Here is a 72,089-nt window from a genome sequence, read left to right as displayed (position 1 = left end):
CTCAAACAAATCAGCAGAGCGTATATATTCGATGTATACTTGAAGTATACCTTATGTATACATAGGTATACAAGCAATTGTAGGTGCATTGAAAATATTCTAACCAGCTGATTATGCTAAACACAGAAAACTCAATTATAGATATTTCGAAACAGTAGCAGCTAGGCTTAACACTACATTCCCATCACATGAAATATCTGTTTCCTTTAAAACCAGTGGTTCCTTAAGTATAGCATTGAGATCATATTGTGGCAGCCAACAATTAACAAAGAAGAACAGCAGCATAGGAGATTATTATGATCGTAATCATAGTTCCAAACAACAAACATAACAACCCAGCAGATAGGTAGCACAGCAGTCGACTCAAAAACATGGCACTATGATAGTACACAGGGCGATAGAAACAACACACACAAAAAAAAAGACAAGAAATGGCTTGAAGGAGTAAGGTGAGCTCAACGCAAGGATGACCAATTCAAGCACGACTTTAAGAAATAACTCATGATGACGAACAAGCTGTTAAGGCTTAAAAATATACGTGGCATAAAAATAATAATTATGAGGTTCACACTTTATCGGAAAAGAAACTTAAGGCCACAGCACAACTAGAAATGAAGGTGAAATGCACTCACTGATTTTAATTTTAAAAAACAACAGAGGAATAGCTTAGGCTAACTGTTCTTCTAATCACTTAGGAAGCTTAATCTCCATTATTACCCCAATGTTTAAGGCTCGTTTTAATGAGGAACACACACTTATTCAAGGAATTACTGAATTATTCTCGAGAACAAACACAAGAGAAGGATACTGCTCGGTTAACATGCTTTACTTCCTTTTGATCTAACCTGATGATCTCACACAAAGCAAGCTTAATTTCCTATAAAACAACCCCAAACACATATTAAACCACACTAGAAGCATGTACCTTTTGCATGATTCATAAACATTCTTATTGTAAGGAACAAAGAAAACTCAAACCACAAATTCATTACCTTCTTTACTACAACAGTGAAACGAAGAATAATTGTCTAAACACTCATTTTTATTTTACAAGTGAAAAAGTTGAAGGTTGCAAACAAACAGGCCAGCATTCCGCAACCTAATTCAAATGATCTAAACAAACTATGTGTTATCAAAGAAACTGTTCTAAATAATCAACGAGCATCCATAAGTTTATATCCAGCTCTTGACCTCTAAGGAAATATTTAGACCCATAAATCCACATTCTTCACATGGAAATTGTATCACATAATCTGTTTTCATGATTTGGCGTATAGACAGGACTGACCAGGTGTAGACATGCAACACATTTAGATAAATTACAGACTTTAAGCATACAGAATTAGATCAGTTTAAACACCTACATCTTATTAAAACCATCATAGATATATGTTTAGAAATTTCAGACTAGCTTGTTAACCAGAGGGGAAAAGCTGAGAAAAGAAACTGAATTATTCCACGGCCAAGAATGGTAGATTAAACAGGTTGTTCATACAGGTCAAAGGGGTAATCATATAGTATGCATATCGTTTTAAAACAGGTAAGCAAATAAATATGCATATTGGGCATTCCCATTCCAACATGTTAACTAGATGTAGCAGCTTCCCCATTCGTACAGGCTCAAACGAATATCCCCTAAAGGTGTATACTCATATGATGCCAATGCTCATAAGTAAACTTAAACAGATTCAACTCAACAGGGAGTGATCATATAGCATACACTTAGCATGTTTTATCAATAGGGAACCTCAAATATACTTTCAGAATTCAGCAGAGTCCCTAGCATATATTTGAAGATACTGAAGCTGAATCTAAAAAGTTGTTCAACCTTATTAACATGTTTTAAAATCTGTAATATTGTGACTAACAGCAAATTAATTGCACGGGCTTCATAGTTTGAACTGAGTCATTCGGATGAGCACACAAATAGTCTTGTTCACTTAATGTATCAATGTCATTCTAATCCTAATGAATGCAGTTTAGGCCTTATTTTCACGAACCAAACAGAATTGAATGTCACGACCCAAACTCTAATATATGATATTGAAACTAAACCAAAACTGACCTGTTTACCACATTTCTCATGGAACAGAATTGAAACCAAGGATGAAAGGGAAAGAAATTTGAGCTGGGCTTCAGGGAATAAGGGGGAAGCACACCCATATAAACATTGTCATTTCCCTATATAACTAAATTCAGGCAACTAAACACACCACAAGTTACAGACCAGGATTTACTGATTCAGATTAAACGAATGACCATTATGAATTAAACTAGTAGCAAATAAACCACATGAGGGCATTTAGATTTCACACAAACATACACGACCAACCGACACATACTAACCTATCGCAAAATAATTGTCGTTAGTCTGAATCTGATTTTGCCAACTCAAACCCAACTATCGCATGCTAACATAGGTGGATAAACTGAAACAGAACTAACTTGTATGCTAGTCCACATCAAAGCCAAACTAACCAACCAATTTATACCCCGGACATATATGAAACTTTACAAGCCTAATCCAAATAGAAAACCACCATAACATCTATTATCACTAACGACTATTAGACTAATCCATCGGCTAACTGATAAGTATATAAACATATAAAATACATAAGATAACAGGACATATTTAATTCGCCGATAGATACATAAAGCAGAAACGTTTACTGACCTTTTGTTGGTGCAGTGAATCGGGGGCGTCGAGGCCTCGAATCTACGCTCGAACACGAACGAAACTCGAATTCTTTTTGAGTTCTAAACTCAACAAATCCGCAGAAGAAAGTTTTAAAGACAAAGAAAATCAAATTGCATTTGTTGGAAACCCTTTTTCGCGGCTAAAGTTCACCGGAAAAGGGAAAATCAAGTGTAGAAGATAGTTGGGTCTCCCAAACACTGAATAATTCGTTCTTTCTAAAAAAATATGATGAGTCCTTGTTGTTCAAAGTGTAAGCTTTTGTTTTGTGGGGAGATTTTTTTTGTATTTCAGATCTTGGGATTTTTTGGTCCGTTTCTTGATCTCTTCCCCCCCCCCCCCCCCCCCCTAAAACGATTCAACTTCGGATACATTTATAGGGTTTTGTTTGTATTAAAGTAAAGAGAGGAGCGTATGAGATAGAGACAAAGGAGCGGGGGACAAGGGGAAGTGGAGAGGTAGGCGTGGGGGACAAGGGGAAGTGGAGAGGAGCGTGAGGAGAGAGAACGAGGAGGAAGTGGGTGAGCGGCGGTGGTGAGAAAGAGAAAGGGAGATAGGCGGCTGGTGAGAGGAGAAAGAAATGAAACCCTAGGGTTTCATTTTGTTAAAAGAATAGCTGGGCCGGGTCGGGTCGGGTATTGTGGTGTGGGCTGGACCGGGTAGGAATGAGTAATGGGCTGCTGATGTTGAATGAATAGTGGGCTGAAAAATGTGGACTGGGTGTTAAAATGTGGGCTGATTATTGTATTTGTATTTTGGGCCATTAATTTGGCTGAAAATTGTTGATCCTTCCTCCTTCATTTAAATAATTTTTGGCTTCTAAATAACTAGTACAATATATACTATGTGAAGACAATTACTAATTAATATGTAAAAAAATAAGGATTTAACAAAGTGTTGTCTTGTAATTAATTTAACGAGTCCACCCGAAAATGAAACGATGACGAACCATTTAGAATTTGTGATAAAGTAATGCTCGTAATGTTAAAAATAAAAGTAGCGATATTAATAGTAGTAGCAATAAAAAATAAAATAGTGAAAATAAAGTATTTAGCTCGTCAATAAACTTAGAAGCCCGAGAAAATAAATTGAAATACAGGAGGGACAAAATTGGGTGTCAACATAATGTACACACCATCTTCATGAATCATAGTGAAACCATATGAGATGATCTCATTATGAAAACGTAAATATCATTGTCTAGAAGAATGCTTAAGGCCATAAATTGACCTACGAAGTCGGCATACTTTATGCTCTTGACCTTTTTTCACAAAACCTATAGGTTGATCCATATGGATTTCCTCTTCTAGTTCTCCTTTAAGAAATGCAGTTTTTACATCCATTTGATGCAATTCAAGATCTAAATTAGCTACCATTGACAAAATTAGTCTTATTGAGGTAAACCTCACAACAGGTGAAAAAGTTTCCTCATAATTGATTCCTTCCTGTTGTGTATACCCCTTAGCTATGAGACTAGCTTTATATGTTTCGATACTACCATCAGCCTTACGCTTGATTTTGAGAACCCATTTGTTCCCAATAGCTTTACGACCCATTGGTAGATCAACCAATTCCCAAACTTGATTTGATTTCATTGACTCCATTTGCTCATCCATTGCTTTTAAACATTTATCCTTAGTAAGGCATGTAAGAGCCTCATTTATATTCTGTGGCTCTTCTTCCTCTTGTGGAGTAACTATAAATGCTTGCCCTTCGATCTTAAATTGACGACGGGGAATTTTTGGACGGCTCATTCGTCGAGGTTGAGATGGATAAATTGATTTATCAATTGGTAAGTTACTCTCACTTGGACCGACAATATCAAAAGGATTCAATACTAGTTGAGTATTTGTGATAGTAGGAACTGATCCATTATCATCAAAATGACTCCCACTCAAATCCATTTGAACGTCTGTAGCGGAAGCGATCTGGTCCGTAGTTTCATAAAGAGATAAGTCTTGACCTATCTCTCCTTGCTTAAGAAAATCATTCTCTAAGAATGTAACATCGCGTGATTCAACTTCAGTTATAGCGCCACTATCTTGTTCACTCAAGAACACATAACCCTTAGATTGTTCGGAATATCGTATAACGATACACTTTCTTCCCCTTGGACCTATTTTCCATATCGGAAAAAAGGATTATGTATAAAAGCAACACAAACCCAAGGCTTCAAAAAGCTCAAATCGGGCTTTTGTTTAGTCCATAACTCATACGGCGTAGATGTAACTGACTTAGAAAGGACAAGATTAAGTACAAATGCAGCAGTGAGCAAAGCATCACCCCAATAGGTGATAGGTAATTTTGCTTGTGCCATCATTGACCTAACCATTTCTAACAATGTTCTGTTTCGTCGTTCCGCAACACCATTTTGTTGTGGAGTGTAGGGAGTAATTAATTGCCTTTGAATTCCCTTTTCATATTGTTTGAACTCATCAGACAAATATTCTCTTCCTCGATCGGTACTTAAAGCTTTGATTTTTCTTTCTAGTTGATTCTCGACTAAGTTCATAAACTTAACGAAGCAACTAAAAGCTTCAGATTTGTGAGAAACCAAATAGAAATAACCATATCGAGTACAATCATCGATAAATGTGATGAAATAAACTGCACCATGTCTTGCCCTTACATTCATTGGACCACAAATGTCAGAATGGATTAACTGCAACGGAGTGTCGGCTCTTATACCTTTTCCAAATGGTTTTCTTGCAGTTTTTCTAGCTAGGCAATATTCACAAGTAGACACACCTACTTTGTCTACGGAGCCAAGAAGATGTTCTTTGGCTAAGTGATTCATTCTTTGCTGGCCAATATGACCAAGCCTAGCATGCCATATATTTACATCATTTTCACAATTAGAAGTCGACGTAAATAAGGAAAAACAAATATTATTATTATTATCGAAACTAGGTACAATATCCACTAGAATAAAACTATTACAAGGATAACCAGTGCCATATTTTGTCTTGCCAAATATAAATCCAAACCATGTTCATGAAAGATTAAATGAAATCCTAAATTAATCAACATTGTGACTGAGATTAGATTCCGACGAATTGACGGGGCAAATAGTACATCATGTAGAAACAAAGTTCGGCCACCACGCATCTCAAGTTTGCAGGTACCAATTCCTTTGACCTCCACTTTGGAGTTGTTTCCTACATAAATCCATTTTTCTCCTTGTGGAATTCATCGAAATTCTACAAATGCATCTCTGTCCTTCGCTATATGGTTGGTGGCTCCCGAGTCTACAATCCACATAGGATGAGATTCAGTTAGATAAGTAGAACATGATACATTTATATCACCATGTAAATTAGAAATAAGGTCATATACCTTTTTAGGCTCAGTACAGTCACGAGCAAAATGTCCCATGTTCTCACAGTTGTAGCATTGAGCTTTGCCATATTCACTTGCTTCTTTCAAACAGAAACACTTTTCTTTTCGTGTTAATTATACTTAGGCTTTTTCGAAGCATGTCCCTTCCCCTTTCTTTTGAAAAACCCGCCATACTTGCGTTTTTGGACTTGTCTAGGTTCTGAACCCGAACTCGCCACATACACACTTGTAATAGCTTTTTCCATCCCAAGGCGCTCTTCCTCGAGTTCCAAATGTCGCTTAGCATCTTCCATAGTTTTGATACTAACATTATGGGTTAACTGCATTTTCATATTTTCCCAGCTTTGGGGTAGGGAGCGAATCACTGCTAGTACTTGTTGCTCTTCGGTCAATACATGACCGGCATCTTTAAGTTCGTTCACCATATTTGACATATGGCGCAGATGCTTACGCATAGTATGATCAGGACGCTTCTTATAGGTGTCAAACTTAATAGTAAGCGCTCTTAACTTGGCAACTGAAGTATGACCAAACTTTTCTTTTAAAGTGGACCACATGTCCTTAGCATTGTCATACTTTAGAAATTCTCTCATAATATCGTTATCCATGCTGCTCAGCAACGTTATGCGAGCAAGAGAATTTTTCTTTTTCCAAGCCTGATAAGCCTCAAGATCTTTCACATGTTGGGGAGTATTGCCATTTTTAGGAATATCATAGACACATTAAGAGCTTCAAGAGCCTCTTGCTCTTCCAGGACATATTGTATTTTCATACTCCATATTTCGTAATTGTCTCCATTTAGCTTATCACCTTTGTTAAGCTCGGCAACAATATTTTTCGCAGCAGTTGACATACTGAATTAAACAAGTATAAACTATCATGAGACAACTGTGTACTTTTCACATGCCTAAATTCATGTACACACAATATCTCATTTTTAGTGTATAGTACTATGGAGGATTCATTCCTCTTAATGACCAGAAAATTCCATTTTTTGACACAAAAAAAAATGCCAAAAAAAATTATTTCAATCCAACGGTATGCAGAACTACTGAAGTAAAAACCATTATGTAGATTTACTGGATTAGTTCAATATTCTGAAAGTTTTCCCTTAAAAAAATGGTTACCAGAATTCATCCAAATCTGAATCAAATAATTAATACTTCCATCAATTTTAATATGAATTTATGGATTCCTTTCAACTTGTTTCATAAAACAATTGACTGTATTTCGTTGGAGACAAAACATCTAAGTAGCCAAACCAATCAACTTTGTAGGAATCTGGTGAATTTTTACCCTTCCACACTGTAAGCCCTTAAAAAAATTCTTCTATTTATTTCACGTGGTAAACACATCCCATACAAAAAGAAATTAAGTCATAAAATTAAACACATCCCATACAAAAAGAAATTAAGTCATAAATTATAGAACAAACACCAACGACAGTGCTACTCCAAGCACCTACTGCTAGTACTCATCCTTTTCCTATTTCTTAAAAACAATATGTGAAATACTTGGGAAAACATAATGTCATATTCTAAGTCAGAATCTCATCCGAGTTAATTTATATCAACCACTAGAAATATTTAACAAGTGTCAAATATGTATTGGTTGTTTGGACGAAAAAAGGATTTTCCATAACAGGTAAGTTTCTATACAAAATTTATGGAACGGAAACCAAAAAAAAAAAAAAAAGGAGGAAACTTATAACTGAAATACAAGCCCTATATAGGACAAAATGACTTTCCTTTAAATTGAAAGTTGAGAGCTTTTCAATTGGTCATATTCAATTAAAGCCGAAAGTAAAAAAAATTCCAGAAGTCTTGTTCTCTCAATTTTCAACCAAAAGAAGGACCATAAATTTCATTAACAGTAAGGAAGAAAGAGACGCTCCATTCAAATATACCAAACAATGGTTGTGGTATAACCCAACAATTGAAGAAATAAAAACACATATAGGCGCATATTAAAAAAGGGGCTGCCCTTTTGACGCCAAAACAGAAAACGCCGCAAAACAACATAAAAGAGATTTCTTTATACTACATTGTTTTCGTAGGAGAAAATTTAGACTAAGAAACGAATTAAAACCTTATGCTCTGATACCAATGAATAATTAATCAAACACACAGTTTGCAGGATGATTGAATTCGTTTCACTAGTCTAATAGTGCAATCACATGTTTATGAAAGACGAACTACACCGAAATAGCCACAGTCTATATCGCGTACCTATTACCGAAGTGTTTTCTTGCTTTCGGAAAGAATCTTCACTAGAATCACTTTGCAAGAACTTGAGAATTAGAGATGGAGAAAATTTTCTTTTGTTTTGGGAGGAGAAGAATTGACGTTGTCTTTTCTTGTGAAAGAGCGTTCTCTTTTAAAAGACTGAATAGACACAATTGTTTACCCTAAACATTGTGTCCTCTTATAATTGAAATTCTAATATTAATTATAAATATATAACTAATTATATATAACTAATTATATATTTACTTAATTAATTAATATGGAGCCGGATTTGACCACATGGGTGGCCCGGTCCAATTTCCTACACAAAAGAGAAGCCATATATATACAACGTACTGGTGGGACATGGTCAAGCACAAGATATGACAACAGTAGCATCAACCGTGAAATACAAGCTTTCTTAAGCCAACTACCTCTCGGTGTCGATTAGCTTGATCACTTATATTTGGATCACAATAAATAAGAATAGTCTGCCCTGTCACATTTTAGGAGAGCTTAGATTTAATACTCCTGGTTTTATAGATATATTAGCTTTGCAATAAGAATCAAACTACCCAGCATCAGTTAGTATTAACTGTTTCACTCTCTAATCAACTCATTGCCTTGTGGGAACCAAAATATTTTGTATATCAATTAAATTATTCCCCAAGCCTTTGTGTTCGTGTCTGCTCCAGCTTTCCAAAATGTAATCCGAGCAGTTTAAAATATAAAACTTCAAAGAAAGCATTAGCAATGAACATTTTAACAAAGGGGGAGTTTCTCCCAAGTCAATCACCGATATAGCATGTTTTCCATTATTATGCAGAAAAGACAGGACAATTCACATTGCTACAGAATATACTAACATGTAAGAGATCTCAGCATAAAGCTGTTAAGACACTGAACAAAATGTATGAAGCTACTTAGTTTGATAGCTAGTCCCGATGCATGAATGTATTACAAGTAATGAAACTCCTTGAGGCACTGAACTACTTAGTTTGATGGCTAAAAGATTGTGTTTTCAGAGCCAGTAAGCATCATCACTATCATATTCTGGTTCATCACAATGAAGTTCAATATTCCTCTGTAAGCCATTACCCTTGCTCCTAATATCGCTTGTAGTAGTTGCAGTAGAAGCAGGTGCCGAACTATTATCACCAGTAGTAGTTGCTGTAGAAGCTGGTGCTGAACTATTATTCTCAGCAGTAGTAGTAGTAGAAGCCGATGCTGAACTATTCTCCGTCGTCTTACCTAATTTTTTCGGTTTCTTTTGGGGCTTAGCATTTCTTAACTGATAAGTGATTTCATAGTGAAACGAGATGTTGACAAGCTGAACCTCTTCACTTGGATCCCAGATGAACTTGTTAACAAAGACAGTGTCAAAAATTAACAACTTGTGTTTAGTTACATATTCCTCCCATCCTTTTCCTCCAAGATAGTATCCCTCTTGCTCACCATGCACTAGTTGCACTGTAAACCACTTTCTTCCAATTGAATCAAATAGAGGTACAATTATTTCTTCTCCTACTTTAGGAAGAGGAAGATCAAAGAGATTCTCTTCCACTTCTTTCTTTAATAACCGTAAGCCAATGGGATTTTTATAAAGATCATTGTAACGTAAAATCTTGACAAGCACTTGTACTATATCTGCTGGTTCACTGCAACACAAAATATGAATATAGAAATCTCTAATTAGCCTTATTCAAGAAAAGTAGGACGACAAGCTTAGTAATTACTATAACTAGATTGGGAATTGGAAAACATACGCGGTGTCTGGTTCAAGCTTAGGCAGTTTCCAAGCAGTCATTACATAGGTATCTTCTGATCCTGTATCATCGTTTCCATTTTGGTTTTCTTTCTTCTTATAAAACGATATAAAATCTCCATATTCCAACTTGTGTTCATCTCTATATCTCTCCCACCCTGTTCTAAGATAGTAATCTCCGAAATTTGAGTGCACGAATTCCATCCTGAAGTTGTTCTTCCCAGGAAAATCTTCAACTTCTAATATCTTGGACTTGCCTGGTGAAAGACGAGGTAAATGATCTTCGGCATACTTCTTTGGAATCGACACACTGCATGACTTACCAATGTCGATAACGACAACATTGGGATCGTGAGGAACCATTTCATCATCTTCTTCCTCCATTTCTGGACCTTGTGCATTCATCTTTCCACTTACGGTTCCCTTTGAAGAATTAATTTTGATCAAGAAAACAGTGTCTACTGAAAAGTTTACTCTGTTTCAGAGGGGGTGGCATTCGTTTTTGGCGCTTCATTAAGGCGCTATATACTATTAGTTTCCAAAAAGCGGTTGCAACCGTTTTTTCTCTCTTCTTGTAAGGGTGCGTTATTTTCATGCGTCAATGCAAAACTGCTCTTCAAATTTTATTTTATTTTTAAAAAATATAGATTAATTGAGGGGTTCGAAAAATAAAATGTAGTGATTGGAATTCGAACTTGGAACCTCAAAATTAATTTTGAACCTCCTAAATCACTGGACCAACCTCTTGTTTTGTGTTAAGGGTATTCAAAATCTACTTATATACGTTAAAAATAAAATTAAAAAATATATGATATAATTTTTTGCCGAGGGTGTTCGGGTGAACACCTTCGGCGGGGCCTAGGTCCGCCCCTGGTTGTATGCTTCTTTTGTTCCAATTTATGTGGCACTTTTTGAATCTTGAGATTTAATATCTTTTAAATATTCTGAATTGTCAATTATTGTGACTTACGGTACGTTTTTACATAGTTTTCAAATGTGTAATTTTTGTTTCAAAAAAACTTAAAGTTTCCTTGCCCACATTTATGATCAAAATTAAATTATTTGACTCTCGAAATTCGAATTGTGCTACGTAAATTGGGAAAGAGGAAATATTATATTTGTATTTGTACTAGTTTAATATAAAATCTTCCGTTCTAATAATCTTTATAATTTATCTTTACTTATTTATATAAAACCGGTCCATGGAGCACTGATATGACACGTTTATTTGATTGGAATGGTCATTTATCTATTTTCTTATTAGTTTTTTTTTTTTTTTTTTGTATTTTACAATTTAAAAATCATGTATTTGTTTTTTTTTAAAAAAAAACTCAAAAGACATTTCCCTGCTCAAAAGTCACGCCTTTTCTAGAGAATTAACCGAATGGTTCTTACATTAAATCACAGCGACAATCTCTTATTTTGCCAAAGTTGATGCTGACCAGTATTCACAATACTCCAACTCTTGGATCATTCTCATCTCTTTTTCCTCCCAAAAAAATTCATATCTCCTCTCATTGGATGCAAAAGTTTATTTTGTTCAAGAAGACAAGAAAGAAAAACAGAAGAAATTTTTAAAATGGAAATTTGACTTGGATTTGTAAAATTTTCAAATAACTCCACACTTGAGGCTACCTGTACCTTAACTTGTTTGGTGCCCAACCCATGCTAGGCCACGGTGGCATAGACACTTAAGGCCATGATAGAGGTGCCACTTAACGAAATTAATCAATACTTACTAAGTTATATGCATTTTTTTTCCCGAAATTATTTTTGTGAAATAGTTTTAGTAACTAAATTCAAGAGTAAAACTAATTGATAGTATATTCACGAGTAGAACAAAATAATAAAGAAGTACATAGTTCAAATGTACCACAAAATTTAGCAGGAATTAATTTTAAAACAATGCTTGATCACGCAATAGCGGAAATAGGCCCATGAGAACAAGGTTCAAAATACAACATCTCGACAAAGTAGGATCTCATAAAAACCTCCTTGAAGAAAAGAAAAAAAAGAAAAAAAAACACACATATATATATAAAATTATTCAATCATAAAAATGGACAGCACCTATTTTGAGTTAAATCAACACTTCAGAATTCATCAAACACGTGGTAGAGAAATATTTTTCATGCTACAACATCTAAGGCTCATAGATGTATTTGTATATCAATTAAATTATTCCCCGAGCCTTTGTGTTCATGTCTGCTCCTGCTTTCCAAAATGTAATCCGAGCAGTTTAAAATATAAAACTTCAAAGAAAGCATTAGCAATGAACATTTTAACAAAGGGGGAGTTTCTCCCAAGTCAATCACCGATATAAGCTATCGAAAGAATATAGAAACTAGTGGACATACTTATAGCATGTTTTCCATTATTATGCAGAAAAGACAGGACAAATTATTCACATTGCTAAAGAATACACTAACATGTGTAAAAGATCTCAGCATAAAACTGTCTAGGCACTGAACAAATTGTATGAAGCTACTTAGTTTGATGGCTAGTCCCGATGCATGAATGTATTACAAGTAATGAAACTCCTTGAGGCACTGAACTACTTAGTTTGATGGCTAAAAGATTGTGTTTTCAGAGCCAGTAAGCATCATCACTATCATATTCTGGTTCATCACAATGAAGTTCAATATTCCTCTGTAAGCCATTACCCTTGCTCCTATTATCGCTCGTAGTAGTTGCAGTAGAAGCAGGTGCCGAACTATTATCACCAGTAGTAGTTGCTGTAGAAGCAGGTGCTGAACTATTATTCTCAGCAGTAGTAGTAGTAGAAGCCGGTGCTGAACTATTCTCCGTCATCTTACCTAATTTTTTCTGTTTCTTTTGGGGCTTAGCATTTCTTAACTGATAAGTGATTTCATAGTGAAATGAGATGTTGACAAGCGGAACCTCTTCACTTGGATCCCAGATGATTTTGTTAACAAAGACACTGTCAAAAATTAACAACTTGTGTTTAGTTACATATTCCTCCCATCCTTTTCCTCCAAGATAGTATCCCTCTTGCTCACCATGCACTAGTTGCACTGTAAACCACTTTCTTCCAATTGAATCAAATAGAGGTACAATTATTTCTTCTCCTACTTTAGGAAGAGGAAGATCAAAGAGATTCTCTTCCACTTCTTTCTTTAATAACCGTAAGCCAATGGGATTTTTATAAAGATCATTGTAACGCAAATTCTTGACAAGCACTTGTACTATCTCTGCTGGTTCACTGCAACACAAATTTGAATATAGAAATCTATAATTAGCCTTATTCAAGAAAAGTAGGACGACCAGCTTAGTAATTACTATAACTAGATTGGGAATTGGAAAACATACGCGGTGTCTGGTTCAAGCTTAGGCAGTTTCCAAGCAGTCATTACATAGGTATCTTCTGATCCTGTATCATCGTTTCCATTTTGGTTTTCTTTCTTCTTATAAAACGATATAAAATCTCCATATTCCAACTTGTGTTCATCTCTATATCTCTCCCACCCTGTTCTAAGATAGTAATCTCCGAAATTTGAGTGCACGAATTCCATCCTGAAGTTGTTCTTCCCAGGAAAATCTTCAACTTCTAATATCTTGGACTTGCCTGGTGAAAGACGAGGTAAATGATCTTCGGCATACTTCTTTGGAATCGACACACTGCATGACTTACCAATGTCGATAACGACAACATTGGGATCGTGAGGAACCATTTCATCATCTTCTTCCTCCATTTCTGGACCTTGTGCATTCATCTTTCCACTTACGGTTCCCTTTGAAGAATTAATTTTGATCAAGAAAACAGTGTCTACTGAAAAGTTTACTCTGTTTCAGAGGGGGTGGCATTCGTTTAACTCCGAATTAGCCCTTCATTAACGCGCTAAATAGTAGTTTACAAAAAACGGTTGCAACGCGCTAAATAGTAGTTTACAAACTGCTTGTAAGGGTGCGTTCTTTCATCCGTTAATGCAAAAATACTCTTCAAAATTATTTTAAAAATAAAAGATATTACAAAATGAGATTATAGCAATAATGTTTTAATTCATAAATCTTCTTCTTTCTTTTGTAGAGTCCAAACATGACATACTTAGCTAGCGTTTGGCCATATATTTCCAAAAATATTTTGAAAATTTTGATTTGGATGAAATTTTTCAAGTTTTGAAAATGTGTTTGGCCATAACTTTTCAAAACATATTTCATTTGTTTTTTTGGAAAACATGAAACATAACTTATATCCATAAGTTTTAAAAACTATCAAGAATATCCAACCATACAAATCATGTGCTTGCTAATTCCAAATTATGCAGAACATGATATTTTAACAACAATTGTTAATAACACACTTACTAGCTATTACAATTCAATTTACAATACAAAGATACATCCGTGCAAGGAGAAAAAAAAAAGCAACGGTAATAACTAGCTATTATTTAATATAATCTCAACATATTGTACGAAGAATCTTAAATTTCTAGAGAAAAATTGTTTTAATTGCGAAAATATGGTAAATGCGGCTTTAATGGAGAAACGTGGTAGATAGAATTAGTTGGGTCATAAATAGATGAGATTTTTTTTTTTTATTATTTATAAAATACAAGAGTTTGGGGTGATTTTTAAAAGTTTTGAAAAGGCCAAAAGATAGATCTTGGCCCAAAAACAGGTTTGAGCCAGAATTTGAAGATTTGTTTTCAAATCTATCAAAATTTTATGGCCAAACAAAGATTTAAAAATAAATCTTCAAAATATGCTTCCAAAATCTACGGCGTTACTTTGCTTAATCGGCTCGCATTCATAGGTGTGTCATGTTGTATTATATTTTACTTGTATTTGCCTAGTTTAATATAAAAAATTCCGTCTAATAATCCTAATAATTTATCTATCTACGTTTATATATAAAGCCGGTCTATAGACCAGTGATTAATTATATTAGAATGACTATTTATTTAATTTCTTAGTTTTTTTGTGAAATTATAATAGTGTACAATCCAGCATAAGAAATTACATTCACGTAGCCATATTTTTAAATTACATTCGCATAGCCACTTTTTCACAGTATACAACAATATATAATTTTATACACCTACTGTAGATAATGTATAAATCTTGTATAGAAGTGTATAATAATGTATGAGACTAGTATACAATATTATACAAACTTATACAAGAGGTGTTAGTATATGAGAGGGGTTTATACATAATGTATAAGGTAGGGTGGGCGTTCGGTTTTTCGGTTCGGTTTTATCAAACTTCGGTTTGGCTATTTCGGGTTCGGTTTTTTGAAGGTGGACACCAAACACCGAACCAAACTAGTTCGGTTTGATTCTTTCGGTTTCGGTTTTTTAAAGTTCGGTTTCGGTTTTTTCAATTCGGTTTTTTTAATATAATATCATAAGCGATTCCATTGACACTAATTCATATTCTCAAAAGCAATAAAATATAAAACTGATAAATTGAAATCAAAATCAAACAAACAGGATACATAAGAACAGAAAACTATAATCATGACATAGGATTACTAAGTGTTATATACATACCGTAAGAATAATTAAGAAAACACATAAAGGACATACATTATACATTAATTCTAAAGAGACATCCTAGTTACCTTTCTTTGTTAAGGATATTTGATTTTTTCAATTGAAGTGGAAAATTAGGGATACAAATGCAAAAGAGGACTTATTACAATTGGGTTTTTTTTGCTTTAAACTTAATGGGCCTGGACTATTTTAATTTTTTTGGGTAATGTATTAAATTTCGGTGCGCGTTCGGTTTTATCAAACTTCGGTTCGGCTATTTCGGTTTCGGTTTTTTGACGATGGACACCAAATACCGAACCAAACTAGTTCGGTTCGGTTCGGTTTGTTGAAGTTTCGGTTTGGTTTTTCGATTTTCGGTATTTATGCCCAGCCCAAGTATAAGGGGTGTTTATACACACTTCCACCGTATGAAAGCGTATAATAGTGTATAAGAGGTGTTTATAAACACTTTACCAGAACCCTAGATCTGGTTAGCTAGCACAGCCCAAAAACGCCATTGACCTGAGGTCCGATCTACTGAAACGTAGCTTTTCACGATTAGGGTTTTGCTCTAAATCAAATTCCGATCGCCGTCAACTATGGTTGGCCCTACGCCCTAGCCGTTAATGGAGTTTCCCGGCACCTGTATGTTCTCCTAGCCAAGTCGATGATGTGGTGGTGGTCGGAACTCGTCGAATCTCATAGAGAGACGGAGACGAAGGGTTGTACAGTGGTGGTTCGTGGTGGAGGAGCTGGTCGAGCTCAATCGAGCTCGCTGGAGATGGCAGGGGAAGGAAAAAACAAAAGAATGAAAAAGTGGCTATAGCGGGTAATAAAATAAAGATGGGCTAAATCGGGTGATTACTTTTCCATAATTGCCATGCACTGTTATTTTCCCTTTTATTTTTTTATTTTTTGCATTTTACAATTTAAAAATCATGTATTTGTTTTAAAACAAAAAGAGAAAAAGCTCAAAAGATACCTCCTACTCAAAAGTCACACCTTTCGGGAATTACCTAAATGGTTATTACATTAAACTACACGACAATTTTTTAATCTCTTCGGTTTAAAATAAGTGCTCACTTAGGCTTTTATTCAGGTTCAAAATACGTGTCCACTTAATTAGGTAGTAGGATTTAATTAAGGATAATTTAGTCAAAATATCTAAAAGAAATTTAGGAGTTAGTATTTTCTTAAGGAGTGTGCAAAAGACTACGTGAATGCTTATTTTGAAGAGGGAGTATCGTTCAAAAGTTAATGCAAACCGGTATTCATAATCAATGAATGTGTGATAATGGAGGATTAGTACTCTGGATCATTCTTATCTTTTTTCCTCCCTTAAAACTTCATATGTGCTCTCAGTGGAAGCAGAATTTTATTTTGTTCAAGAAGAATAAGAAAGACAGATTATATGAGAAGGTGAATTTGCTACAGAGAGGAGCAACCATTCGTTATTCTCCGATATGTCACTTCATTAAGGCGCTATATTAGCTTCAAAAATTGGTTGATATCTGCTCAAGTATACAGGAAAACAAATTTTTAAAAACGGACATTTTACTTGGATTTGTGAAATTTTCAAATGATTCGACTTGAGTCTATCTGTACGAGTGTTATTGGCTACGAGCTCTTAGACAAACTTGAGGGACAATGGAAGAGATCTAGTACGTGTGTATATTTGTCCAAACAAATTAGACTAGCAAGTACAAATCCAAACATTTTGTATAGTTCCCTTTGCCATGTGAGTTGCCAAATACTTTTACCAATTTTATAAGATCAATTCCCAAACTTTTGTGTTTATGTCAAACACATCCTAAAGAACTCATGGCTCCCGTTTTTTCAACTGCCTTTAATGTTTACCATAATTTGACAAGTTTAATAATAACCAGAAAGAAAACATTAGCAATAAACATTTCAAGAAAGCAGGGGTTTCTGCTCAAAGCTTTCTCCCAAGTCAAAACTCTGGCAATCTATCAAAAAGAATGTAGAAAATAGGGATAAGACACTGTTATCCTTGAACTTTGGTCAATATTGCTACGACACACTTTACGTTTTCAGGAGTCCTATTATCCCCTTGAACTTTTTTAAAACAAAATAATTATCATCCTAAGCCCTGACGTGGCAAGAAGCATAAAATCTGACACGTGTCATTTTTAATTGGCCACTTCACATTTAATTATACCTAATTAATTATCATTAAAGCTTAAATTTTTTTTTCTAAACTGATTTTAAAAAAAAAAAAAGTGAAAAACTTAATTTTTTTATTAAAATTTGTATATTCTTAAAATATGGAAAACTGAATTATTTTTAAAAAATATGAAGAATTCATTTTTTTAGAAAACAAATCTGGAAAACTGAGTTTTCTTATTAAAAAATCTGGACTTTTTTTAAAAAAAAAATTAGTTTTCCAGATTTAGTTTAAAAAAAGGGGGTTTTTCACTTTTTATAAAAATAATTATTTTTTCCAAATTTTTATAAAAATTTAGTTTTTTCACATTTTGACAAGAAAAAACACTTTTTCAAGATTCTATTTGAAAATAAAAGTGTCCTAAGAAAATGAAATCATGAAAATCTAGATATTTTAAGACATTTTTAAAAAATAATCAAGTTTTCCTTATTTTTAAAAAAAAAATCCAAATTTTTTCAGGTTTGTTTTTTTTCTTTAAAAAAAAAAACGGGTTTCAAAAAAAATTCAGATTTTTTTTTTAAATATTCATTTTTCATTTTTCTTAAAGAAAATTCAGTTTTTCAAATTTTTAAAAAAATTGCCACGTAAGCAAAAAGAATTAAAAAGGGATAGAAAACAAATAATTATACATGTGGCAAGGAAAGTGTATGTCACTCTCCCATAAAAGAGTGATATCCAGTTTCAGGGTGGTAACTATTCCGTTTTTAAAAAGTTCAGGGGGTAATAGGACCCTAGAAAAGATAAGGTGTGTCGTAGCAACTTCGGTTAAAGTTCAGGGTAATAGTGTCTTATCGTAGATAATATTATACATGTTAACTGCCTGTTCCCCCATAATGCAGCGAAGATTTGGATGATTAGGGACAAGAACATGACAAAAACTGAGACTAGAATAGACTAAATGTAAAAAAATTGAGCATGAGTATATAGCTACTACTACCACTGTATCAATATAATTCTCTACATTAATCGTCGTATGAGAGCCAGTAGGCATCATCTCTATCATATTCTGGCTCACTTTGAGGAATGGCGACACCTTCACCCTTGCTGTTATTATTGCCAGTAGTAATAGTTGTTGTAGTCGAAGTAGGTGTTGAACTATTTTCGATCGCCTTGCTTAATTGTTTCGTCTTTCGTTGGGTTTAGTCGTTGTTGTCTGATAAGTGATTTCATAGTAATAGGAGTTGTTGACAAGCTGATGATCTAATTTGCTTTTTCGATCAATCTTCTTTTCCCAAATACATTCTGCACTTGTTTTTAGCTCATCATAGTACACAGTTACCTTGTCAACAGAGATGGTGTCAAAAATTAACAAGTTATACTTAACTACATATTCCTCCCATCCTTTTCCTCCAAGATAATATTCCTCCTCCTCACTATGTACCATTTCCATTTCGAAAACTCTTTCTCCAATTGGATCAAATAAATATAGAGTTACTTTCCCTCCAATTTCAGGAAGCGGAACATCATGGAGATTATCTTCCACTTCTTGCATCGTTAACTGTAAGCCGTTGGAATTTCCATAAAGATCTTTATAGCGTAAATTCTTATCAAGCAACGGTTCTACCACTATCGATGCACTGCAAAAAAAAATTATTACAGAACTCTGTTAGCCTTATTCAAGATTCAAGAAAAGAGGTATATGACTCAAATTGAGAATGGAAAAGAAACATACTAGGGGTCTTGTAGAGTAGCAATCAATTCTTTCATGACCAGAGTTATATCATCTTGAAAAAAATCAGGGCTCAGCTTTTGACATTCAAGTACATAGAAATACCGATGGTCATCAAATCCATTTTGTTTTTTCTTTCTTATAAACAGTTAACAAATCCATATATGTCAACTTGTGTTCATCTCTATATCTCTCCCACCCCATTCTGAAATAGTAATCTCCAAAATTAGAGTGCACGAATTCCATCCTGAAGTTGTTCCCGCGATTATCTTCAAATTCTAACATCTTGGAGACTTACCTGGTGCAAGACGAGGTAAATGATCTTCGGCGTCTTTCTTTTCAATTGAAACACTACATGAGTCTCTAACATAAGTTTCACATAAAGTTTTGCAGAACACAATTTCCCCACTAGTAGAAGTTGAAGTTGAATTCTGTTTTCTTGAACCATTTTCTCACTTGTTCTTTTTCCTCTTCCTCCATTTCTGGCCCATATTTTGTTCAATAATACACGAAAACAGAGTTCAGTAATATTTTTTTCTCCAGATATATGGCACTTCACTAAGGCGCGCTATGTTAGTTACAAAAATTGCTTACAACTTTTTCCTTCTTTTTTTCTAATTTCTGGTAAGAGTGCATTAGTTTCATCCATCCATGCAAAAATACTCTTCAAAATTATAAAAACAAATGCTATTTATATAAAAATGACTTTCAATATTTGCAACAATTTTCATTTTCTCCATTGCCTCCACGACTAAGAAATTATACCAATAATGTTGTATCTGTTATAAAATAATAAAGCAAGAACAAGAATATTGTAGAGAAAGAGAGAAGAGAGGAGAATTTTTTATTTCTCTTGAGGGATTATTTACAATGAAGGAGAACCTCTATATTTATAGGGAAAAAATGACTTGATCCCAAAATCACTAACCCTAATATTTCTCCTAAAGATAGACATCCATAATAATAAATAATATTTATAACACTCCCCTTGGATGTCTATTTGATAGATAATGTGCCTCGTCAAAACCATACAAGAAAAAACCCAGTGGGAAAAATTCTAGTGAAGGAAAAAGAGTACACATTTCTAATAATACGTCATTTGGTTGCCTCATTAAAAATCTTACAAGGAAAAACCCAGTAGGACAAAAACCTTGAAAGGGAAAAAGAGTACAACGCGTATTAACTCCTTTTGATGAGAACTTCAATAAAAAAACTTGAATCTTCACATCTCAATCTTGTGCACCATCTTCTCGAAAGTTGCAGTTGGTAGAGACTTGGTGAATAAATCAGTCATATTATCGCTCGAACAAATCTCTTGCATGTTGATATCACCATTCTTCTGGAGCTCGTGTTTGAAGAACAACTTCGGTGAAATATGCTTTGTCCTTTTATGAATTCACTCTTTAGTTGGGCTATGTATGTTGCTGCATCTTTAGTCTTTGAATAAAGTTGTATTGTTGAAATCACTCCAAGTGCATTCTTGACTTGCTTTATAAACAGATATTATCTTTATATGATTTGACTGTCATGTAGAATAACATTGGTTGCCTCATTAAAAACCTTACAAGGAAAAACCCAGTAGGACAAAAACCTTGAAAGGGAAAAAGAGTACAACGCGTATTAACTCCCTCTTGTCACGACCCAACTAGGGGCCGCGACAGGTACCCGGGGCTAACCACCGAGCACCAATCGTTCTATGTCTCATCATACTCATTTAATACTCTTTTATCACTTTTATACTCAAATCGTAAGAAAGTCATGTTCCATATAAAACATATATACTTATATATATATACATATGCCTCTTGGCCATCAAAATAACATTTATACTAAATAGCATTTCGTGAGACCATCTAACCCACACTGCATATCTACGAGCCTCTACTGGAGTGCTAAACATAAGGACGGGACAAGACCCCGTCATGCCCAAAATACATATATACAAAAAGATAATCATAAGCACCTCCGAACAATGGAGTGCTCTCAAATCAGCTGCTAGCTTCTATGAGTCTGGATCAAGCTCACCTTCCTGTCTACCTGTGGGCATGAACACAGCGTCCAAAGAAACGGACGTCAGTACGAACATTGTACTGAGTATGAGAGGCATAACAATGAAAATACGTCAATGAGATGAATGAAGCATCAATAAGGACGCAATTGTATATGACTGTAACTTATAGAAGAAATAGCACATGCTGACTTACTCATAATCATCATCATCTCATGTATGCAATAATGTATAAGCTGCCCGTCCATATAGGTACGGTGTGATAATGTATAAGCTGCCCGTCCATGTAGGAGCGGTGTGATAATCATAGCCTGCGTCCAGGCCTCCCGCGTCCGGGGTATAAGCTGCCCACTATAGTGGTGTGTATGTCTGCCCGTCCATATAGGAGCGGTGTAATATCATCATCATAATATGCTCATCATTATATACTCACCATAATACATGCATAAGAACTCAAGGACAACTATACTTTGTCAGGGTGACGTAGGGTCGTGATCCCCCGACTTTATTATGGACATCTACAAGTATTCTGCCTCACCATGAAGGAAGTAGTGTATAAGGTGAGTGTATGCCATAACAGACATCTGTAACTTAATAATGTTCTACCTCACCTTGAAGGGACAATACATAAGGTGAGTGTATACAATACAAGACATACTTAACTTAATAGTATTCTGCCTCACCTCGGAGGGAACAATGTATGAGGTGAGTATATACAACATACGACATCATTAGCGTTATAGGAATGCCATAACATGAACTCTAGAGTCTTTAGACTCAAGCTTATCATCATTGGACTCATAACATATCTCTTATCTCATATAGCTATTCATAATCATAGACTCTTGACTTTTCGGGATATATATAGAGAATTCACGTAGAGAAAGGAGAATCATACCATCGGATTCATGCCATAGAAAGAAAGGAATAGCCTCACATACCTTTTACGTTTAACTATTCTATCGCTTGCTTGTTCTCCTTTGATGCTCACGTTTCTACCTTCAAGAGAAGTCGCATTAACATTAGTCAATCGATTACTTAAACGTGCTTACTATTTCTAGGAAAATTTGGGCAGCATTTCCTTCGTTTCTACTACTTTTCCCATGTCATATTTCAACTCCCAACACTCACAATATTACTCACAATATCACAATCCACAATCGTCATTTATGTACATTTAGCAAAATTCACCATTTTCTTCCAATTAACTCACATTTATGGTTTAGGGTTCATCATCGCGTTTTCGCATATCTAATTCTTATTTCGTGGTTTAAATATCATTTATAACGTGTTTGTAATCTCAACATATCCATTTTTATGATTTTCATATAATCTCATCCATTCAAGACCCACTTCCCATGCTTTTCTACAATTCAGGTATACTAGCTTTCCAATACCTTAAATAATATGGGAAAGTCATGAAATTTACCTCAAATGATAGTGGAACAAGCTTGGAGTAGAATTCCTCCTTTTGCACCAAAACCCTTCTTCACCTTCCTTGGGATTTCTTGAAAGAGATGAACTTTCAATCAAGTTTTATACACCTTGTTCCATGAATTTTGTGTTGTTGATCTTGATTTACCTTTGATTTTTCTTGTGGATGAATATTGGAGTGGGTTCTAGAGGGTTCTTAGAGAGAAGTGGTGTGGAAAATGAAATGAATTTATGAACTTAGGTCCTCTTTTTAATGGCTTGAAATCTGATCCTTCGGGCAACTCTACGCCCATTTTTACGGACCGTCAAACTGTTTGACGGACCGTCAAAATGGACCGTAAAATTGCCCAGCAAAATATGAGTTTCTGTGACCGTTTTACGCTGGTCTGGGTCCATTTTACGGACCGTAAAAATGTTTTACGGTTCGTCAAAAATTTCTACAGACCGTCAAATGGTCCGTAGAACTCTTCTGCTCAGATAGTCCGTCGTAGAATGGCCATAACGTTTGATCCCGATATGCTGTGAGGGCCCACGACATATGGTTTTTAAGCTATTTCAATTATCTACAACTTTCATCCTGTGGTTTTTTTCCCAAATTCCAACTTTATAATAGCGTTTTGGCCCCTCCAAACCAGATCATCCGAAAATGTTTTCCTTAACTCGCCCTTTTGGATGGCTTATGCCCATATTTGGCTTATGGGTCCTTCTTAACACCTACTTAACACTTCATTACCAATATAAGGGACATTATAACTCTTCTCCAAAATGCCATTAAGCCATCATTAATTCGATACTCGAAATTCTTTCCCAATAAACAACATATACCTTGCTTTCCTTAACAACTTTCGTCTCCTACCTCCAATGTCTTTGAAATCTCATTTAGAATCATTAAATATTATTTCTTACTTATCAAAACATCATATGCATCATGCCCTTCGTCAATCAATTCACTGTGCATGAACGAAAAAATTTTCGAGGTGTAACACCTCTGATGAGAACTTCAATCAAAAAACTTGAATCTTCACATCTCAATCTTGTGCACCATCTTCTCGAAAGTTGCAGTTGGTAGAGACTTGGTGAATAAATCAGTCATATTATCACTCGAACAAATCTCTTGCATGTCGATATCACCATTCTTCTGGAGCTCGTGTTTGAAGAACAACTTCGGTGAAATATGCTTTGTCCTTTTATGAATTCACTCTTTAGTTGGGCTATGTATGTTGCTGCATCTTTAGTCTTTGAATAAAGTTGTATTGTTGAAATCACTCCAAGTGCATTCTTGACTTGCTTTATAAACAGATGTTATCTTTATATGATTTGACTGTCATGTAGAATAACATCGTATGACCATAATCCCTCATAGTCATAGCAAAATATATAAATGCATCCATTGCATGAAGATATGGCACTTCTGGACCAAAAGATTCTGCAAGTTTCTCATTTCAACTTCTTTCAGCAGATAATCTATTTCTTTTGACAACTCTTCAAGAGTTTCAATAATTCTCAAGTCATCAACTTGCGCTAACAATATGACAGATTTGATTTCCACAGACGTAGGGATAAATAGACCCTTAGTCATTAAACATTCATTAAGGTGATTAAATCACATTCACCTTGCTTGATTTAATTCATATAAGAATAATGAACAAAACTTCTAGAACTTGTATATGCTTCAGGCATTCAAAATTCTTCAGGAATTTTCATATAATTTTGTCAAGTAATTCATATAGGCTGTGACAACATCTATTTCTATTTAAATGATGTGATATCTTCTGGTGTCTAGACAACAGGTCCAATAAGCTTTACGCTTACCAAAATGCATCATTTCACTTGGTAATAATCTCTACGTTAGCATGCTTTAATAGACGTAGAATTTAGATCCTCATAATCTTTTACAATATTGCGCTATATTGTATCAAAGATATCGTCGACGATGTACCATTTGTATCGGTTCACAATGTGACATAACTTATTGAGATCTCATCACTCCTATTATTTTTAGGCACCTAACCTCTCATGAGGTTTCATGAAGTGTTATGTCGTAGGCTCTTCAAGAGCACATTGCCTCCTTATAATGATCATTAATCATTTGCTCCTCTTTCTTTTCAATGATTATTGCGTTTGGAATCGATTAGTCTACCACGCTTCATGCATGCTTTAGACTCTGTCCTCCAGGGACATGAATTTAATAGGAGCATTTTGCAGCTGAAGTTAGAAATTAATTTTGGGTCAGCAAATGCTTCTAGCATTTGAGTTGAATTATCTTTTGAATGAGGATTATACTAATGATATATAATTCATAACATATTCCTCAACAGCTTATTCTCTCCTCGTTATGTTAGAAAAACTAACATACATCCCATTTTCTTTGGGGGAATCCATCTTTATGCATCATGGTAGATTAATTAATCGTATACCACACAGAAAAAACTATTAGATGAAAATATATGGTTCCTAACCCTAAACCAATTGTGAAGGGGAGAATTTATCATAATTTATTGGTCTCAAGCATACAAGTGATGTTGTATACAATATATCATATGTCAAACCAACACATGAAGTTTTGTTCTCATAAGCAATGATTTAACTATTTAGTGGAGGCATTTAACACCAAACCAGCTTGGATATAAACTAGCATTATCAAGATGGATTGTCTTGATTACATAATCTGAAAATTGTGCTCTTAACTCAATTATTTTGAGCAAGTAATTTTGTAAATGTCAAACTGCAGGTTGACAATAAACACACATGTGACCATCTCATTGATACATCTATTTAAGATATCACATAACAGGTGAACGGGCCCATATTCACCTTTTATATTTTTTTTCAGAATTTGGGGAATTTAATCCTAACATTTGCCAGTATAATCAACTTTTCATAAGAACAAGTAACAAATAAATTCTTAAAGAATCTTCTAGTTCTTCAATATATGTCAAATACTTAATTTTCACATCATATTTGAATCGGGATGGCCAAACCGCTCATGCCGACTAATAAAATTATTTATACTAGTAAACTTCAGGTTTACCATACCATGTGCTATATGTTTTAGTAAACTTCTGGTTTACTATGACATGAATTATTTTTTGTACCAATAAACTTCTGGTTTACCATGTGATTCATCATGCTTCTATTTGTATAGTACAATTTGGAGAATAAAGAGGGTAACCATTCAAATACATATTTCTTACCCATTATAATTTTCAAGATAGTTAATCCTCCAATCATTTATAGCTTCAATATGATAGCCATTTACTTTAGTAACCTTCAGGTTTACTACTTGAGTTTCTATCATAAGAACTTTGTATATTACAATCTACAACGAATGACATAATACTATATAAGCTCTTCAGGAGCCTTTAATTTATTCTCCATAATCACATATATTGGACACTACTAGTGCCATGATCTTCTAGATAAATAACTAGCTCTTCTGGAGCCCTTAATAATTTTGTACGATCAAATATTGCTTAGGCACTGCTGGTGTCATGAAAGAAAATTTTATTAGATCTTTCTGATGTCATATAAGAAATTAGTAAATGAATTTACATTTAAAGATAATAAATTCATAAATAATGAAAAGTAAACATTATGTTCTAAACTTCAGTTTTTCAAACATCCCTTTCAGGAAGATTCACTCTTAACATATGAATATTTTGTATCTTAGCAGTGATCACATAAATATTACATCCTTGGTCAAGAAAAATATATGAATTTGTTATTTCCTTTAGGGGAATCAATAACAATCAATCATGCTATATCAATGTGATTATAATAGACATTTTTCTACAAGTTGTATTTTCATCTGCCTTGGAATGATTCATATTAAAAATATTTAATATATTTTGACATATGACAAGAAAGTGCTGTAATGTCTTCATACCACAAAATAACATGTATATCTCTTGTTATTTGCTCTTGACAAAGTATGTGGGACAGTGGACTATTCAAGTAGGAAGGCAATTAATTTTTATGCATGACGGAACAACAAATATCAAAATATTTAGTGAAAAACATAGTCCACTTTTAATTCAACTCAACTGTATTCATCTAAGATAAATTTTGATCCATTACAACAAAGACAAAATAATTCGACTAAAATTAGATGTAACTAGTAATTTATTAGAAAATTAATTGCAATTTGATTTGATCTATCATATTCGCTTACTAAAGTAATAAAGATGTTAAATGCTACATGAATAGATGATTACTCAAACAATATACTTTCAAAACCCATTCCAATTCGATAGAGGTAAACATAATGCAAAGTCCTTCATCGAAAAGTAAAAGACCATATTAACATGCAGATATACCTATATAATATCATAAAGCAATTTGTAGTGGTAAATATTTTCTCTTTTCACTTAGCAGAATGAAACTAGTAAAGTTCAAAACCTTACTACTTCGGGAGTAAAGTTTAAGAATTTACTACTTCAATAATAATTTCTAAAATTTTACTACGGCAGGAGTAAATTTTAAAATTCTACTACATCAGGAGTAAATTTTAATCTTTTACTACTTCATGAGTAAATTTTAAATTCTTACTACTTCGGGAGTAAATTTTGATTCTTACTACTTCAGGAGTAAATTTCAAAATTTACCTCTTCGGGAGAAAATGTAAAGGTTTACCTCTTCGGGAGTAAATCTCAAAGGTTACTACTTCAACAGTAAAGAATAACATATTCAGAATATTTCTTCTGAATTATTCTACCTCTTCTGGAGGTGAGACGTGATATTTTCACAACCAAGAGCACGTCTGTATTTATAATCTTTACTAAATATCATCACATTCACTTCAGGGAATGGATCTGTATTTGTAACGTTTATCAAACGTTCTCATTCTTCAATAATGGAACATAATCATCAAAGTGTGCCCTAACCTTATAAAAGTATGATTGCTTAAAATTTCTTTTAAGATATTGCTACTTCATGAGCAAATTAAGGCACATATATAATGTAGAAATTTTTGCTCTAACATATTTTTAATTGCGATCACAAGCCTATAAAAATATTACCAGTTCCACGTATTAGCAAATTTGATTACAATAAAGCACGTGTAATATGATCACTTCTGGTGTCATCTTATTCTTTCAAATTTGAATTTACAAAATTCAAGATCTAATCCCTCCAGGATATTTTTGTCCTTTTCAAGTAATAGTTAATCCAATTTCCATAACAGTGGGTTGAAACCTATTTTGCGGAAACAGTAAACACGTTTGTCGGATAAAAGTTCATCCAAAACAACCGCACAATTAAATAATTCTGTGTTGTACAGCTATTCTAAAATTGATAGCGTAATTTCATCGACCTAAAGTTACTAATGATTACTTATTTTCATATTCGATGCAAATCAATTAAGAAACAATCGGATGTAACCATCACATGCTTGCTCGTGTAAACATAGAAATTGTAGTGATTAGATGATATATGAACGTACCTACTGTTTTTTCAGCAAAACTAAAAGGAACTTAAACAATCTAGCGAATCATGTTATTATTCTAGAGAAACTGTTCATACCTGGGTCTGAAAGAACATTGACTAACTCTATTAGTAAGAACATACTTGATTGAAGTGGATATCTCAATTGGTTAGAGGCTCGTGCTGATAACGTGTTATAAAATAATAAAGTAAGAACAAGAATATTATAAAGAAAGAGAAAAGAGAGGGAAATTCTTTATTTCTCTTGAGGAATTATTTACAATGAAGGAGAACCTCTATATTTATAGGGAAAAAGTGATTTGATCCAAAGTTACTAATCCTAATATTTCTCCTAAAGATAGATATCCATAACAATAAATAATATTTATAACAGTATCGTTATATGTGCCGTATTTGCACTAGTTTAATATAAAAAAAAATCTAATTTCCATCTAATATTATTAATTATAGGTATTAGCACAATTTCTTATGTTTCATACATCCCTCGTAAACAAATTTAAGGAGCCTAAATGAAGAATTTGAGTCATGTAATTGAAAAGGTTATTTTGTGTGATCACTAAATTGAATTTTAAGTTTTATAAAAGTGATAATATAAAAGGGATAATAGCATTTTTGATCCCGTAGTTATTAGTAAATTTTAATTTTGGTCCTTGGTGATATATTATCACAATTAACCTTCAATTTATTAAAATTAATGGTATGGGTCCTTTGTTTAAGAAATTTGTTAAACTTAGAATATTTTTAGAACTATATTATCCTAAAATATGAAGTAACAGTAGCATAACACATGGGAAATAAAATAATGAAGTGGATTCGTTAAATGTTTGAAAAATCATAAGCAAAGGGATAAAAAATGTACGTTTCAATTGATGGAAAGTTAAACACAAGTAACAGTAGCATAACACATGGGCAGTGAAATAACGTAATGCTATGTAATTTGTTAAATGTTTGAAAAGTCATAAGCAAAGGGATAAAAAAACGTACATTTCAATTGATTGAAAGTTAAATGTGTTTAGTCAAATATTATTATGATTAAAATTCGAATTTCTCAATATTAAGAGACTAAAATTGCAAATTTTGTATATAAAAATCAAGCGTATGAGAACCGAAGGAACAATATATGATCAAGTGGTCAAAGCTATCAGAATTTGAGTCACAATGTCATGCGTTCTGCTTCTTGATTCTCTCTGTTGTTCAACGGTTTATTTTTCAACTTCCTTGTTGACAACAGTATATTATGTTAAAAAAAAAAATAGGGTTAAAGCATTTACATCATTTTTGAAAGGTGGTGATTTTCAATTCCTAAAGTAGCTCCTTCTTTACGGGGAGATGGGAGCTTTCCTTTCTTTTATTGCTTCCTTAGTCACTTCATAGTTTCTATCACATTCTTATAGAGTCCCATTTTGGGATCTTTCCTTGTTTATAGATCTTTAAATCATAACTATTTTTCAATAATTTATTTATCGAGATAAAAAAAAGTTCAATCTTACCAAGGATATATGAAAGAATCGATACTAAAAGTATAATCAAGTCAGGTTTAGCCAAATTGAATAATTGTGTTAACTTTTTAACCACACGTACAGAACTTGAAATGAAAAAACAGAAAACTTCCTTGAAAGTTCAAAAAAATGAAGTATCCAAAATGAAAGCCAATCATTTTCTTAAATACTCCACAGTAAATAAATAAGCACTCTCTATTTCATTTTATTGGACACTTTTTTTGTTTAAAAATAACGTAATGTTTTTTTTATCTTTTATGATGCAATTTTATGATCATATATAAAATGGGGGAGGGAATTATAGGGGGAATCGAACCCTCACCAACAAAGTAAAATTTCAGGTAGTTAAGCAACCGAACTAGTAAGATTGCCTTATATTATAAAAATATATTACTCCCTCCGGATCAAAAAAAGTTTTCACTAGGCCAATTTTCACACCCCTTAAGAAATTACTAACTCTTAGACAAAAATTGGTAATTTGACTAAATTGTCCCTAAAAAATACTCCCTCCAGATCAAAAAGAGTGTCCACTTAGCCATTTATACACCCCTTAAGAAAATACTAACTCCTAGACAAAAATAAGTAATTTGACTAAACTGTCTCTAATTAAATAGGTATTTAAGTTTGATCATATAACACTCAATAGGGGCAAATTTGGAAAGATAAGATTAATTTTTTCTTGATTTGATAAGCGCATACTCTTTTTGACTCAAGAAAAAAAAAACTAAGTGGACACTCTTTTTTATCCGGAGGGAGTAGTTATTAAGATTTGATCACATAACACCTAATATTGGCAAATCTGGAAAAACATAGTTAATTCTTTCTTGATTTGATAAGAGGACGCTCTTTATATGACCCAAGAAAAAAAAAGCTAAGCGAACGCTCTTTTTTATCCAAACGAAATAACATTTTTTAAAGGGAAAGGGTCAAAAGTACCCTTCTACTTTGGGAAAAGGGCTAAAAATATCCTCCATTACAAATTTGGGTCAAAAATACCCTCCCCGTTATGAAAGTTTTCAAATATACCCCTATCTTAACAGAAATCCCCAACATAACTCGATTTTATTTTTAAATCCGCTCCATTAAACCCGATCCAATTAAATAAACTCATACGGTTATCCCCTCCTGTGCCTATTGGCTCCAGATGTAGTACTCGGGAACAAGTTGGTTGTATGTGGGTTTTTTATGTAGTTGGGTCAGGTTTAAAAATAAAATCGGGTTATGTTGGGTATTTGCGTTAAGACAGGGGTATATTTGAAAACTTTCATGACGGGAAGGGTATTTTCGATCCGAATTTGTAATGGAGGATATTTTTTGCCCTTTTCCCAAAGCAGAGGGTTATTTTTTACCCATTTCCCTTTTTTAAATTACACTCCATAGGTTCTAAAAGTAGCCACAGTAAAAAAATCACTTAAAGTGAAACGGATAGAGTAATAAGTTAAGAAAGAACAGTAAAAGGATAACTACTCACCCGAGATAAACACAAAGCGCTAACGCGTAACTAAAAAGATCAACTACACTAATCTTTTTCTATCGATCAGCCGAAGAATCCCGTATTAGATTATCATCGGGACCCACCCACTCTCATATTATAGTTGCAATAAATATGTAATTCCACCATTATTATAATCCCCTATTTCTCCATCTCTCTGATTTATCCTTTTTTCATTTTGTTTTTAACCTCCACTTAATGGATTATTTATAGTGTTTTCACACGAAGCAACCCTCACTTTTGTCTCTCTAAGTATCTTTAATGGCTCTTAGGAGCTACCGGACTCCATTCTCCGATTCTTTCTGCCACGTCATTTCATGTCACCTTTAAGTTGTTAGCCATTTCTCTCACTGTTGCGTTCTTTGTGTTGTTATATCTCTTTTTTCTCTACAAGTCATCAACGATCCTTCTGATCACCATCACGTAAGTTCTACTCCTCACATTTCTCCTTCTAGATACTTCTTTTTTTCATGAAATTGATGCTACGTGTAAATCTTTTCTCAATACTCCGCCGGTTCAAAATAAGTGTCCACTTAGCATTTTTATTTTAATTGAAAAGAAGTATCCGGTTAGAAGGAATTAACTTTATTTTCTCAGATTTGCCCCTATTTACTTAAGGCAATAAATAGACAAAAGTCTTATTAATTTGGTAGTTTAGTCAAAATACTTATTTTTTAATCTAGTGGCCTAAAGCACATTTTTTATAAGCATGAGACCTCAAATTTAATTAATAAAATTTAAATGTACACAAATATATTCACAAAGTTAGTAGTATCTTTTTTGGTCGCACTTATTATTTATAATGTAGTATTTTTACAACACATAGAGCTTTTTAAGCTTAAAAAATAAATAAAAATAAGGTGTTAAGCATGTGTTTACAATACATTACCTTAAATATTGTTGAAAGAAACTTTATTTACTAATATGAAGATTTGAGTAGATTCATTCAAGTTGTATAATATTTCTACTGTTGAGAAAGAAAAAAAAAATCGTCCCTTCTTGTTACGCCTCTCGTTTTCGTCATAGGAGAACCTATGATTTCCTAGTCGGGTATACCTTTGGAATAGAGACTCGAGCCCGAGTTTTGGAGATAGAAAGTGTCTTACCCCATGTACAAAGGTACCAGCAGGCATTCCTGGCAATTTACAGGATTAGAAGTTGAACGAATCGAATCGACGCAACCTGAACTGAATCAGGAAAATCTGCAGACACCAGTCATAGTTGACGCGCCGTCGACATGTCGACGGACCATCGTTGTGCGGCGTCGTTATGTTTCCGCAGCCTTGAATCTGCAGGCGCAGGTGGACGGAGCAAGTCGACAGACCGTCGACCCGCTCGTCGAACTGCACCGCTGGAACCTTTTAGTTCCAAGTATAAATATATGATTCCACGACTTTATTTCTCATTTTCTCACCTCCAAGTCAGAGAAAATGTCACGCCCCGAACCATGGCCTGGACGTAACACGGCACTCGGTGCCTGACTGCATGTGACCGAGCGAACCACATGGCTTGCTGAATCATCATGATACATAACATAAGCGGAATATAACGTGAATGCATGATGAGCCTTTATAAAACGTAGTAAGTCATAATACTTAATAAAGTACTTGTTTAAACATGAGTGAGCCAAAATGGCTATACGACTCCCAATGTCTGACATGACATAACTGACTTGTCTAGTCTATGAAACCTCTATCATGAGTCTGACTGGAAAACATACTTACTGGGACAAGGGCCCCAGCATACCTTTAGATGTAAAATTAAATAAAGAAATACAATGTCTAAACCCCGAATGAGATGGGGCTCACCAATAAGCTGATAGGTGCAAATCCTAATGAGCAGAAGTGTCGTCCTGTAAATCCGTACCTGCATCGTGAAATGCAGGCCCCCGGGCAATAAAAGGGGACGTCAGCACATTGAATGTACTGGTATGTAAAGCAACCGAAAGAAACAACATGGGACATGGAATAACATGATAAGAACTGAAACTGAAAACTTGGACATGAACATAAGCATGAGCATGAACATGAGTACATATATATATATATATATATATATATATATATATATATATATATATAACATGAGTAAAACATGATAAGTAGGGAGAGCATTGCATAAACCGACACATGATATCACCACGTGGATACGTGGAGTCTGGTACTTCGCCGGACCAGCAGAGCCCCTATACCTTGCCAGGGTATAAGGTGGTAACGTGCCTGATGGATTCATTCAGTGTAAAATTAATTGTCCTAACTGGGCGGAGCGATCCTTGTCCTATGGTGGCTACATAGTTTCAGGCTATCTGAGCCTTCTCGGTAATTTGTGCAACTCCCAAAACATGAACATAATATAGTTGTCTAAGAAGCCCATGACTTTCGTGAATTAACTTGTACTTGTCTTGTAAGCATGATTTCACGAAATAACTTGTAAACATGGTTTCATGAAATAGCTTGTAAACATGTTCTTGATTTATGAGTAATACAATAGTTCATAATCATATATTTGTAATTGACTTGAAAACATGCTTGCTTGTAACTTACAAAATAAAATCATACAGTTTCATATGAACATAATGAGAACACATGAGGAAGAATTCATGATTCATGGATTAAGCTAGGATTCCTAATATCCGTAATTGAAGATTAGGAATACAATAATAAACATAGATACAAAATTCATGTACATACATACATAATTACGGGCTACCAATATGTTGGGTTTAATGCCCTAGGATTTGAACTTCATAGATTTTACGAAACGGATCATGGGGAAGAACGTAGAGATTCCCACATGTGGATGGAAGTTCTACATACCTTAACTTCCCGCTTTTGATCGTATCACAATGTCCTTCAATCCCTTCAACTTCAATCTATAGAAATACAGGTCATAGGGATTCTATATTAGCAACAATATCCATGTTTTGTTCATCTAAGCATTTTATCAAACACTTGGTGGGCATGAAGCTCTATAACCCTTATTAATGGTGTTTTCTTCACCCAATCCCCATTCTATTACTTCTAGCTAATTCTACAATCTCAATTAGATGTAATTAACATCATTCTTCATCACCCATATGAATACAACAATCCCAAGTCAACAATCCAACAACTCTAGCATAGTTCATATAATTCTCTCTATCAAACCCATTTATTTTTCTCTCAAGAATTCATCAATTCACAACTATAAAATGATTAGGGAGTAGAAACATTACCTTTTATGAGTAGTCACCACGAAATCAACATCCCCAAGTTCGATTTTTAGCTTAGAATGACGATAACAACTTGTACTACACTTTATCCTTCACGAGCCTCGGGATTCGGGGCCTTCAACTTGGTTGATTCTCTACTTTCTCTCTCTAACTCCCCCCCCCCCCCCCCCCCCCTCTCTCTCTCTCTCTCTCTCTCTCTAAAATCTGAAAATGTGATGAAATGTGGCTGCTAGGGTTAACATTTCCCTTAAATACCAAGGGGAAATGGGTTTGACCCAACTTGAAATCAGGTTGGGACCTTTCTGTCTTAAAACGTCCATATCTCCCTATTCCGATGTCACCTGTGGGCCCACAACATATGGTTGGAAAGGTATTTCAATTATATACAACTTTAATTCTTTGAGTTTTCCCAAATTATCAATTTATGATAAGGTTATGGCCTCTCAAAGTCAGGTGACCCGAAACGTACTTACGGACCAAAATACGCCCCATGTTACGGTCCCGTAACACGAAGTACGGACCGTAACTTGGAACCGTGCCTTGGTGAAAATTTCCAGTGAGGTTCTGGAAATTTTTGGTGTGTTACGGCTCACTGTTACGGCCCGTAACACGTGTTACGGCCCGTAACGTCACCGTAACGCAGCCAGAATTTCTAGCGAACAGGCTTCAGTAAAATGGGCATAACTCTTTGCACAGATGTTCGTTTGATCTTCATAATATATCGTTGGAAAGATATTTCAAAGGGTTACAACTTTCATCAAGGAAGTTTTCCCAAATTCCCAACGGATTTTCACGATAATTGACTGGAAGGCAGACGTATCGAAAACTTAGCCGATTCTATAGGATTTCAAGTGCCTTACTATTAGCCATATTGAGACGATCATATCTCCTTGCTCCGAGCTCTGATTGGCTTGGTCCTTATATCGTTAGAAAGGTATTTCTACATACTACAACCTCATTGAGGTTACTTTCCCAAATTCCAAACCGATCAAGGAGTTATCGCTGCCCGAAATAGGCCTATCAACCATTTTCGCAAAACGTTCAAACCTTCAGTGTTTCCACTAGAACTCTAATGATATGAGCTTAAGCTCATTTCCAAGATGTGGGGTGTTACAGAAAACCCTAGTATATTTACTCCCAATATTTCCTATCATAATAGTGGAGATTTGGTAAGATCCGAGCCCCATAAAACCCGAGCTTGTGAAGGGAAAGTTGCTCCTAGGGTTCTATTGGAGTTGTTGAGCTTTGGAATTGGAAGTCAATCTTTGATCCTTGGAACCCTAGACTTCTCAAGGTATGTATATGATTCCTACCTTTGTGTTTAAGCTAATTACCAAGGGTTTTAGTAGTTTTAAGTAAAGAGGATTATAGATTTATAGTTATGGAAGTTGTAAGTGGAATAAGGGTATAGTTGGGCTTGAGAGCTATTTTGAGGGATGATTTGGAGTAGAATTAATGGTATTTTGATGTGTAAGTATTGATATGGTTATTGTTAATATTGTTGTTGATATTTGGGTTAAATTGGAAACCGAGAGATTATTGAGTTATGAAGGAGATGTTGCCCGAACTTCATTCAGTTCCTTTTTCACTTAATTGAATAGTAAATGTTATAAAAGGGGCTAATTGTGGCCTATGGTATCTTGGTTGTAGACTTACGAGCTCAAGAAGTAGACGTTGGACGATTAGATACGTTTCAAGGTATGTAAGGCTAACCCTTCTTTCTAAAGACATGATTTCCTTATTGTGAATCCATTTAAGATATCCGAAATGTCCTATTCCTAGAAACGCTAGAAGCTCATGATTCTCAAAGTTCTCATAATTTTGTTGATCTGGTTATCGTCGTCGATCTCGTCTTATGACAGTTGACCCTTTAGGGAAAGATACAGTGATAATGATAATGAGGATGTTGCTCTTACTTATGTATTCCTATGTGTGTGTGTATATATATATATAAAGCTATATTGTGACACCGAGCTTATATAGTCGGGTATGATATCTATTGCGCGCATACCACTGCAGTTGGGTACGGACAATACCGAGCCTTGTCATGGCCGGGTACAGGTAGGATCGAGCTTTGTTATGGCCGGGTACAGACGATATCGAGCCTTATTACGGCCGGGTATAAATGATACCGAACCTATATGATCGAGTATGGTATCGGTATATGTACATGTATGAAATGTTTTCTTCAAAGGACGGTTACGTAAGTATAATGCACGTCTTAAGAGGTACTATGAGGTATAAATGATTCATTCATTTTATGTTATCCTTCATACTGTTTTCATGTTACTATTCATGTCTTACATACTCGGTACATTATCTGTACTGACTCCCCTATTAGGGGGCGGCGTTCATGCCCGCAGGTACCAATACATAGACGGACGATCCAGCTTAGTAGGATTTCCCCTCAGCTGTTGTCGGTGCGCTCCACTTGATCCGGAGTTGCGGACCATTTTGGTATGCTATTTTGAGACGTATATGCATGTATATGTATGGGTATGACGGGGCCCTGTCCCGTCCTTTGTACATCTTTATTCCAGTAGAGGTCTGTAGATAGTTGTACGTATTTGATAGATGATGTAGCCTTGCCGGTTTTATTTCTTTTGTGTACAGTATATGTGGCGGCTCAGTCAGCTCGCATTGTTCTTTCAGCATATGTATGTACGAATTGTACGGAGTGCATGATGTCATTCTTTCATGTGCCAGTATCAGTTCAGTTTGAGTTATGTATGGGCCTTTGTTGTTCGGTATTGTCCAGATACGAGTATAGGGGTGTTTGGTCACTAGAGATCAGGCGCTCGTCACGGCTCATCGGTTTGGGTCGTGACACTTCTTTTGTTATAAAGGTTTTGTACTTTCTTTTTATAAACTCTACTATTTACTAAGAAAAAATAAAATTCATAAGCAAAGGGATAAAAAAAATTCATTTCAATTGACTGAAAGTTAAATGTGTTTAGGCAAATATTACTATTACGGTACAAAAATTGCAAATTTCGCATATAAAAATCAAACGTATATTTATTAATAATTTAAACGCTATAAGGTAGTATCAAAATCCAAGGAACAATATATGAAGTGGTCAAAGATATCAGAATTTGAATCATAATGTCATATGTTCTACTTCTTGATCTCCCTCTTGTGCAACGGTGTATTTTTCAATTTCCTTGTGGACTATATGAAAAATGGTTAAAGCATTTACCTCCTTTTGAAAGGTGGTGATTTTGAACTCCTAAAGTAGCTCCTTCTTTAAAGGGAGATGGGAGCTTTCCTTTCTTTTATTGCCTCCTTACTTTCTAGTTTATATCACATGCTTATAGACTAGGGGTGTTCATGGTTCGGTTTAGGTCGGTTATTGGTTAAAACCATAACCAAACCAATTTAGTCGGTTTTTAAATGTCTAAAACCATAACCAAACCAAGTAAAATAATAGCCACCGGTTTGGTTATTGTCGGTTTGGTTCGGTTTTTCGGTTTATGACTAGCCGTGACAATTCAAATATTCTCTCTCTACGTTCTTCAAATTTCTTATGAAGCTCTTTTTTCCTCACGGCCCACAAGGGTGAACTTTGCTGCATATTGAGGGAAAGACACGCTGTTGGCAAATCAGGTGGACCAAACTTGCAACGCAGTTTAGATTCAAAAGAATAAGTCAAACAGAAGTTTCAAAATACAAACAACCCTTATGCTTACAACTTATTAGAGTTGAGCTTGGATTGTTGGACATATTCTTTTAAGACACGGGCCTTAAAAATAAGTAGACCAAAATTAAATTAATAATTAAAAGGTATAAAATATCTTTAATTATTTATGAAAAGCTAATATTATACATATAAATAATTATAAATTTTATGTATATAATTATCGGTTTGGTTCGGTTATTTATTCGGTTATTTTTTACTATAACCATAACCAAACCAAATATTATCGATTTTTCAAATTTAAAACCAAACCAAACCAAACCAAACCAAATGTCGGTTATTTTATTCGGTTTGGTTAAATTTTCGGTTTGGTTTTGATTTTAACCAAAACTGTGAACAGCCCTACTTATAGAGTCCCATTTTGGGATCTTTCCTTGTTTATAGATCTCGAAATCACATTAATACCTATTTTTCGATAATTTATTTATTGAGATAAAAACCTCAATTTTTACAAGGACATATGAAAAAATCAATACTGAAAACGTAACGTTATAGTAATAATTCATCTTTAAAGCAAATAGCGAGAGTGAAAGTCAAATTGAATATTTGTGTTAATTTTTTAAACAACACTTACAAAACTTAAGAAGGAAAACACAAACAACTTCCTTGAAAGTTCTGAAAAAAATGAAGGATCTAAAATGAAAGTCAATCATATTCTTTAATATTCTGCAGTAAATAAATAAGTACTCTCTATTTCATTTTCTACGAAACCTTCGTTAGTTTATTTAAAAATAAAAATTGTTTAATTTATTTATAAATAGTTTGACTTTAAACTTGTCAGTTTATTCATATTGATATAATTTATAGCCATAAAAATCTATTGACATGTTTAAAATTATAAGTTTTAGAAAGTAACCACAGTTAAAACATAAAAATAAAAAAGAAAAGAAGTTTTCTAGAGTAGTAAGTGAGCAGAAAAGAACAACAAAAGGATAATTACATACTGTGAGATAAACACAGACAGCGTAACTGTGTAACTAAAAAACCAATAACACTAATCTTGTTCTATCTTCCTGCCGAAGAATCCCATAATCCCCAATATCTCCATCTCTCTGATTATTATTATTATTATCATTTTATTTTTACTACCGTTAATGGAGTATTTATAATGTTTTCATACTAAGCAACCCTCACTTTGTCTCTCTCAATGGCTCTTCGGAGCTACCGGACTTCATTTTCCGATTATCGGAGAATGAGTCATTCAGCCACGTCATTTCGTGTCACCTTTAAGTTGTTAGCCATTTCTCTCAGTGTTGCGTTTTTCGTGTTGTTATCTTTCTCTTTTCTCTACACGTCATCTAACGATCCTTCCGATCACCGCCATGTAAGTCCTACTCCTTGCATTTCTCAATATGTTGCTGTAAATTTTTTTTAAGTAAATGTTAAGTCTATGTAATTTGCTTGTTCTCTCAGAGTTACCGAGATCTCAATTTTTGAAAGTTAATTTTGTTTATCATCATCTCGTAAATAGCACTTTGAGCAGTGCTTCTAGTTGCTTTTCATATCAATGCTATAATTTCAATTTTTATGCGTTTATTTGTGCCTTTTTATGTATTAATTGCTTTATTTTTTTGTTTAATTAGGGTTTCTCGAATGATTTCTCCTTCTATCGACTTCTTTTCTCATGGAATCGATGCTACGTGAAAAACATTTCTTAGTATTTTACTTTAATTTTCTTAATAGCATTAAGTATGTGATTTGTTTATCTCTCAGTATTTCTAGTTTCTCTTCATTTTCAGTGCTATAATTTGAGTCTCTTAAGCGTTTATTTGTGCATTTGTCAATGACTGGCATATGAATTTATTTGTGCATTTTTTTTAATGTATTAATTGCTTATTTTTTGTTTAAATAGGGTTTCTCGAATGATTTGGATGGAGTTGGATCAAAACGTAGGTCCATTTTAGGCTTGAAATCGGATCCTTTGAAGCCAAGGCTTGACCACATTAGGAAACAAGTAGATGATCACCGCGCTTTAGCTATGGGCTATGCTTCCTATGCTAGAAAGATGAAGCTCGAAAACTCGAAACTTGTCAGAGTGTTCGCGGAGTTATCTGGTAACTTAACAGATCTCGTCACAAAACCTCCATACAGTGCGTTGTTTGAGTCAGATGGCAAGCCCATTGACGAGTCAGTGCTTAGGCGGTTTGAGAAGCACGTGAAGGAACGAATAAAAGTAACGAGACAAGTTGTTGTAGAGGCAAAAGAGTCTTTTGATAATCAATTAAAGATTCAAAAGCTTAAAGACACTATTTTTGCAGTCAATGAGCAATTAACCAAGGCAAAGAAGCAAGGTGCTTTTTCTAGCTTGATAGCTGCAAAGTCTATTCCAAAAAGCGTGCATTGTTTGGCAATGAAGTTAATGGAAGAACGAATTGCATGTCCGGAGAAGTATGTAGATGATGGGAAACCTACTCCTTCGGAGTTTGAGGATCCTAAGCTTTATCATTATGCAATTTTCTCTGATAATGTGCTTGCTGCTTCAGTTGTGGTGAACTCCGCCGTAAAGAACTCGAAAGACCCGTCACAGCACGTGTTTCATGTTGTGACTGATAAGATGAATCTTGGGGCTATGCAAGTTATGTTCAGGATGAAAGATTACAGCGGAGCTCATATTGAAGTGAAGGCTGTTGAAGATTATAAGTTCTTGAACTCCTCTTATGTCCCAGTACTTAAGCAACTTGAATCTGCAAAAATGCAGCAGTTCTACTTTAATAATCAGCTTGAGAATGCAACCAAGGATACCAATAATATGAAATTCAGGAACCCCAAGTATCTGTCAATATTGAACCACCTTAGGTTCTACTTACCCGAAATGTACCCCAAGTTGCACAGGATTTTGTTCTTGGATGATGATATAGTTGTTCAGAGAGATTTGACAGGCCTCTGGAAGATAGATATGGATGGTAAGGTGAATGGAGCTGTAGAGACGTGTTTTGGTTCATTCCATCGATATGCACAATACATGAATTTCTCACACCCATTGATCAAAAAGAAGTTTAATCCCAAGGCATGTGCATGGGCTTATGGAATGAACTTCTTTGACTTAGATGCTTGGAGGAGGGAGAAGTCCACTGAAGAATACCATTACTGGCAGAGCATGGTGAGATGCAGTTAACTTCTTTAAATATGTTATTTTCTAGATTTAGTTGCAGTCGTAGTGTTCTCTATTAAGCAAATATCTCTTCCCCGTACATGCTTGCAGATATCTTGTGCTTCTTCATATGTGCTTGTGCTTTACGATCTAGGTTTTGTTTTGCCTAAAGGCCGATTGTCCTATTTCTTCACTGGATTTAAGTAACTTGTTCCAGGACTACTTTAACTGCAAGTATATTCATTCTGACTAATAGAACTGCTAATATTTTGCAGAATGAAAATCGGACATTATGGAAATTGGGAACATTGCCTCCAGGTTTGATCACATTTTATTCCACAACAAAACCACTTGATAAGTCTTGGCATGTTTTGGGGCTTGGCTATAATCCAAGCATCAGCATGGATGAGATCAACAATGCTGCAGTGGTCCACTTCAATGGGAATATGAAACCATGGCTTGATATTGCAATGAGCCAATTTCGGCCTCTTTGGTCCAAGTATGTTGACAAAGAAAATGAGTACGTGCAGGCATGTAATTTCAATTTTGGTGATGGTTGAAATTAGGCTTGATGGAGTTAACAAGCTAGTCCTACAAGCATTTCCTGTTTGGCTTGTCGCCTCTCCCTCACACGTAAAGTTAGTACTCAATTTTATATTTTCTACTACGTCTATATTAGTTTAGCATTTTTCTTTTTCTACTTTAGTTTAGTGTTTTAGTTTCCAATTGTTTATAAATTTTTACCATTCTTTGATGCTGGAAAAATTATTTTAAATGCTCTCTTAATTTTTAAGTTTATATCAGTGTATACTGTCAATTTTCAGGGGTATAATATGTTTTCATGATTAAGGAACACTTGTCTTGAAATTCGTGATTAGGTAACATCTTGTCTGCTATTCAATTGTTCTATGTGAATTCTTGCTGCCATTTGGTTTTTGAATATGGGATGCAATTCAAGTTTTCTTTGCATAATAATTAATAGTTTCACATGGCAATTAAAGAGGTGGTTTCTCCCTTTTCTTTATTGTCAATATTTCCCAAAAACATGTCATATATTTTTATTTGTTTTGACAAAGGTAATAATCCAAGCACATGTCAAGTTTTCATTGCATAACAATTTGTAGTTTCATCCGGCAATTCAAGAGATGGTTTCTCCCTTTTCTTTTATTGTCAATCCTTCCCAAGCACACATCAAGTTTGCATTGCATAACAATTATAGTTTCACATGGCAATTCAAGAGGTGGTCTCCCTTTTCTTTTAATGTTAATCCTTCCCAAGCATATGTTTGAAGAAAAAAGACAGGCATATTGCTTGGGGAACTTTCTTAGTAGCCTCTGGAGTTGGCTATCTCATGGGCATAATCATGCTGCTGGCACTCCCTTCCTCATTACAACAACAACAACAACAACCCAGTGAAATCCCACATCGTAGGGTCTGGGGAGGGTAGAGTGTACGCAGACCTGACTCCTACCAAGGTAGGACGGCTGTTTCCGAAAGACCCCCGGCTCAATAAAAGCATAAAGAGAAGTCAGATAAGGTTAGATAAGGTTAAGAGTTTCGGATAAGAGATTTAAAGCGATATGGAAATGAAATAATGCAAGCGACACAGATAATACAGACTCCCTTCCTCATTACATTTTCATATAAAAGCATGTAACCTTGGCAAATTGTGAATATCTTTGTTTTAAATCCTTCTCCACTGAGAGGAAAAACATACCCTGCTTTTAGCTGGTAGTGATCTGAATGTAAATTGATTGAATACTACAAAGTGGAGAATCGCCCGGACTTTGGTCTAGTGGTAAGGGCATGGCTTGGGATATGATGATTGGGAGCACGTCACGAGTTCGGATACTTTTTCACGAAGCTTGGTACTTCAGATTAGAGGGATGGACTCATACCCTACCGAGTTTTGAACCTGCAGGCCAACTGGGGCAGGCCGGCCAACTCCCGGGAAAATTTCTCTGTTAAAAAAAAATGTTTATTCCGGAGGATTACTTTTCAGACTCTAGTTAATTTGAGATTTACTTTTTGCCCAATAGGCTTCAACTAAACAAGTGTAGATTAAACTTAATCTTGATCATTCACCCAAACTTGCAGGAGTCAATGCAGCAAACCTTTACTCTTTAGAATCACTTTGGAAAAGTATGCATAAGCTGAGGTACTGGTCTAGTTGAGTGATGAATTAGTCCATCTAGGGTTTCAAGTGTTTCCCCTTCACACTTGGTGTAGGTAGAATAAATTCATAGTACCTTCTCCTTAGGCTTCAGCTGTCTGGCAAAACTGATACCTTAGAGTACCTTAGATATAAGCTATATTTTCTTGTCTCCATTGGTAATTGGAGATTTTGTGGAAGAAATTGATAACTAGGTTGTCTCATATATACTGGGTTATAAGAAATTCTGGTGAATGAAGCTTTCATTGCAGAAATTAGATATTCAAATTAGATGGATTCGGCTGTGTTGTCCAAACATGAAAGGGAGGCCAACATTGCATGTAAATTTTTGTGTTCCTTATCCATTATATTTCTGTCTTTATATTCAAAAGACTACCACCCTAACCTGAAAAATAATTGCAAGACTAATTTTGGTTTTGGGAGCGTGAATCTTGACCAAATGCTTGCTTGCCTATGTTAGAAAAAGTATAATTTTCATGATTGCAGTATGCATGGTCTTTTCTTTCAAAAATATATATTACATTAGGAGTTACTATATATTTTTGAATGGAAGGCCCATGTGTATTTCAATCATGTAACTTTTTCTCATTGGTAATGAGCATTCTCTTCTACTGACTTTTCTGTAATCATCATCAAGCTTCTCCTCCCAAATTGGACTAAAGCTGGGATGTAAGTCAGTATAGGTTAGTTATATTCGAAATGCTAAGATAAGTGTAGATATTGAAAGCCATTTCTCGCCTATTGATATCAGAAAAGTTTGATGTCAGATGACTAAGGCTCTGTACATCACCCTTCTCTGAACTTTAGGGGGAAAGGGATGAACAACAATTGCTAAAATTTGTTGTGTGGATAAATTAGGGTGTAAAATGACTGGGTTAGATAATTTAGGCTACTTCATTCAGGATGATTATAGACATCCAGACATCAGATATCTAATAGAGAGTCCGTAACTTGTGACTTCCCTGGTTAACGAATATAGAGTCCCTAATCTAAATAGGGTAAAAAGCCGAATGGACCGAAGTAATGGCCAGAAGAAAATATTGTACGTCTACCTATAGCGCATGAAATTACTGCACTCTAGGGACCTGCCTAACAATCCAGGCCTAACGGTCGTTAGGGTTTCCTTGGCCCCTATAGCGCAGTAATTTCATGCACTATAGGTAGAATAGTTATAGTTTCTTTTGTCCATTTGGGTTTTTTTTTTCCATCATTTAGGTTCCGGACTTACTAATATAAGAGAAGTCAAATTCCTTGGTTTAGTGTGGGCTTTCTAAAGAAACTGAAGTTGAAGCGTCTCATGTAACATGCTAATGAAACAACTCTTTAGTACAGTCACCAAAATAATTGAATGCACTGCTTGATATTGTTACAGATACTTGCATTTAGCCAAGGGCTTTGGTCTAGCAGTAAGAGTGTGGTATGTGGGTTAGGTTGTCATGGGTTCGAACCCTTCCTCCACAAATAAAAACCTGATATTTAAGTGGAGAAGGGTATTGGACGAGCCTATCACCATTGAGTTTTGAACCATGCGCTACTGGCCCTCGAGGATTTCTTGGTTAAGTTTAACAAAAAGAGAACAGAAATACAGCGCGATTTATGAGGTTATAACACTGAACACGAGGATATTGTGCTACTGACACTGTTTTATGTTATGAACTACCACTCAAAAGGCACTACTTTTTAAAATAGACAACATCCCCTTGAAATTCTGGCAAGTGACTATTCCTATGAATCCAACTTTTACTGTGGTTATTTTTGAAAAGAAAGATACATTTTAAGCACACATTTATGAGGTTATTAGCATTGATGTTCATTATGCATTTATACACTTCCTTTCTCAGGACCAGGATGCCATATCCCAACAGAATATCCTTTTATGTTTTTGAATCTAGTTGTTACTAGAATCAGGGTTTTCCTTAACTGTTGTTTATTTGGGTCTCATCTTTTGTTTATTGAATCTATTCATGTTCTGTTTTGAAGTGTACAGCAGAAGCTCTCTTCCCATTTAATATCACAACAGAGTAGTTTCGGGTATAATTACCATTTAGGTCCAAAACACTGTAATCTACTTTTCAAAAAGTTCGGAGTTATTTTCTCAAGCTAAAGGACACTTGAGAAGGTATTGTTTTCGTACTGGAATTTGTCATAGCACCACCCAAACATGGCAAAGAGCATTGTGGTTGTCTGTATTTACTACGATTTGGTTTTATAAAACGGAAAAGGGCCAAAATTACCCCTGAACTTTCATAAATTGTTCACTGGTGCCCTTCGTTATACTATTTGGCTACTCATGTCACTATCGTTATACTTTGGGGCAAATATGCCCTAATGTGTAACGGCTTGCCACATGTCACCTTCCCAATGGTCAACCCATTTTCCCCCATTATAATTCTACCCGGATTAATTATTACACCGGATCCGACCCGACCCGACCTAACATTTAATTCACCCAACCCTTAACCTAAACAACCCATTAATCTCTCTCTCTCTCTCTACACAACTCATCGTCGACCTAACCCACAACCACCTTCAAAACACTCCACTGTTCTTTCAGGTATGTCTCTTTCTTTTGCTTAGCCTTTCTCACTCATTTCATCCTTAAACTTGAATGTTGTTTGACCTAATTGTTTCTGATCTTCATACTTCCAATATTTTCGTGGTATTTTTTTGCTAGGTATTGAATTCGAGGGATGGAAAATATATTTGCGAAGAAGTAAAAAATCATTGACATGATAAAGAAATTCACTCAAGACCCATGAGGGTAGGCTTTGAGCAATACAAGTTTAGTTATCCTTTTCCATCTTTTGTCCCCTCTGCATATACTAATTTTTTGTTGAATTTTTTAACAACATTTCTTTTAGTTGTATTCCAGAAAAATGCAAGAAAAAGATTAAAGCAAGTACTTTAAGTGAATTGAACGCTCATCGCTGCCGACCTAACCCACAACCGCACCTTCAATTTTCAGTGAATTGAAGGCTTACAATGTTCGAAGTTAGTTGTAATTCAACAAAGAACTGTCACTATGGTGAAATTGCTCGTTGTTTCACTTTGAAAACACCTTCAAATCCTGATCGGAAATTCTATAAGTGTCCTAAACCTAAGGTAAGTGTTATTATTGAATTATTTGTCCAGAATTTTGGTTTGTTGTTTCGTTCAAGTGTTAGATCATTTTTTCGTATTTTTATTGGTTTGGACAGGCTGAAAACTGTGGTTTTTGGGAGTGGCAAGATAATTTTCTAGATAATGCTTTGTTGGAAATAAGTGATTTGAAGGGTAAATTGGAAGTGGCTACGGTGAAAATGGACAATTTAAGAGAGTTGTTGGATGCGGTTTTGAAAGAGACAACTTGAAGAAAAAGGTGGATAACTTGGAGGCTATAGACAACTCTCAAGTGAACAAATCAAGGGAATTGGAAGAAAAGATGTTGAAATCATAAACAAAATCTTCAACTTCAACATCTTTTCTTCCAATTTCCTTGATTTGTTCACGTGAGAGTTGTCTATAGGCTCCAAGTTATCCACCTTTTTCTTCAAGTTGTCTCTTTCAACTTAACCGCATCCAACGACTCTTTTAAATTGTTCATTTTCACCGTAGCCACTTTAAATCACTTATTTCCAACAAAGCATTGTCCAGAAAATTATCTTGCCACTCCCAAAAACTACAGTTTTCAGCCTGTCCAAACCAATAAAAAAATGATCAACACTTGAAAAAAAACAACAAACCAAAATTCTGGACAAATAATTCAATAATAACACTTACCTTAGGTTGACACTTATAGAATTTCCTACCAGGATTTGAAGGTGTTTTCAAAGTGAAGCAACGAGCAATTTCACCACAGTGACAGTTCTTCGTTGAATTAGAACTAACTTCGGACATTTTTAAGCCTTAAATCCACTGAAAATTAAGGTGGGGTTGTGGGTTAGGTTGGAAAAGGATAACTAAACTTGTATTGCTCAAAGCTTACCCTCACGGGTTCTTGAGTGAATTTCTTTATTAGTGTCGCTGATTTTTTACTTCTTCGCAAATATATTTTTCATCCCTCAAATTCAATACCTAGAAAAAAAATACCACCAAAATATTGGAAGTATGAAGATCAGAAACAATTAGGTCAAACAACATTCAAGTTTAAAGATGAAATGAGTGAAAGGCTAAGCAAAAGAGACATAACCTAAAAGAACGATGGAGTGTTTTGAAGTTGGTTGTGGGTTAGGTCGACGATGAGTTGTGTAGAGAGAGTAATGGGTTGTTTAGGTTAAGGGTTGGGTGAATTAAATGTTAGGTCAGGTCGGATCCGGTGTAATAATTAATCCAGGTAGAATTATAATGGGGGAAAATGGGTTGACCATTGGGAAGGTGACATGTCGCAAGCCGTTACACATTAGGGCATATTTGCCCCAAAGTATAACGGTAGTGACATGAGTAGCCAAATAGTATAACGAAGTGCACCAGTGAACAATTTATGAAAGTTTAGGGGTATTTTGGCCCTTTTCTCTAAAGTAGTGTTCCTCGCTTTCGTCTTCCCCCCTTATACATAAGGCAAGACGAGTCTCCCTGGATTTAACCAAGTGAAAAATGTGCATAATGGAAGAATAATCTAAGATAAAATCCCAGTTTGTTGGAATAAAATTTTTAGTCATGTTAATATGTTTACTTTAAAGTCGAAAGTCCGCGATTTGTAACCATGTTAAAGATTTATTGACCCACTGTAAAATATTGAAAACTTCTAGTGTGAGATTAAATATTCATAAAATAGAATATCGATGGATTTAAATGAAGTAATGTGAACAATAAAAATTCATATAACTGCATCTGAGTTCCTTTTTAATATTTATTTAGTTGGGTTAATTTTTCGGAGCATAATTTCAATGATGCTAAGAAAGCGTGCCAATTTATATTGGCACTCAGGGGACAATATGTAGTCCAAAAGGAAAGCAAAGACACAAGAGTTAAACATACATCAGGCAAAGAAAACCCCAAGAAGATATATTAAAACTCCCAGCTGATAATACAGCCAAGCGAGAAATTAATGTCTAAACTGAACTCATTTGTAGTTAACACAAGTAAAAGGCCCAAAAAATAATTCAACAGATACAAAGAGGCTAACAAATTGACTGGAATTTTAACCTCTTCCTAGGGAACAAGATAACAATATGCTACAAAAACAAAAGCTACTCAATTCCTATACTAATTAACGGAAAAAATTAGGGGAAAGGAAAATATGCAGAAAGAGCTCATATGAAAATATCACAGCTCATGACAAAACTTCCTCCTACCTGAGATATCCAACCATTTCATTGTGAATTCAAATGATAAAAAATTACTAAATTAGCTGACTTATTTGCCTGAAACTACTTCTCAAGCTGTAGCAGAAATCCGTGGTGTCATATTTTTGGCAGTTCCATTTGGCACCCCACCACCACGATTCATTCGCCCGCTGTTGCCTCCCATGTTGTCAGCTCTCTGATAGCCATCACCTCCACGGTTGGATGACCCTCCGCGATTGCCACCTCTGTTGTTAAACTCACTTCTTCCATTGAAATCACCACCACGATTATAGCCCCTACCACCACCTCCATAGTTTCCTCGCCCTCGTCCTCCGTCATTCCTGAATCCAGAACCACCCCTTCCAGATGGATATCTACCCCTAGTGTTACCTGAAATAGAGGAAATATAATTCATTTCAACCAAAAGAACTGATGGATCAAGCCCCACAAATCATCATTATATGTCTTCAATGAATTATTACAAGGTAGGGGACAAGGCAGCAGTAGGGATAACATTTCTACAAAAACTAATGGAACATAGGCTTCTAAAATTCCTCAAATAACCACAAATCTAGTCTTAATTAAGACACTTCTCATGAAGGAATAAGTATCAAGATGTGCAACAAGCTACATCTTCTGTCATACTGACCAATTATTTCTGATTAAAAATATTGGCAACTTCCAGTTATTAAAGGCAAGTTTCTCAGACATTCTCATTTTGTTGATCCTACTTGAGATCAGGCACAGCCTCACTAGGCCCCAATATAGGCTTCAAACCACCTGTTTCCTCTTCATGAACATTATAATAACCCAAGGTGCATTTTTTAAATGTAGTTTTTTTTTTTTTTTGATAAAAAACCCAAGGTGCAGTTCAATATGCAATTTCGGTTTCTTGCTTTATAGAATGCTTACCAGCAAGTGGAACATCACTCTATTCACCTTTACAAGAAAAGAAACAATAGAAATATACTCTCCACAACCACCATGTATAATAATTGAACTTGCCTCGAGAATTGGTAGACTTCTTTCCTTCGACGGCAGCTTGGCGTCCACCAATTAAAATTGGAGAAGCCTGGGACATACAGAAAAAAATATATATAATCAGACATGCCAAAAAACATGAAAAGATTCAAAAAGACCAAGTAGGGCTACACACAAGCATCACCAGTAAAAGTCACTAAATATCACAAGCCTATGTGATAACCATATCAGTGTCATTCGGGTATAAAGCAGTGATAACTATTCCAGTATAAATGGTGCGCTTTCAATAGAAAATTACTATTTTGATTGAGTTCAGGTGTCTAGTCGAAACTTTGTGGTATAAGGGAGCAGGATGTCAAAACTGAACAATAGGAGGTGTCTATCAGGCTTATTCAGCCTAGTTTCAACTTTCAACTAGTAATGCAAAAGTTAACATTAACTCTTAATAGTCTCTAACTTCCATTAGATAGACACCCTTTCCCTCCAATAGAGTTAATATAATACTGAAATTAATGACAGGTTGTTAAATTTAGCTAATTTGACAATTTTGCCAAAAAGCCTCTTAGTCATCGTTTAGAGACAATATACACTTCATTAAAATTATTCTTCCTCTAGGTTGATTTGTATTTGCCATACCGGTTGAAGCTCTATGGACATTCTGATACAACTAGAGAAATACAATAAATTGAAAAAGATACAAGTATACCAAGCCGTAATTTGCAATGACGTGGCAGCACATAGGTTAAGAGAGATTCGAAAATACAACAGGAAATTAAACATTCCAAGCTATAGACAACCATCAGCAATACAGATGTGCACAACATCTTTTTAAAACATATATGATGACCTTTAAAGCAATGAAAGTAGCAGCCAAGTAGCCACTCATTTCTGAGGATACAACTCATAAGGGAAACAATTATGCAGAAAATCACATGAAAGTTACTAATCAAAATCACAGGAAAAATACCTCAATAGCTTTTTGCACAGCAGTTGCCTCCTCAAATTCCACAAAGCCAAAAGTAAATCCCTGTTGCTGTCATCCACCAACAACAATTAATTATAAGAATACGCAGAAACAACTATAAACGGATAAATGTATCCCCAAATTGCCCAAATATTGGTGCAAGCAGACATACTCTGTTACTTCGGACTTGAATGCCTCCATTCTTGATAGGCCCAAACTTCTTGAACTCATCTTCAAGCATGGCAGGAGTGGCACTCATAGGTAGACCTTTGATGTAGACAGAGTATCCATCAGCTGCTGGATGCAGTTAGAGCAAAGATATCAATAAGAATCAGCACAATGAAGCGAATCAACAGGCAAAAAGTCAAGTGTGAGGAATAGTGCCATGCCTTCTCCCTCTTGGTTATTCCCATTATCAACAAAGTCTGAGCTCAAAACAGAGCTGTCGGCTGGTGCTGCTGCAGGAGGTTGACTCACTTGCTCAACACTCTTAGGCACAATCTTCCTAGGAGCAGGTGCTGGAGGAGGGGAGAAAGTTGCCGCACTTTCCTTTAGATGCCTGACCTGAAAATTATTACATTGCAAAATGTTCAACTAAAAGATGCCCTTCCTACAATGATCACCACCAAAGACAATTATTGACATTGCAAATTATTTGAGCAGTGCTCATCTAACACTAGTAAAAAATCTTTGAGCAACACACCCAAAAGTTAAGCTTTAACATTTACACAACCAAATGAATATTTGAAGATAACCCATTAAAGGGAAACGAAGAAGAAACAGGCCTCGAGCTTCTTTGCCCAAGGTCACTTACAATTGAAGCATATGACATCTTCGGGACTTCTTCAATTACGATGTTAGATTCAGCTACCACTTCCGAGTCACCTTGCACTTCATCAACAACCTCAGCCACAGGCACTTCCTCTTCAACAACAGGCACATTAGCATTCTCAGGAGGGTTGTAAACTTCTCCCCCATTTGCTTCCTCAGCAGATGGTGTGCTCTGCTCAGAAATGTGATCCTCCTGAGCTGGAAGGGGATTAGGCGGATCTGCAACAACTGCAAACAAATAAGTCAGTGTTCAGCTGCTAATAACGTCATTATAAAACCAAAATTTAATGAATTGTTCAATTACTTTGCTCTGGAGTAACAGGAGCCAACACCACATCAGTTTCTGGAACCTGTACTGTGTCTTGTTGATTGACAATCTCCACATATCGAAAAATGTCATTCAAAACAAAGTACCCTCGGTCTTGCGGAGCCAGGAAGAAAGTTTGAGCGAAATTTCGAATCAAGTTGTCTTTCCCAGTCAAATATCCAGTAACAAGGACGTGCACTCCCCCCTTGAAGGACTCTTGGGAATCCACAGACTTGATCTCTGCTCTGAAGTCCGCATAGTTAAGTGACAGTATCTTATCATTGATAGCCTGCATTTAAACGAGACAAAATGTGAGACTTTAATACTGCCAACTTAATGCTTAACAAGAACAAACAAGACACAGTAGCAGAGCAAACTGCTTTAATTACTAAATACAAGTCACCAGGTTAATACCATTTTTGAACTCTTAGAAAAGCAATAGACCAGCACTGTTATTTTATTGTTGGACCACAGCTGTTTTATATTTTCCTAAACCCAAAAACTCCCTCAGGATTTCTCGGTTATCAAAAAAAAAAAAATCATTAAAAAAATATATCCAGGAGGCCCAAGACAATGTTTTAAACCATTTAAGTGCAAAACTAAAAACAAGCAACAAGATCATGCATTTCAGAACCCCCTTATTCCTGTCTTCGTTGCAGTATTTTCCAAGGACTACTGGAAAAAATTACACGAGTTACAATATCAGTCGAACTACGGAGTGTTCAGCCTTATTTAGGAAACCATACCTTTAACTTTTTGTAAAATACCTATAAAATGTACAAATTCTGAACTTATACAAAAAATACAGCAAGTTCACATTTTTATAGTTAAAAATATTTCGAAAAAAAATAACAGCCTGTAACAAAGAAAAGAAGACCCAAGTTTTGTGGAAGTTAGCGACCAAAAAGAACACGTGCATAGTTCAGTAGTGCTTACTTGCATTGTGGTAGTGATGCTCATGGAGCCATCATCTTCGGGGCGACCAAGCTTGCTTATATCCTGATAAAACCTAAATACCAGCCCTGGTGAATGGTGCAGTATATGATAATACTGCTGCACAAAAGCATTTCCCACCTACAAATCACACAAAATGAACTCCCTCAGTATCCATCTATACCACGAAAAGACAAAACCAAAAACAAACAAATAAAACTAGAGATAATGGTCAAAAACACAACTCGACCATCAATTTTTCACGAGTTTCACACTCCAACTATCAGTTATTCCATTTTCTTACCTAAACTATCACCATCTATATATTAAAACACACCTAGTCGACAGTTCAGGTAGGAAAAGGGAACAGCCTCGACAGCTTCGAGGTGTGTTTTAACTTTTAATACATAAATGGTGATAGTTCAAGTAAGAAAAGGGAATACTTCCTCCATCCCAATTATGAGGAACCCTTTCGGATTACAATATTCAAACAAGTTTTTCTTTGACCACAGATTCATGTCTTATACTTTACGTAGTTCCCAAATATGTAAATTTTATGTCAAAAAACTTAAAAGATTCTTTGTCTGACTACGTAGTCAAACCGTGACACATGAATTGGTACAGATGGATTAGCTAATAGTTGGGGTGTGAAATTCGCGAAAAAGGTGATACTTCAGGCGTGTTTTTTACCATTTAACTCTAAATAAAACTAAAACTTGGCTTTAAAAAAAAATAAAAAAATCAGACAAGGGAATAAATAAATAATATAAAGACGCACCACTTGAGCAGACACGGGTTGTTGCGCCGCCGCCGCCGCCGCCGCCGCCGCTTCCACTGACGCCGCCATCTCCGATCGATCTCAAAGTCACAAACTAATCAAATCATTAATTTACAAAAAAAAAGGTTAAACATATACCAAAAAAGTCGAAACATTTGATATTTAAACACTACAAATCAGCACATACACAGACGTACATAAAAACGAAGAATAAAGTAGAAACAAACATACCTGATGTGGATCAATAAAATAGTAGAGAGAGAGAGAGAGAGACTTCTCCTTTATTCAACAAATACACACAATATCTCTCTCTCTCTCTACAATGGAGATTTGTGTGTATTTTTTAGGGTTTTGGTTGGTAGCTAGTGCTGGATCTTTGAAGAGGCGCGTGTGTACTTGAAAGGGTTTTATGGAACTGAATTTATATTAATGAGAGAGACCCTTTGAGAATAATTGTTTTTCTTTTCTTCTTATTTTGTAATGTAATTATTGCGACTTGAAGTCTCACTAATAATTAAATGATAATCAGATTTAATTTGGAAAAGAAATATGTCATGTAGAAACATTAAAATAGGATATGAAAGATTTAACAGAATAAAGGTGAATATAATATTATTCTTTTTTAGTGCAAAGATAAATATGACACTAAAGTTTGATGGCAATAGCAAATATATTGAAGGTAGGATAGATAAAGTTATTGGTGAGAATATAAGTAGGCGTTTGGCCATATAAACCAAAAAAAAAATTCACTTTTTGGGGAATTTTGGAGTTGGAATTGTGTTTGGTCATAATTTTTTAAATTATATATTTTGTTGAAATGTAGTTGTTTGGTTGTGAAAAAAGTGAAAAACTTTCAAATTTTTCTTGTTTTTTAAATTTCGAAATATAACTTCAAGTTGTATTTGAAATTTTCATGGTCAAACGTTGATTCCGGGAAAAAGTGAATAATTCTCATGGCCAAGCAGGCCCTAAGGGTAAATCTGACCTTTTCCAAAAGGTTTTATGGAATTGAATTTTGTATGAGAGAGACGCTTTAATAGAATAATAATAGTTTTTCTTTTCTTTTTATTTTATTTATTTATTTATTGTGATGTAATTATTGCGACAGCAGTACTTACTAGTAGTACTTTTAGTGGTCGTTTGGTTTGAGGTCAAAATAGTCCCGGGATTACAATCCCCGGACTAATTTATACCATCTGTTGGTATTATTTTATACCATCTGAAAGATGGTATAAAATAATCCCAGTATAAGTGGGTTAAGAAGGTATAAGTTGAGTTATTCCAGCACTAATTTTTATACCACGTTTGGTACAAGGTATAAAATAATCCCGGGATAAATCTATACCTTATACCAAACGTGGTATAAAAATTAGTACCGGCATAACCCATGTTATACCTTAAACCAAACGACCCCTTACGGTATCTCGGACTGTAGTAATTATTCCTTGCCATATCTATAGTTGTTCATGTGTAATTTCTTACCTACATAACATGACAATTTCTAATTTCAATCTTTTTTTTACGCGGATTGCCCTTCATTTGGGGTGGTCTTTAATTTTTGCCCTTCAAATTGGTGGTCCTTAAGTATTACCCCTCGCCTAATACCCTGAGGGCTGAGGTTGTGGTTCGAACCCCAGCTCAGTAAAAAAAAAATCGCAAGCCAGAATTTTCGCGATGCAGAGATTGCAAAATTCTGTCTATTTGGGCCTTAAGGCAGAATTTGCATAGGCTGAAATTCTGCCTGAAGGGCAGATTTTTTTTTTTTTTTTGGTAAATAAACGTTTATTTATTACCAAAGTGGAGAATTACAGATCAAAGACTTAAAAAAAAAAAAAATTGAGCTCTACTAACTGGACATGCCCAGTTAGCTCTCTTCACAACTCACAGGCTAGACATTCACTCATATATTGTCTAAGAAATGCTAACAAGGATACCAATTAAGAGATCTAAGTCGACTAACTAATTTTGTTTGTGTGCTAGCTCTTACATAGACCTCTTGGATGATCATTTTGACAAGTTGATTACTTGAACTTCTTCTACCTTGGAACACAACTTGGTTCCTCTCCAGCCAAATGTGGTATGTCGTTGCTGACAGCACTATTATGAACAGAGTTGCTACACTATTCTTCCCATTGTACCTAGTCACACACCATTGTAATTCATCTCCCTAACCCATAGGGACTCGATTAATGCCCTGCCAGTGCAGCAGTGCTGACCATATATTAGCAGAAGTTTCACATTCGAAAAACAGATGATCAATAGTTTTAGGGACTTTCTCACATAAGGGATAATGTGGATCTACTTGCATTCCCCATTAGCCAATCGATATCTAGTGTATAACCTCCTATGAGCTAACAATTGCATAATAAACATCCATTTTGGAGCACCACGAGTGTTACATATGAGTCTCCTCCAACTAACTTTTGAACAATCGCCCAGCAACTTGTAATACCTTCTTTTGATTGAGAATTTAGGCATAGCTATCAGCTCCTCTTCTGTCATACCAACTTCCTCAATGTATTTCCAGGCTTTGAGGACATAATTTAAAGACCACCATTTTGAGGGGTAAAAATTAAAGACCACCTCCAACGAAGGGCAATTCTGCAAATTGCCCAATTTCAATTACGTTAAAAAGGAAAGTACATAAAATTGAAAATTGTGCTCCACCCTCTTACGTCTTACCTTACATAAATATTCAAGCTTGTTTGGATGGTTGCTACCTATTGTATCTTTATTGTATTTGTTATTTTTTTTTTTAAATAATTTTAATTGTTGCTTAATGTTTATTCTATTATATTATTAAATTTATTGTTATATAACAACAAAAACTGTAACCGTTGATTTAGTGTGATTGCGTCGTTATCTTGTTTTTCTTTGCATACAGCTTTATTATTTAATAATCCTAATTTACCTTTACCAACTTTTTTCATAATAACTTTATCTCTTATCTTACCTTTTCTTTGTTATATTGTAGCATTATTCTTCATATTGTTGGTGCGTGACATTATGAAGCGACGAAAAATGGTACACTCAATCTAAACGTTATATTCATCAAAATAATATACTTATACGATACAACATAATACGTTATGAAACGATATATTACAATCCTCCAACCAAGCTTTAAAAGGTGGTTCTAACTTCAAATTTTTGAACAAGGGCGAAAACTACTTTTTGACCAACAATAAGAAAATAGATTATCTTTTTGTCAAAAAGTGAAAAATACTTATTCTGGTTTGAATGAAAGACTGAAGAAAGTTTTGACAAACAAAGAAAAAAAAAAGATTTTTTTCAAATGTTTGAAGAACATATCACCAAAGTTTACTACTTTCATTGGGTGTCTTTTTTTATTTCTTAATCGGTGTCTGGTATCCGCATTGGAGTCCGATTAAATCCGAATTAGGGTCCATTCGGGAAAAGCGCTTCCTACCCAGAATCTTTTCACATCCATAGCTAGAACCCAAGAGTTTGGGTCATCTTTCCTGATTATGAATTTTCAGCACCGCGGCATGATTTTCTCACAAAATATCCCCACTTGCGCTAATTCAATCGATTAATATTCAAGTAGAAGAGTTAGTTAAATATACATTATGTATACAAGATAACTAAAGAAGCATTAATATATTAAATATACATTATTTATACAAGATAACTAAAGAAGCATTAATATATTTTACTAATTTACAGGCGTGCACCCTGTCTCAATGAATATAAAATTTAAAAATTATATATATGTTAGTTATAAAACAATAATGTAAGTTCTGAAAATGATAAGTTATTTATCCTAACTAAATCAAGAAAGAAAGAAATCCTGCTTCCAAAAGCCCTTGGATATGTCATATTGTAATTTGGCTATATGTTTTTATATTTATTTATTTTAGAAGTCCGACAGAATATGCACAATATGTTAGCTGATATTTATATTTGTTCTTAGTAATATTTTACTTCTTCTGAAACCTTTATAATTGTTTGGTGAAACAACTTGTAAGGAAGATCTTAAATGTCAGCCGTGAATGATTTATTTGAAAATTAATCTTCGTTAAGTCGTTTGGGACTCATGGGGCTATCGTTAGCTAGAAAAGCACTCGAGGTATGCTGAGATCGATCTTTGCATAAAATTACAATTCTCAAAATGTCATTCTTTCGTGGTATGATCGTGATATATGAACGTTCTCTTGTTTCAATTGCTATTATTAATCTTTCAAATTGCTATTACATGATTTTTAATAATGATGTTAGACGACTTTGAAAGACTAATATAGGCTAATGAGCTGAATGACACAATTTATGAAACGGGCAAAGGAGCCAAATATAATAAGTTATCCGAAAGGGGGTTTTGTCCAAGTGTCAAATGACTGAAATTACGTGTGCTGATGTAGGACAAGATAGTTCAGTTGGTACGGACGATTTCTTATGATTTTCCTTCCGAGCCGTTTGGACATGGTCTGAAACCATGGTTTCAGACCATGATTTGAATCATGTTTGGACATGTAATTTGAATATCTTAAGTTAGTATTTTCTCTTATAGACATAAAAACCTCACAAATTGTGAAAACTAGCAAAACATTCTCAATTCTTATACAATCTTATCAAATGAGCAAGTCATAGTTCATAACAAAATTAATACGCTATTAGAAGGCCTTTCTAAAAAATGCAACATCAATTGATCAAACTTTAGTTCAATAAAAACGAAAATTTAATATGAATAGTAATGTAACTACTCTTTAATATAATCCTCCCACATGGTAGACATAAATAAAGGTTGGTCAAAGTTAATGAGGTTGGTAAATGATTGGTGGGAGTAATTGTTAAAAATATTTACCAACTTATGGGTCTTTTTTATAAAATATAAACTTATGGGTCAAGTTTTATATTTAAATTTTTTGAAACCCCAAATCATGCATTTTTGGATGATTTGGGGTTTGAAATCATGAGATGAAATGCATGTCCAAATGATGGTTTCATCTCATGATTTCAAATCGCATGTCCAAACGCCTACTTAGTTGGGATTTATACATTGCTAGCAAAATGGCATGTCGATTCACAAGACATTGTGGTGAGGTGGCTTAGCCAATCGGGTTGAGATCAGACTACATGCTGTATATTTGGTGGTTTAATATTAAAGTCGGTAACGAAATGAGCTCCCACAAAGGAAAATGATATGTTTGTTTAAAACTCTAACTTGAGTTAACTGTTCATGTCGAAAAGATTTCTATCTTGACACATGCTTTCTTCCTCCATGATTATATATATTGTTTTGCACTTCTTCTATGCACGGGTACTCTAATTCATATGAGTACTATTCGATATGTACTCATGTTTTTTTTTTGTCAGGACACTCCATCTTTATTGTGAATGCACATACAGGTATTCAGGATAACGTGGATCTTCGTTAGGCACACTCCGCATCTCCTTCTCTTTTGGTGAGCCTCATTTGATGTTTGAATCCTCTTTGTTGATATTACAAACTCACATATTCTTTTGGCTATAGCCGAGGCCTTGTCCCGATATTTATTTTATTCATGAAAGTCACAGAGGCTCCAAGGATACAATTGTCATGTCATGTCACGTTCATTTTGTCATATCGAATGTAGTCCCGCATGGCTTATACTTTTATTTTGTATTTATGTTTCCATGTTTGTTGAGAGCTTCAAATGTTTTTACAAAAGAATGTTGTTTTCTTCAAATATGTATGAGTCACATTGATATATGCATGTAAGGTTGGTTCGCAAAGTTGAGGTGCGCTTTGATAATATAAATAGTTGGTGATGGTTCAGGTAGGAAACACAAACACCTGATAGTCCAGGGAGGAAACTCACAAGAAGTGATACTTCAGGAGTGTTTTTTACCATCTCTTATTTTCTTTTGAAAAAATTCAATTAATTCCTTTAATTGTCAGCGTGGAGTGCCATTTGACACAATTTTTAAAGAAAAAGAGAACATCAGATACTAGTCGATGTGTATTTGAAAAATAGTCGGTGATCGTTCAAGTAGGAAACACAAACACTTGATAGTTCATGTAGAAAACTCGCAAAAAAGTGATACTTCAAGTGTGTTTTTTTACCATTATCTCTATATTTTATACACTATCAAGTACCAACCAATACTTATTAAATGTAATTACCGGTAATTATCTTTTAAGTGACTTGATGGTATAATGTTTTAATGAGTTATAAGATTCCATAGTTTTGATGATTTGACAAACAAGCAAGGGACTAGGTCCTCCACTGGTTTCCATAAGAGCACAGCACAACACAATAACAGCTATAAAGCTGCTGCACTGTTCGACAGCAGAACTGCAGCAGAACAGCTGTATGTTTGCCAAAAGGCTAAGGCTTTTGAAAGGTCACTATCCATGGTTACATGTTCCTCACATGCTCATTACTTGGCCTCATATATATACAACATGTTGGGATCATTTGACCTAACACTTGCAAATCTAAAAATCATATTTCTCTCAAGTGCAGCCGCCACCTTTCTCAAGGTGCTCTAAAGAGCAAAGCCTCAACAAGCTGAAGGAGCAGATCCCAGAACTGAAGATGCTTTAAGTCCTTAGGTTTGTTGAGAGTCTTTGTTCCTTGTTCTATATATTGTAAACCAACACTACTTTAAAGAAGGGTTGTTTGTAGGTATTGTCTTTTTCTTTATTTTCAAACAGTGTGTTAACACTTTGATTAGAGTTGGTCATTGTGGGTAGAATTCTTAAGGGGTTCCCTTGAGTAGTACACCAGGATTGTAGTATAGTCTAGGTGTATTAGTTTCTCGACCTAGAGGAGTAAAGGGGGTGAAGGTTGTGGAGTTGTTTCTGAGAGGAGATTAGTAATCTAGATTCACCTACAATAGATGTGTTGTGAGGGGTTGAATTAGGAACCAATTCCGAAGACAAAAACTTGTAACCTTACACTTTGCTCAGTCTAGTGAAACTGAAAGCCTATAGGAGGTAGGTCGTGATTTTTAATCCCTTGAGCAAGGAGTTTTTCACATAAAACATCTTGTCTTATTTACCTTTCCGCACTTAACTGTTAAACAGTTCAGGGACCTGGTACCCTAAACTATTTTGGTGAAAACATCGGTTCTACCAATTGGTATCAGAGCATGTGCTTTCTAAAAGGGTAACACCTAGAAAGGATCTCTCATGGCTATTCCACCATACAAAGAAGAAGGTAAAAAGTCGAGACTACAAAACCTCCAAACTAAAAGTGATTCAGACGCGTTTGAGCTTACAATTGCTACCATCTCCAGAAGGGTGTCAAAGATAGGAAGGAGCAACAGAACTGTCAAAGAAAAGCCTTGCCTGTCAAAAATGTGGGAAACCTGGTCGAAATGTGAAAACATATTCCTTCCACCTTCAGGAATATCAAGAGGAAGATGCAGAAGAAGACCAGGTCCATGATGACAAGGTTAACTACAAAGCTGATACTGACATCCTAGTAGAGAAAGCCTTGGATGTGTGGGAAGACTCCTCAAATGAATCAGAAGATGATGCTGCAGCAGAGGAGATACCCATGATGGACACTGGCAAAGCCTAAAAAAATCCCTCCATCTTTGTACTTATTGCATCTGAATGTGATAGTGATCAAAAGGTAAACCTTCTTGATGTTCAAAAGGGTCTGGAAGGCTACTCTCAAGAGAAACTGCTATCTTTTATAGACTTGTTGATTGTTGTCCGTCTTAGCTTGATAAATGAGAAAACCTATCTATGTGAGAAGGTTAGTATGTTGAAACAAGCTAGAGATGACATGGCTGTCATTATAGTAAATCTAAAGGAGCATGTTGAGATAGCAACCAAAGACAATGCTCTACTGATTAGTCAAGTGAAAAAGCAAATGAACACTCCATCCAGGGTAAAACAGGGAATCTATGAGATTCATCTTGAGATTGAAGAAAAGCTTGAAAAGGCTAAAATAAACCTCATTGCTGAACTTGAAAGGAACAAGCTGATTCAGGAGGAGGTGAAGCAAGTTAAGACTGATCTTGAGATGTCATATCTTTAGATATGGCCTTTTGATGAAGCTACTCTAGTCCGTGCTTGTTATGATGTGAAACAAAGCATTTGTGCGGAAAGAGCCAGAATTTCACACAATACTCAGGGCAAATGCAGATCTGGGTATGAAACTGGAGTTACTCTCATTATGACCATACTGGTTATTACGAGACATGGAGCAAAGCAAGAGCTCGGGTTGAACAAAGAAGAAGAGAGGTGTTTGAAAATAGACCAAAGAGACAAGGGACCCGGTCCCTGGAAGAGGAAGAGTAAGCGGCAAGGATGGGTAAACAAAGATCAAGTTTATCCATTCAATTATCACTTGGAACCCAAACTAGTTTTGGTTCCTAGGGTCAACAAGTGATCAAAGGAAAAGGCTGGAGTGAGAGAAGGCAGTGGACATAGACGCTGACTGCTCATAGCATAAGACCGAAGAAATGGATAGTCTGTCACTCAAATCCTTAAAGCATAGGAGTGTGTTAGTGTAAAAAATGAAAAAAATGAGACATTCTTTATATGAGCAAAACTGCAAGACACTCTTCTGTGAGATTATGCACCAAGACTGAAGGGTTTAGCTACAAATGAGAGAAAAGTGTTAACTGAGGAGAAGTTAATGTAGCTAATCCTAAGATCATTCACAAATGGATACTTGATCCATCTCTGTATTGTAAATTAAAATGTCTTAGAAGCATTGTCACCTAGTATAGAGATAGGTAGGTCCTTCTCAGTTGAATCAACTTCTATTAAGGGACATGGTACTCAGGAAGTTGAATCCAAGAAAGTGACAACTCTTCGTCATTAAAGAAGAAAAGATTTCTACTGATTAATTCAAACGTATTCAATGCTCTGGATGAAGGATACAAACGTATTCAATGCTCTGGATGAAGGATACTGAGACCTCTGATGTCTATCAAGGTTCAAAGTGGAGTTTCTCTCATTGATAGTTAAGAGGGTTCAGAAATATCTTGAAAGATAAAGGACCTGGTCCTCATCATCCTCCTCTGAAGACAACCTCAAAGTATATGGCTTAAATCTATCCTATTTGGAGCTGAAATGAATTTGCTATCATTTGGAGTGTTGCTCCGATCCACAGCAAATTGAGCACGTGAGTAGCAGTAGTCACGACAACATGGAACAATCTCTTCTAAGGGAAGATGTGAAGGAAAAGTCAAGTCATCCGAAGTTATGAAAGATGGAGAATTATAGTGCATACATCCTTCTTAAAGCATCAAGCAGAGGGCATCCTGAGAGAAATCAGCTAGAACTGAGCTTGTCCTAAATCACTTACATTTCCTCAATGATTGACTATGTTGAGATAATAAGTAAAAAATCTTGAAGTTTCTTTTAAATATCTAACTCACTCCTATACTGTTACAGGTATTCTTACATGACAATCTCAGGACAACATAAGCATTGGAGACATTACATCTCTCAGATTTCTCTGCCTAAACAATCTCAATGCCAAGGGACCTGGTCTCTCTGGCTCAGGTTAGTAGTCTTGTCGAGCATCTACATACTTTCATTAATGTCGCTTGAATACCTTGTCAGTTTTTCCTCCCGCCTTTCAAAATTGATCAAATTGATTCATATTCTCCAAACCCGACCCGTGTTGATCCGATAACCTTCTCTTGACCAATCAAAAGGGTTTCCTAATAAATATCTAAACCAAAATGCTTTCTCTCTCTTCGCTTCACATTTTTTTCCTATCAAAACCCTTTTCTATTCCTCCAAAATCACCTCTTCATACTCAAAATCCTGCCATGTCTAACCAAGATTCAACCCCCACAAATGCTACTGAAGCCATCTCTACACATCTATCCTCTCAAGCCCCTCTTCCAACTGATTATCCGTCCTCTGTATTTGAGTCAGAAACCCAAAATTCCCATGAACAAAGCCAAATAAGCTCTGCTTCTAAATCAACCGTTCCTGGTCCCTCTGAAACTCAAAAGGAGAAAAAAATCACAAGATTGTGCCTTTGAATCCACAAACCCTTCTCAGTCTGACAAACCCATCTTCGAAATTAGTGTCAATTCTACCACTACCTCCAAACTCTTCGGGCTTATTGAGGAAGTAGTTGAAAAGGATGATGGAGTGGAGATAACTAGCAAAGATGCAACCAAAGAAGGTGAGAGAGTTTCAGAAAAATCGAATGAAGCAGCAGTAAACTTAGGTAATCTAAATCTCTTGGACTCAGAAGTAAATGTAGATGAGTACATTAATCAGGAATATTTGCGTGCTGGTGTGAACTAGAAATTGAAGGTAAATTTGAAAATTCAAATATTGTTCTTAGAAAACACTAAGTGTAAGGAGAGACTGGGTGTATCCCCAATTGCTGATAATGTTGATAAAAGCATTAAAAATATGGAAACTAGGGATGAGTTTACACCTGATGTCTTGGTAGAAGGTGGAAACTTGAACAAATATTTGGGTAGTGCAAATCTTGTTGGCAATATAACAAATTTTGTAAGTGGATGTGTCGATGTAGGAGATGAGTGTGTGTCTGTAGAAATGCAAGAAAAGCAAAGAAATGATGAAGAAGTGAGTGCTCAAGTGCAGGAAAAGGTAGTGATCCAAGAAAGGGGTAGTGAAGTAGAAATCGCTGAGAAGGTACCTGGTCCCAATGAGGAGACCTTGGATGTTACGTCTCTATCTACTATTGTTTTCCCTTGGGAAAAGTCATTAGCAAATGGATCTGGTTCTGGTAAACTATCTACTAAGGGACATGGTACCAAGAAAGGAAAGTTGGGAAAGAGTAAATCTACTGCACAGAAGAAGACTTCTTCTCAGCATATCGAGAGTCCACCCTCTTCAAGACCAAGGACTAGAGGACAACTTGCCTCACAATCCAAGAGTAAGCAGGGTACAAAGAAGAGAAAGAGGCTGGTAAAAACTGCTGATTTGAGTCAACTAAGAGACAAATAAGCTGTGGCAAATGTGGATGAAATTCAAAAAGAGGAAGAGGAGGAATCTCTTTGATAAGAAGAAGCTCTCGGGGTAAGAAAAAACCTGCTGCTGACACAGAAAAGGCCAGAGTGGAAGTTGATGTAGGAGAAAGAGATGGTGCTGAAAGGAAAAGGGTACAAAAGACCCCTAAGAAAAGAAAAGCACATGAAAAGGAAGATGTTGGGTCCTCAAAAAGAAGAAAGTCAGGCATGGATGAGGAACCTTGTTCTTCCAAACAGAAAAGTTCAAAAAGGGAGAAAGAATTGCTGAGATTAGAAAATCTAAGGGGACAGAGCGTATTACTGGGCAGGGTGTTTGATTCAAAGGTGAAGGGGCACCAAGGAATGGTTGAGCTATTAGAAATTCTGTGAGTTCAAGGATGGGACCATCTTCTTGAAGGCCCTGCTCTAGCATATAAGGAAGAGGTTTCTAACTTCTTTGTGAACCTGCAATACACCAATGACAACACTCTGGTGTGAAAAGTTGGAAAATTTGATTTTACTTTGGATGAGACTCAGCTTGGTGAGATCTTAGAAGTACCCACTGTGTGAAAAAGCTTGGGGATGACAGAGCCTCTGACGAATTCAAAAGTCTGATAGTCAGATTTGGTGAAGAGATAACCACTAATACCCTATACAAAAAATAGATGAAGCCCACCTATCAGCTTCTCTTTGAACTCGTCAATAAAGTATTGTTACCCTGGAAAGAGAAAAGATGCATTTCTTCTAAGAATGACCTGGTCCTTATGGAAATTTTGGATGCTGGAAACAGAGTCAGCCTGCCCTCTCTTATGATCAAACACATGCTGAAGGTTGTTAATACTAAGGATGGTGTACATGGACTTCTCTATGGATTCTTACTGGCAAAAGTGTTTAAACACTTTAAGGTTGCTCTAGGAAATGCCACCAAAGGAATCAAGAAACAAATGTTTTCTCTAGGTATGCTAGAAGAATGTGATATCATACCTAAGAAAGGAGGGGCGGGATGTACTTCCACTATTTCGCGACTGATTGATGCAAATGATAAAGCTTTAGCAAATATAGAGATGCTGAAGGTTGAAAATGCTCTGTTAAAGACTGAAAAAGCAAATCTGAAAGTAGAAGGACATGGTCCCAGTACAGTGCTGAAGGCCGAGAATGCTGAGCTAAGAGAAGACAATGCCAGACTAAAGAAAAAGGTTGAGGAGCTCCAAGAAAAACTATTGGTTGCACATAACGCAGCAGATGCTAGAGTGGACATGCTGATTGCAGCTCTCAACTCCAACAAACCAGCCACCCATTGATTCTCTCTTCGCTAAACCATGTTCTTGATCACCCTATTCCTGCTCTCTTTCTATTCCTATTTCCTAATCCTATTGTCTTTTCTTTTTTGACTGTAATACTGACAATGTTTTTGGAGACTTTATTATGTATGTTTATGCCTATATTAACTGTTATGGCCCTATCAGTGGCAGATATCTCTGACTTATGCATATGTTTCTCCTTAATTTATGCCTTGTTTCTTCTGATTTCGTTCATGCTGAGTCGCTTTAATAGCCTGAGTTAATATCTCTGAACTTCTTTACGCCTGTGCTGTTGATGATCTTTTTTCGATGATGCCAAAAGGGGGAAGATAAGTGAAAGATAAATGATGATAATGGTTAACTGATGTTTCTCTGTGTTTAAGTGGCGGCTAATTGCTAATTGTTCTTAAAAGTAAAAATGGTCACATGCTGTTAAAGGCCAAATCGACAAGGGGAACCTGGTCTTAAGATGGAAGATTGATTGATATAGTTGATTATCCTCCTTCTTGGAATCGATTTGAACCTTGAGCCTAGAAGATAATTGCTAACATGAAGCTGAAGGGTCTAATCCGCAGGGGGAACATGACATGTTCTTCAAGTGCTGATAAAAGATGAAGAATGCTGACTTGCTTTCATTGCTTAACAAGTTGATGAAGCTGACTATGCAAAGGTACTTGGTCCTCAGGGGGAATATCATGCACAAGTTTGTCATCATCAAAAAAAGGGAAATTGATGAGTTATAAGATTTCATAATTTTGATGATTTGATAAACAAGCAAGGGGCTAGGTCCTCCACTGGTTTCCATAAGAGCAGAGCACAACACAATAACAATTGTAAAGCTACTGCATTGTTCGACAGCAGAACAACTGTATGTTTTTCAAAAGGCTAAGGCTTCGGAAAGGTCACTATCCATGGTCACATGTTCCTCACATGCTCATTGCTTGGCCTCATATATATACAACATGTTGGGATCATTTGACCTAACACTTGCAAATCTGAAAATCATATTTCTCTCAAGTGTAGCCGCCACCTTTCTCAAGGTGCTCTAAAGAGCAAAGCCTCAACAAGCCGAAGGACCAGATCCCAGAACTGAAGTTGCTTTAAGTCCTTAGGTTTTTTGAGGGTTTTTGTTCCTTGTTTTATATATTATAAATCTACACTCCTTTACAGAAGGTTTTTTGTAGGTATTGTCTTTTTTTCTTTGTTTCCAAACAGTGTGTTAACACTTCGACTAGAGTTAGTCATTGTGGGTTGAATTCTCAAGGGGTTCCCTTGAGTAATACACCGGGATTGTAGTACAGTCTAGGTGTATTAGTTTCTCGACCTAGAGGAGTAAAAGGGGTAAAGGTTGTGGAGTTGTGTTGTGCGGGGAGATTAGTGATCTAGATTCACCTACAATAGAGGTGTTGTGAGGGGTAGAATTAGGAACCAATTCCGAGGACAAAAACTTGTAACCTTACAATTTGCTCAGTCTAGTGAAGCTGAAAGCCTACAGGAAGTAGGTCGTGGTTTTTAATCCCTTGAGCAAGGAGTTTTCCACGTAAAACATCTTGTCTTATTTACCTTTCCGCACTTAACTGTTAAACAGTTCAAGGACCTGGTACCCTAAACTGTTTTGGTGGAAGCATCGGTTCTATCATGTTTTCTGTTCCATTATCAATATGTATAGAACTTAATTCTAGCTTGATATATCAAGATCACACAAGAATGTGCATCTAAAAAGTTCTATAAATCTATTATTCAGTTGCATTGACACCAAGGGAGCAAGAGTAAAAGATAAATCTAGAAAACCCCTTTTTTTAAAAGAAGGAACTTGAATAAAAAGCTCCAATTTCAAATGAATATTAGTTAGAATCTCTAGGATAGAGTCATTAGAGCTTTTACACAGGCGTTGACCGACGGACCAAAAGTTGACCACTCATGACACTGTAAATAAAAAAAGAAGAACAATTAGTTATGGATTTGTCAAACACATAATAAATGAATTTAGTTAGGATATTAGGATCTGACCTCTTTATGTAATAATAGCAGAAATCAGCCAAAATAAAAGTTTGAACAATTTCTGATACAAAGATCATTGGTATCCACAAGTATCCCCTTCCAGCTAAATATAGATACGCTCCACGAGTGTCATATACCTATATAAATGAATGCATAGTGGTAATTATTGAGTTTATGAGGACGGAATCAGAATTTTCACTAAAGAGATAACGTAAGCATACGAAAAAGCCAAAGGAATTCAACATCTACTATATATATCTAAAAATAATTTTAACCTTGAATATATAGTATTATAATTTTTCAATGATATCCTAGCTCCGCCCATGCTCTAAATTAAGAGGCTCAAGCAATAGATATGTCTTTCAGGACTTCATGAGAAACATTGTGAGGTCCAACAAAGGGATATGTAAGTCTTATCTTAAGTTTTAAACTGTTATGAGAAAATATTATTAATTATTTTTAATTTGTTTATTATGTCTACATTGTTTTTTTCTTGAACCAAGCAAATGGATGTATATTTGTTGACGGGTGACAGTGAGGGTTGAAACCAAAAACCTTCAGTATTATCCGAAATTGAATGAACCACTTCATGTAAAAGCTTAAATTGATAGAGTTTCTTTTACTTAATTTACTAGTGGCCGAGGCAGAATTTTTGGTCCTATAAAAAATGGAATTTGTAATTGTGGGAATTATCGAGTAATCGGTGATGAAAAAGAAGACCCGAGTAAGGAACCATGGCATATATGTTTGGAATAGATTCCATTTTGAGAGAGTTGAAAAAGCACTATCTCGTTGAAAGGTTTTATACAGCTCGGAATTATTGGAAGAATTCTTAATGTCGGAAGAACAAGTTCTTTCTTTGACCTTCCTGCGAGTTTCTTCTAGTTTGTGGGGAGTATATAGAAGTCGGATTGATCGTCTTTCTCTGAGGAAGAGTCGAAATAGAATCAACTTGAATTCGGGACCGCTATTCGAAATCTTAGTGAAACACTGGATTTCTTATCTCATGTATGCTTTTCGTGAAAAGCACAAATTCCGCCTTTTATAGGACCAAAAATTCTTTCACAAAATAATCCATCTTTTTCCGATTTATTAGTTTTGTAATGAAAAGTATAGGGTTTTGTTACCTCTCCTAAATGCTTCTGAATTGATCTCATCTTTTAAGAATTTTAATTTTTCTTTGTTGCTTAATAACCTTATCATTAAATAAAATGCGCTTTATAGCAATATCACATATACATTTCAACCTCGAATTTTCAATTATGAAAAAAAAATTAGAGAGTCCATTAGTTCACGAATCATGACAAAAAATTTATCTCTCTAAATAGAAATCAAAATTGAATTATAGGAAAGAAAGAATAAAAACAAAAAAAGAAAAAAAAAGACATCCCTCCTTTTTGCTTTTGCAATTTAGATTCTTTTCTTTCTATTTTGATTTATTTTATTTCATTCCTATTCTCCTTTCTCAGAAAAAGGGCCTTTAACCAAAGTAAAAGATTACTTCGTTCTTGATAGTTATTTACTTACTCAGTGGATAGGAACATACTCTGGATCAGAATCATGGGGAGTACTTCTTGATCATTTCTACGAACGTAAAGCCCTAATTCGAATTCCTTTTATGTACAGAAGTATCCTCTTGGTTAACTTACATAATCTCAATTACTAATCCTTTGTGTATTTTGGTCTTCCTAACCATCCACTCATTTTTGCTTTCAACCTCCCGTTGTGGAAATCTATCTATGGCAATAGACAGTAAAACTCCATACAGTTGATCTTTTGAACCCGCTTCAAGCTATCATGACAATTCACCAATCTGGGGGTAAACAATCTCTATTGCTTATGTTTGCTTTTTTCACCGTTTGATTCTTGTACATAGGAAATGAGACTCAACCTTTTACCTACAAATGCAATGTAGGCATTGGGTTCGACAATAATGATATCCCCCAACATACCAAAACTAGCTGTCACTCCACCAGTTGTCGTAGATGTAAGGATTGATACATAAAATAACTTTTTATTTAATTGATAATCATATAAAGCAGACGATATTTTAGCCATTTGCATCAAGCTCAAACTTCCTTCTTGCATGCGCGCCCCCCCAGAATCCCACACTATATTAAGAGGTAAAATTTGATTCGCAGCATGTTCAATCAAACGGGTGATTTTCTCTCCGACTACGGATCCCATACTACCCCCCATAAACTGAAAATTCATAACTCCAATTGCTACGGGAATGCCGTTTAGTTGGCCTATGCCTGTTTGAACAGCCTCGGTTAATCCTGTCTTTCTTTGATAAGAATCAATACGATCTTTATAAGGCTCCTCCTCCGAATGAAATTCAATGGGATCCAGAGAGACCATGTCTTCATCCATAGGATCCCAAGTACTCGGATCAATCAAAAGTTCAAAGCCAAAGTCAATGGGGGTACTACTGTGAAGAAATTGAAACCTCGAGCTCGAGGACGTAGTTTTCTGATAAAAAGATCGACCTGTCATATAACTATTGTAATGAAAGATATATCTTTAGATGATGAATATGTCGAGATAGATTCGTTACAAAAAAACGAGATGGAAAAAAAAATCTACAGCTATGATGTATCGTGATATGTATAATAGTGGGGGATTATGGGACAAAAAATAAGGGGTATTTCCATGGGTTTGCCTTGGTATCGTGTTCATACCGTTGTATTTAATGATCCCGGTCGGTTGCTTTCTGTTCATATAATGCATACAGCTCTGGTTGCTGGTTGGGTCGCTAATAACTAACGAATAGCAAGTGCTTTTACTTGTGTGGATCCTATTTCAATGGGAACTTGATGAGTCGATCCACCTACACGTCTTACTTTTACTGTTATATCGGGAGTTACTCCACGTATTGCTTGACGTAAAACGGATAGTGGATTTATGGAACCTCACTTACTAGTTTGAAGTTGAAAAATCGATTTCATGCAAATTGCACACTGAGCTTTTGGTATAGGTGTCCCGGGGTTAATAATCTACGAAGAAAGGAGGGGGAAGGACAGATCAACCAAACCTTTTCTTCTGTATGAATCGATATTATTCCATTCCAAATCCTTCCTGATACCTCCCAAGGAAAATCTCGAATTTGGATCCCAAATTGACGGGTTAGTGTGAGCTTATCCATGCGGTTATGCACACTTTGAATAGGAATCCGTTTTCTGAAAGATCCTAGCTGCTAGTGGCCGAGGCCTGTACTGAGCCCGGGCCTAATCTCAAAGCAGCAGGCTTATTATATTTAGTAGGCGTTTGGCCATAGAAATCAAAAACTTTTTTCACGTTTTTTTTGAAATTTTGGAGTTGGAGTTGTGTTTGGCCATAGTTTTTGCATATTTTGTTGTTGAAATGTACTTTTTCAACAAGGTTTTTGTTGTAAAAAATAAGTTTTGGTTGTTTTTCAAATTCCAAATATTTGGAATTTTCATGGCCAAACACTAATTTTTGAAAAAAGTGAAAAACAATTCCGGAAAAAAAAAATGAATAATTCTTATGGCCAAACGGGTCCTTCGTAACTACAATGTATGTATGAAAACGGACTATATACATCAATTGTAAAGATAAAAGATACACAAATTTTTTAAGATACACTTATAGTCATGACGTATGTATATTTGGTGCAAAGATTAAAAATACATTGAGTATCTCTAACATGTTCCTTACAGCTGTTAACAAAGTATCTCAAGGATGATCTCATATTCATTTCAAGTCATGACTATAGGCTAAAAAAACCTCATCTACACCACATGTTTACTAAAAGAAAATCTTAGTTATAGATGTGAGAAGACCAAATAAAGTTTCTCCAGAAAAAGACCAAATATTTTTACATAGATGAACCAAAATTTGTGCTTTCCATTAACTCTTATGGAGAAACAACAACCATAACCAATATATGTTGTTTGAGGAAATAAGATCTCTTGGCCTCTTACAATTTGAATATAAGAAAATGACTTTTTCAGATTCCTTATGTATTTTTTTCAGATCTCTTGTATGTAAAAAATGAATATCTCTTGTAAAAGGATTATAAAAGTAAAAAGAGTTTGTAAAGGGCCAAATAAACATTTCTCCCGTTTGTCCACTCCTCTAACTTTCAGTTTTCTTCTGAAAGGACCTCCCATCACTCTCGAGGTCTACACCACCCCCTTCATTATGGAGAATTTCAACTATACACATGCAACTAAGTAGGCTTTTATTAAGTCAATTTTAATAGCACGATTTCAAACATGTGCGTCCCAAGAAAAACACATGAACAAAAGTAGAAAGTGATTGTTATAATTGACTCACTAATTAGATGAGACAAAATGGAGCTAGTGGGAGAGGAGCAAAAGTGATTGTTATTATTGCTTTTCTGTTTTTCCAGTTAATTTTTCTTATAATAACTTG

The 72,089-nt window shown here is 35.2% G+C and overlaps 3 protein-coding genes across 7 annotated transcripts in view; 1 reads left to right on the top strand and 2 right to left on the bottom strand.

Annotated features, from left to right (window-relative positions):
• The first annotated feature begins 39,108 nt into the window (after positions 1 to 39,108).
• Positions 39,109 to 46,322, top strand: LOC132610026 (galacturonosyltransferase 8-like). 4 transcript variants are annotated; one of them, XR_009570985.1, is made up of 5 exons: positions 39,109 to 39,483; positions 40,012 to 41,259; positions 41,526 to 41,888; positions 45,404 to 45,977; positions 46,098 to 46,322. XR_009570985.1 is itself a non-coding variant. In XM_060324281.1 (3 exons), the coding sequence occupies exons 1-3, from the start codon at positions 39,307 to 39,309 to the stop codon at positions 41,808 to 41,810; spliced, it is 1,710 nt and encodes a 569-aa protein (XP_060180264.1). In that variant the 5' UTR covers positions 39,109 to 39,306; the 3' UTR covers positions 41,811 to 42,103. The 4 variants fall into 4 exon arrangements, 1 of the variants encoding a protein (XP_060180264.1); XR_009570986.1 differs by lacking the exon at positions 45,404 to 45,977; XR_009570987.1 differs by lacking the exons at positions 45,404 to 45,977; positions 46,098 to 46,322 and adding an exon at positions 42,075 to 42,159.
• A 2,054-nt stretch (positions 46,323 to 48,376) lies between these two features.
• Positions 48,377 to 53,894, bottom strand: LOC132610025 (nuclear transport factor 2-like). 2 transcript variants are annotated; one of them, XM_060324279.1, is made up of 10 exons: positions 53,713 to 53,894; positions 53,482 to 53,575; positions 52,707 to 52,844; positions 51,768 to 52,059; positions 51,447 to 51,691; positions 51,022 to 51,196; positions 50,805 to 50,929; positions 50,636 to 50,701; positions 49,693 to 49,759; positions 48,377 to 49,077 (listed from the first exon to the last, which is right to left on the bottom strand). In XM_060324279.1, exons 2-10 carry the CDS (start codon positions 53,548 to 53,550, stop codon positions 48,779 to 48,781), a joined length of 1,476 nt encoding a protein of 491 aa, XP_060180262.1. In that variant the 5' UTR covers positions 53,551 to 53,575; positions 53,713 to 53,894; the 3' UTR covers positions 48,377 to 48,778. The 2 variants fall into 2 exon arrangements, with proteins under 2 accessions (XP_060180262.1, XP_060180263.1); XM_060324280.1 differs by having other exon boundaries at positions 50,805 to 50,926.
• Positions 53,895 to 67,570: 13,676 nt separating this feature from the next.
• Positions 67,571 to 72,089, bottom strand: part of LOC132610950 (uncharacterized) — a 9,020-nt gene continuing 4,501 nt past the window's right edge. The window contains exons 5-6 of the mRNA XM_060325357.1: positions 67,701 to 67,828; positions 67,571 to 67,616 (exon numbers count right to left, since the gene is read on the bottom strand). Coding sequence (XP_060181340.1) covers positions 67,571 to 67,616; positions 67,701 to 67,828 — 174 coding nt within the window. The remainder of the gene's footprint in view (positions 67,617 to 67,700; positions 67,829 to 72,089) is intronic.

This window comes from Lycium barbarum, chromosome 9 (genome assembly GCF_019175385.1).
Source record: "Lycium barbarum isolate Lr01 chromosome 9, ASM1917538v2, whole genome shotgun sequence".
Lineage (NCBI taxonomy): Eukaryota > Viridiplantae > Streptophyta > Magnoliopsida > Solanales > Solanaceae > Lycium > Lycium barbarum.
The sequence above is the reverse complement of the archived record's forward strand: the minus strand, read 5'-3'. Positions and strand labels throughout refer to the sequence as shown.

What these genes read in the sequence shown, in the direction of transcription:
- LOC132610026 (XM_060324281.1), top strand. Translation starts at nt 39,307, where the DNA reads ATGGCTCTTCGGAGCTACCGGACTTCATTTTCCGATTATCGGAGAATG. An exon ending in ATCCTTCCGATCACCGCCAT is followed by an intron (nt 39,484 to 40,011) that starts GTAAGTCCTACT and finishes TTGTTTAAATAG; the next exon opens with GGTTTCTCGAATGATTTGGA. An exon ending in ACCATTACTGGCAGAGCATG is followed by an intron (nt 41,260 to 41,525) that starts GTGAGATGCAGT and finishes AATATTTTGCAG; the next exon opens with AATGAAAATCGGACATTATG.
- LOC132610025 (XM_060324279.1), bottom strand. Translation starts at nt 53,550, where the DNA reads ATGGCGGCGTCAGTGGAAGCGGCGGCGGCGGCGGCGGCGGCGGCGCAA. An exon ending in TCCTGTTACTCCAGAGCAAA is followed by an intron (nt 51,692 to 51,767) that starts GTAATTGAACAA and finishes ATTTGTTTGCAG; the next exon opens with TTGTTGCAGATCCGCCTAAT. An exon ending in AGATGTCATATGCTTCAATT is followed by an intron (nt 51,197 to 51,446) that starts GTAAGTGACCTT and finishes AATAATTTTCAG; the next exon opens with GTCAGGCATCTAAAGGAAAG.